The sequence below is a fragment of the Hyaena hyaena genome, unplaced genomic scaffold, assembly GCF_003009895.1.
Source record: "Hyaena hyaena isolate Hyena2069 unplaced genomic scaffold, ASM300989v1 scaffold_1006, whole genome shotgun sequence".
NCBI classification, from domain to species: domain Eukaryota; kingdom Metazoa; phylum Chordata; class Mammalia; order Carnivora; family Hyaenidae; genus Hyaena; species Hyaena hyaena.
Window position 1 is genome coordinate 1 of NW_024081630.1, and position 72089 is coordinate 72089.

Sequence of the window (72089 nt, forward strand, 5' to 3'; positions counted from 1 at the left end):
GTTCGCACTCACGTTAGAAGGCTCTCTCAGTGGATTCTGCGTCTTTTTTCTCCCAATCTCTCAGGTTTTGTAAGGTTTCCAATGGCTTCAGATCTTTTCTGTGTGATGTATGGGCGCGAGTGCAAGTACGGAGCTTCCTACTTCTCCGCCATCTTGCCCTCCCTCCTCCACTAACTTTTTAGGATGATAATCTCATGAGGGCAGTCCAAGTTTGGCAACATTCTTACTGGCAACCTCCTTGTCTAAACTTACTACTGATCAAATTCCATCACCTGTAAAACCCTCAGTCCCTCACTTGCCCCCTCACATACCTTTGAAAACTCTGGTTGCCCAGCGAGCTTGAAGTTCAACAGTTGGGAAAATGGAGCCTAGGGGCTGGATGAGACCAATGCATGCCAGAGTTGACTTCTCCAAGTGAGGAGGGAACATGTATTTATACAGTGAGACCATATTATCCTCTACTTTAACAAGTGAATCTTCAAGGAAGGGAAAAGAGAAAGCATATCCTGTTGCAAAGACAATGACATCAATATCCTTCTCCACCGTTCCATCTTCAAAGATTGCTGAAGTTTCTGTGAGCTCTTTCACTCTCGGTTTCACTTTGATGGCTCCATAGAGTATACGACTTGGAAGATCATCATTTATTACAGGTTCTTTCATAAGATATCTGAAACACCAAGAGGAAAACATTCAGAAGGAACATTTAATAAGGAATCTTGGAACTCTCTTGATATTTTATGGGGTTGGCTCTTCAAATAAAGAAGTATCTCAAATATCCAGAAAACTTTATTTTTTAAAAGAGAGGAGGAGAAGGAGAGGAAGACAAAGTCTCTACACTCAGCACAGAACTTTATGTGGGACTGGATCTCAGAACTGTGAGATCACGAATGGAGGCAAAATCAAGAGTCAGTCACTCAACTGACTGGGCCACCCAGGTGCTCCTATCCATAAAACTTTCTAACTTGATGAGTTGGTCTACTCCAAACCTTACTATCTTGATGACTTTATTCTTATGTCACAAATCTTTCCCTCGACAAAGAAGGGAATGCATGTAAGTGATGTGGGTAAAAGACATTTCAAAAAAAGGTGGCATCCCTAGGGACTTAAACAAAATATGAGTGTCAATCCCTGAATATTCCAGTAATTATTATCCCATTGATATTTCCATCATTGTTTTATGTTATCTGCCTTTAATTATCATGCTGTTCCATTTAATCTCTATCTGATCATAAAGTAAGAAAGGAAAATTTAGTTAAAGTCCCATTAGTTTTGAAACTTTATTAAGGGATTAGTATTATAATTAATGTATAAGACGAAGTTTGGGGATATTTTTCATTCCAAATATCCATGGAGTCTTTGTGTGTGATACCATGCATGATAAAGTACGGATGTATTTCTGGAATTCCTTTTTGTAGATTTGAGAACCATTTTTTAATATAAGAAAATACATGCTACACGTATCAAATATCAGAACTGAGCAGTCATATGGCGTTTGTTGAAAGATTCCAAAGCTCTTCTGTTTTGTGTATATTTTTTAAAGTAGGCTTCACACCCAGCGTGGAGTTCAATGCAGGGCTTGAACTCACAACCCTGAGATCAAGATCAGAGCTGAGAGCAATATCAAAGCTCAGATCAAGAGCTGGATGTGGGGGCACTGGGGTGATTCAGTCTGTTGTGAGTTTGAGCCCTATGTCAAGCTTTCTGCTCTCAGCACAAAGCCTGCTTCAGAGCCTCTGTCCCCCTGTTTCTCTGACCCTGCCCTGCTTGTACTCTCTCTTTGTCTCTCTCAAATAAGTACACTTAAAAAAAGAAAGAAGGAATGTTTAACCAACTGAACTTCCCAGGCACCCATTTCTGTATTTTTTTTAAAGGGAAGGAGCCTGTTATCACTAAAGAAAAACAAACATTCATAAGGTTTACTCATGTTTATAAGATCAGTGATATATGACTTTGAACTCAATAGAGATTTATTTTTTGGCAAAGAGATAGTGAACATGTTCTCAAAAGCTGCTCATAGGAATAACCCTTATGGTATACTGAGTTAACAAAGCATTAATTCACATGGAGGATTTGGGACACATGTCCCACCGCACCCTTCTGAAAGGAAGGTCTCAATCTCCTAAAGCAGCCTTTTCCAAGGCAACTGATGGAATAGGAGAAGATATTTGCAAGTGACATATTGGATAATAGGGTAGCATCTAACAACTATAAAGAGTATACCAAACTTAACACACAAAAGAAACCAAATAATCCAGTGAAGAAAAGGGCAGAAGACATGAACAGATACTTTCTCAAAGAAGACATCCAGATGGCTAACAGACACATGAAAAGATGTTCAACATCACTCATTAGGGAAATAAAAATCAAAGCCACAATGAGCTACTAACTCACACCTGTCAAAATGGCTAAAATTAACAACTCAGGAAACAACAGATGTTGGCAAGGCTATGGAGAAAAGGGAGCCCTTTTGCACTACTGGTGGGAATGCAAACTGGTGCAGCCACTTCGGAAAACAGTGTGGAATTTCCTCAAAAAATTAGAAATAGAACTATCCTATGATCCAACAATTACACTACTAGGTATTTATCCAAAGGATACAAAAATGTTGATTCAAAGGGGCACATGCACCCTAATGTTTATGGCAGCACTATCAACAATAGCCAAATTATGGAAAGAGTCCAAATGTCCATCAACTGATGAATGAGTATAGAAGATGTGATATATACGGAGGATGAAATTTTACTCAGCAATCAAAAAGAATGAAATCTTGCCCTTTACAACAATGTGGATGACACTAGAATGTATTATGCTAAGTGAAATAAGTCAATCAGAGACAGATAAATATATGATTTCACTTCTATGTGGAATTTAAGAAACAAAACAGATGAACATAGGGAAAGAGAAAGAAAAGTAAGATAAAAACAGAGAGGGAGGCAAACCATAAGAGACTCTTAAATATAGAGAACAGGGGATTGCTGTAGGGATGATGGGTGAGTGGGAGGATGGGCTTATGGGCATTAAGGAGGGGCCTTGATGGGATGAGCACTGGGTGTTTTACATAAGGGGTAAATCACTAAAGTTTACTCCTGAAACAGAGAGAGAGAGGAGAGAGAAGGTAATTAAGGTAGAATGGGGTAATAAGGGTGGGGCCCTGATCCAATAGGATTAGAGACCTTATAAAAAGAGGCATAAAAGAACTAGCTCTCTTTTCTCTCCTTCACGTGAGCATACAGTGAGGAGGCAGCTATCTGCCAATTAGGAAGAAAGCTCTCACCAGAAACTGAATCCGCTGGGACCTTGACGTTAGACTTCCCAGCCTCCAGAACGGTCAGAAATTAAAAAAAAAAAAAAAAAAAAAAAAAGGCAGCCTTTTCCAATGTTGGACAGCTTTGGGTATTAGGAAGTTCTTCCCATGATCCTAGTTCTGCTTCTAGAGCAGTTCATTATAAATCCTTTTCCTTTTTTAAAATTTATTATTTAAGTATAATTAACATACAGTGTTATATTCATTTCAGATGTACAATATAGCAATTCAACATTTTGACACATTTCTCAGTACTCCTCAAGATAAGTGTACTCTTAATCTCTTTGGTCTATTACATCCATCCATCCAGCCACTCCCCTCCCCTCTGGTGACCACCAGTTTGTTCTCTGTATTCGAGCCTAGTTTTTTGGTTTGTTTTCTTTCTTAAATTCCATACATGAGTGAAATCAAATGGCATTTGTCTTTCTCTGACTGACTTATTTCATTTAACACTATATTCTCTAAGTCCATCCATGTTGTTACAAATGCCAAGATTTCATTCTTTTTTATGACTGAGTAATTTAAAAAAATGGGCAGAAGACCTGAATAGATGTTTTTCCAAAAAAAGACAGATAGATGGTCAACAGCCACATGAAAATATACTCAACATCACTAATTACTAGACAAAGTAGAACCCCAAGAGGATATCATTTTATACCTGTCAGAATGACTAAAATTGAAAACACAAGAAACAGTAAGTGTTGGTGAGAATGTGGAGAAAAAGGAACCCTAATACAGTGTTAGTGGGAATGCAAATTGGTGAATCCATGGTGGAAAACATTATGGATTTTCCTCAAAAAAATTAAAAATAAAATTATCACATGATTCAGTAATTCCACTACTGGGTGAAAAATGAAAACACTAATTTGAAAAAATATATGCACCCCATGTTCATTGCAATATGATTCACAATAACCAAAATATGGAAGCAACCTAATTGTCCACTGACAGATGAATGGACACAAAGATGTGGTATATATACACAACAGAATATTACTCAACCATAAAAAAGTTCATAATATTTTCTACTTCTTCTCTTTAAGCATTTACTTTTTAAAAGGTATACAGAACAAATTTGGAATTCAAATCCTGGAATCTCTATAATACCTATACTGTTAGGCTGTAGTTTGAAATACCATGTTAGCAATTTGGCTCTTTACAAAGAGGCATCTCTAACACCTTTGCTTACCAATGAGTATACCATGAAAAAACAAAATAACTCTACTTGTTTTGAGGCTCAAGGCCATAATTTTCATGGTTGAACCACTGATTCATCTGCTGTTCCATCATCCATTTTCGAATTGTTTGTGGCAGGACATTTCGGAGCATGGAGCTAAACCGGGTGTGAAACACCATGTCCCAAGGATAGCCATCTTTGGAGATACGGCTCATGATCCAGGAACCATGTCTGGTGCTGATAAAAACCTAGTAAGCAAAAAGGAATGCTGTTGAAATCAGGGCATTGTCTCTTTGGGGAGGAAACTACTGTGTAGGTGATACATCACATATATGCCTCAGAGAAGTAAGACTCCCTCTGAGTTAGATGGCCGATTAATGGCAGGGCTGGGAGGTAAACCTTGGCTTCCTGACTACCAGATTTTTTTTAATGATACCACACTGTAGGAACCAACTAACCAACCAGTTAATGAGTAATGGAACTTTGGTTATGTGACTGGGATTTTCCAATATGTCCCTCCTCCTTCCCCTCCTCCATGGTACAAGATAAGCAGAGAACATCGCACCTGAGCAGCTTTCTTACTCAGCTCCACAGCAATATCTGAGGCTGAGTTTCCTAGTCCAATCACCAGAATGTGTTTCCCCTCAAATCCCTCGGAGTGCTTGTACTGGCGGCTATGGAAATACTGGCCTTTGAACTTCTCAATACCTTCAGGGGAAGAAGAGAGAAATCCATGAATGATGTACATTTCAGTAAAAGTGCAGTTTCAACTTTTCTTTTCTGGGGTCAATTATTTGTTTTGCCTCTTCCCCTCATAAGGGAGTTGCAATGGCAAGACAGATTGACAGACTCAAAGTGTAAAGTATATAAGAAATGCTGTCATTTCTGTGCTGGCACAGGACTAAAGAGTTGATTTTAGAGACTGCAGCATATATATTTATTAGAAAATAAACAAATGGCTTCAATGAATAGAGCAGAGTCAGATGCTGGCTTCTAACTACTCATTATCTTATTTTTTAAGTTTATTATTATTTTTTTAATATTTTTGAGAGAGAGGGAGGGAGAGGGAGGGAGAGAGAGAAAGCCTGGGAGCACAAAGAATTCCAAGCAGGCTTCACACTGTTAATGCAGGCTGATAGAGGGCTCAAATCCATGAACAGTGAGATCATGACCTGAGCCAGAGTCGGATGCTCAATGGACTACCCAAGTTCCTCTATCCTATTTTGGATTGTATAGTGACACTTTAATATTGCCTAGCACATGTATTTTTTAAAATGTTATATGACATATTGTGAAGTGCTATTCTTATAATTGTATAATAATTAGAATAATATTTATTATCCTTATTTTGCAAAAGCAAACAAAAACCAAAATAGACTAAAAACAGGCACTTAGATACAGAAGGATGGTTTCTACGTTGTGGTAAGTCAGGAACTCACTGGACAAACCTTTTTGAAGACAAGTCTCTCTTTGTCTTTCTCAGGAAAATATGACTTTATTAAAGTATTTGTCTTTGATGGTGGGTTGCTTGCAAGAAACTTTATGTAATTGGTTTTCAAAGTGTGGTCCTTTGGCCAGCATTATCAGTTGGAACCTGGAAACTTGTTGGAAATGCAAATTCTCAACTTCATGACCCCTTATCTATGGAGCTGGAAATACCAGAGGAGCCTAGCAAGTTGTGATTTTAAAAGCCCACCAGGTGATTCTGTTTGAGAATCATTGCTTTAGGGTAGAAGATCTCAGGCCTGGCTGTATATTAAAATCAGTGGAGCAACACTTCATTGATCTAGGCCTACCTTATACCAGTTGAACTTTTGGGGGTCATTAGGATGTTAGAAGCTCCACAGGTGGTTTGAGTGTGAGACCTGGACTGTGAACCACTGTATTTTGGGACCATGAGGGCCCCAAGAAGGAAGTATGCTCTCTGAAAGAAGGGCCTGTGAGGTACCAGGACAGAAGGCTGTGGGGTTCCATTGACTGCATTCCTCTCCTTCATGCTTTCTGTGTCCATCAATGTCCTGTAGGAGCACCTATTGCCAGGAAATCTCCTCAATAATACTGTCTATAGATGTGGCTCTGAGGAAAAGTCTCCAAGGATATAACAAAGTCGCAGTGTTTGGTAGGATAGAGAAAGCCCAAGATAGACACATGGATCTAAGGGCCTCTCCAATGGAGAACCAATTTTGGGGGAAAGTTCTCTGAAATTCCAGGGAAGATTTAGTGACTTTGGAAGAAGTTGGCTGAAGTCCTTGTGTCATGGAGACCCAAAAAGTTCAAAGGAACAAAGATGGTGTGTGGAGCCTTTCATCTTTCTAGTTCTATCAAGATCTTAATAAAAAAAAAAAAAAAAAAAAAAAAGATCTTAATATTATGTCCAGTTGCAGTTGCTAATTTTTCCTGTCAATCTAACCTGCATATGAAATCCCTGGACACTGTCGGGCAGCCAGATTCATCACCTCGAAATGTGTCTCCTTGGCATGGGAATTATTTTAGGCTAATAATTTTTTTTTTTATTGTCAAGATGAACGTTTAATCTAGTGACTAAAATTTCTATACATTTGGCATTTTCACAGAAGACAGAAATGCAGGCAATAATCCAACAATCCAAATCACAAAGAGACCCTCGGTGCAATGGATTTGAAATAAACACAATAGTTTATCAGAATGACTGAGAAAATACCCATTGATAGTACTGGCTCCTAAACTCTGGCCCAATTGCTAATATGCTTAGGCTAATAATTTTTAAGAAACAGAAGGAGGAAAACCTTTGACTTCCCTCAACTGCCTAAAATAATTTATACAGAGGAGCTGCTCCCGGAAGGGAGCTGTCTCTGTAAATAACTACTGTATAATATAAACTAGGGAGACAAGAAGGAACTTAGCAAAGTCTGTTTGTTAAAATTCCTCTCTGTGTCCCATTGTTTCTGGATGGTCTAGCAAACAGTAGTTTGCTTTTTCACCTTTCAGTGAAACAACTTCCTTCCCTTTGAAGTCCCCAACCCCTGCTCCCTTCTCTTTAGCTCAGAATGGCACATAAGCCTCATTTGCCTGACTGCCTGTGGGCCTCATATCCTTATGGAGTCTCTATGTGTGTAATTAAATTAAATTTTTTCCTATTACTCTGTCTCATGTCAATTTAACTCTTAGACGAGCCAAACGAATGTGGAAGGGTAGAGAAATAATTTTCCTCCCCAACAAGACCTGCTCCGAAAAGCTGGGAATCCCTGTAGGCCTCACCTGGAAAGGACTCCAGTGGGATGTGAGGGAGGATGTGATGGCCACTGCAAACCATAACCGCATCAAAGACAGCACTTTGCTTCTTGCTGTTGCTCTCGGTAACAATCTCCCATTGGCCAGAGAATGAGAAATCTGGGTGTTTTTTCACACTGAGGACAGTTGTCTTGGATGAACACAGAGAAAGCATCATTGAGCATTACTATGGCATAACAGAATGGGGATGGGTAGACTCCTCTCAGTTTCATTTGAATCCATTTCAAGTCACTTAAGACAGAGACTGCTAAGTGTCCCCTTCTCATTCTTCTTTGGTAAGGAGCTACCAAGGACGTGGTCCTTTGCACAAGAGGCCTGACTCAGCAGTGGAAACTTGTCTGTTAAGGACTAAATAAGGACTTGAGAGAGACACATAAAAGAAAGACAAGTCCTGGGCAAGATATAAAACACACATTTGTTATTCAAGTGAGCACACAGTCAGTATTTATTAAGAACCTTTTTTGTGTCTGCCTCTGTGCAGACTCTGTATTAGAGAAGATATCTCATGTGAAGCATTTTGCATAGCGTCTAGCACATTGTCAGCATCCCATGAATGGTAGCTGTTCATATTTATTATTTTTAAAACAAAGGATACCATGTTAGTAATATAGGTCATGATCTCATTTGGATTAAATAATTTGTGTTCACTAATTTTTTAATAGAAACTCCTTTTTTACAAGTTTATTTTTGAGAGAGAGAAAGAGAGAAAATCCCAGGCAGGTTCTGCACTGTGGGCACAGAGCCTGACGTGGGACTCAAACTTACGAACCATGAGATCATGACCTGAGCTGAAATTAAGATGCTTAACTGACTGAGCCACCCAGGCACCCCCATTAATTTTTTTTAAAATGTAGTTCACTGGAGGTCTATGAATTTGTAAAAGTGCACATAAAGGTTATACAATTTTGGTGTTTAAGAAACAATGTCAAGTGGAGGCAAAGTTTTTCTTAGTTCTAGAGTCATGGCATGCTTCTCTTGCTTACAAGTATTTAAGTCCCATGTGCATGCTTTCCAAATTTCAAATATTTTTTAAAATGCTGGGTTGGCAATTTTTGAAGCTGTTCCACTTTCACTATATGTACTATTAGTATAAAGTTTGTGAATGTACTATAAAGTGTCTGGGTATTGTTGGCTAAGAGTAAAGATTTCAGATTTGCAGTTTAGGGTAGTACATTAGCTAAAATACTGTGGGTTATTGCTACTAAAAATATGCTTTGAGAACTAACACCTTCAGGACAACTCAGGAGGCTGTTAGAAATGCAAAAGAGCTTTTACAGATTGAGTGGAGCCCTAATATTTTACAGCATGTACCAAGAGACTAACAATGGAAATGAGTGTTCCTAACCCCTCTCTAATCTCCAGGAATCCAACAACAGTAACACAAGAAACAAAAGAAACAGCTCCCTTGCAACTTTAACATGACCTTTTAAAGAAAACGTAATATAAATAACAATATAAGAGGGCAATATATCTGTTAAATAAATTGATTGTCAAATGGACAAAGACCTATTAAAGCTTCTGGTACAAAAATTTTTGTTAGTCATAGAGTGGTTTTGCCAGGAATTGGGGAAAACTACATCAGATACATTTTCATGGTATTTACAAATATAGAATTCAGCTACTATGAATTAATATAATATAAACCTGGACTAAAACTGAAATTACTGAGAAAATGAGATGTGTTACAAGAAAATAAGCTCTACTCACAGTTAATATAATTTAATTTTATTTCCTAAGCACAGTTACTAGTTTTCAGAGTGTAGGTTATTGATAAAAATTCAGCATGTATAGTGAGAATATGGGTTTTTGCTTGTTTATTGTTTTTGAGGGAACACAGGAAAGGTAGTTCTAATTGTATCTAAAAATGACCCAGCCAGCCTTATGTTGCCAGACAATGTACCATGCCCCCCCTAACACCAAAAATAGATTCTATAGGCTTATGAAATGAACGGAGAGCTGTGAGCTTATTTCGTACATATTTCTTTTTCTTAATTACCAGAGTAACTTCTCTATTTAAATGTGGGTTGAACCCAGTAGAGAAAACCATTCCCCCAAAAATACAATACCTGAAACTGAATATATTTCAGAAGATCAAACTTTCTGGCAAAGATCCTGAAATATTCCAGGAGCTTAGAATTGTGCAGGAAGTTTGGAAAGTCTTCAGGCATTGGAAAGTCACTGAAACAGGACATTTCTTTGCTGGTGTTGGTGATGACAGATTGATAGATACTTGCTCGGCCGTCTTCAACATATTCCTGAAGAATCAAACCGAAAACAGTGATAATCATGTTGCATTAAAACGACCTCTTGGTGTTTTACTCTTCTTCCGAGTCTAGCCCTTGGGCTATGTGATCCTCTTTCACTGCTGTAAGAGGGACTGCAGTGTCTGTGTGCTGAGTTGCAGCATATGTGCTCCATCCTCCAGTGTGATAGGGCCTTGATGGGGTTCTCCAGTGTTTTTCACTGGAGGGGCTACTGCCACTGGTGGATTGGAAGTGGGGACAATCCTCCTTTTGTCACTTTGCAGGATATTAGGCAACCCTCTACCTATTAAATGCCAGCCACTGTGACAAATAGCCCCATTCCGGACCTCCTCCCAGGGAGGCTAGCCCCACCTTCCACCTCTTTAGAAACCAATAAACTCTGGGATACTGGTCAGAAAGTATACTGGGGAATTTCCACTAAAATGAATGCTTCTGGGAGCAGGTAGTTTTCACATCTTAACTTGAACAGCCCACCTTCATTTTACACCTTACGCAAATCAACCTTCCTCAAGGGATAAAAGTGAACAGCAGAAGCATCAATCAAATCTTCAACTTGAAATTAAATTTTAGCCAGTATACTTATGGAGGCAGCATGTGCTATGGTTGAGTTTATAATTTCCTCTAAGCGCTGTGCATACTGATAATGCTCTTTATGTTAAATTACATAAGAACTACGTGTGGTGATTCAATGTCCCTGAAATTAGCATGTTATCAAAGAGATGTGCACAAGAAAATTTAAGTGGCACCACCCAGGAAGTCCTCAATTAATGCTTCTGCAGGCTAAGGCATCATCTAGGCAAATAGTAGTTGCTATTATAACTCAACATTAGGATGCAATGTAATGAAATGGAAAAGTTGCAGGAACTCATAAACTCATTGGAGTAAATTACTCAATGATTCACAAACAGCATTCTGTAGTTTCCACAGAATAACAAATAAAGGCAAGTAAATACTCAACTCTAATCCTGCCACCATAATAAATCAACTGTGCATGTTTCTCTCTCATCATTATTCAGGAAAAATTATTACTTTTCCTGCCAAACCTTTAGATCAAGGCTTCTTAGTTTGTGGGCAGCATTGAAAGAGGCAGCCTGAACTAGCTGAAGGAATCTAGTCTTTGGAGTTAGACACATCTCTCTTTAGACTGTGTGGCCTAGACCCACCAGTGCAGTGAGGTTCAGTCTTTTCATCTATAAAGTGGGGATGTACTAGATGCTCAATAGTGCTATTTTAAAATTTTTTACTTTTTTAAAATTTCTTTTTAATGTTTATTTTTGGGAGAGAGAGAGAGACAAAGTGTGAGCTGGGGAGGGGCAGAGAGAGAGGGAGACAGAATCTAAAGCAGGCTCCAGGCTCTGAGCTGTCAGCACAGAGTCCAACACAGGGCTTGAACTCATGAACCATGAGATCATGACCTGAGCTGAAGTTGGCGCTTCACTGACTGAGCCACGCAGGTGCCTGTTGTCTGTGTTATTAAGGAAGCTACAAGCTTCAGCCAAGCTGTCGATTACAGCTCCCTGTTCACTGCAGTATATGAAAGGCCCCGAGGGTAGCTTTCCTCACAGCAAGATTACCGACACAGGTACATTCACCATCACACCTGAGTTTTCTGCACAAGAGGTTGTATTTGATTTCAAAGACTTAAAAAAGAATAAACCATGGGTTCTTTCCTCTTTTATCAGCAAAGCTATTTATATGCAGTGGTCTCACTGTGTCCTAATTTCAGGATTATCAGTACCAGTATGAGTTACCAAAGGTAAAACAACGTTTGTGCTCAGACCATGTCATTTAAGAGTGGTATGCAGAATGCTTGCTAAATAAGTTTACATTTCTAAGGATCCATCTGCTTCACACATTCCTTGACTCTCCTTCTCATTCATCCATCCATCCATCCATCCATCCATCCACCCATCCATCCATTCATGTCTACCACAGACCAGGAGCCAAATGCCTTATTGAACATGACCAATGTGTCTAACTCTCCTAGTCCAGGGTCAAGGCTCAGATTGTACCGTTGTTTCAGTTTCAAGTGGCTTGATAAAAGCTGGTCAGTGTAGGGTCAGCCAGCTTTCTAGGAGATTAGAGTCTGGTGTGATGTTAACTGTATGTAAGTGTTTGAATGCCAAGGGAATTTGCGTAAGAATATGAAGTGGTTTCTGTGTCATACACAAAGATACAATGACCCCAAACTCTGGATTAATAAATCATGGTATTTAAATTTTCAAACACTAGCCTCAAATTGTATAAGACTAGGGTCAAACTGATACTTCTGGATGTTTCAACGTGGTTGAATACAATGTCCTTGGTGAGACTAAATGTCTGACTTTCTTATCCAACCAAATTCTCAAACTTGGAAATGCAGTTGACCCTTGAACAACATAGGTTTGAACTGCAAGGGTCCACTTATACCTAGATGTTTTATAGTATAGTACTTCTAATTTTCTTAATAATATTTTCTTTTCTCTAGCTTGCTTTAGTGTAAGAATACAGTATATAATACATATAACATACAAAATATATGTTAATGTGTTGCAGAATCCAGTCTGGGCCACCTGGCAGAAGAACCAAGTGGCACTCGGAGATCTTGGAAGGGAGGAGGTTTATCTTACACCGGTAGGCTCAGAGGAGATCATTCTCCAAATGTCTGAGCTCAAAGCATCTACAGAGGGAATAATTTATAGCCTGTTACTTCCACATTCCTCATTAATGCATGTGACAAGCAGGGTGGGAAGAAGAACCTGGCAGGGAGAGCCTTTGGTCAGGGATAAGTATTTCCTTATCAGTCCTGTTGGCCATCTTATAACAGATTTTTCCCTATCAAATTGACTATGTTATTGGTAAGGCTTCTGGTCAACAGTAGGCTATTCGTAGTTATGTTCTAGGGGAGCAAAAAAGTTTGTTTTAAAGTGTATTTATTTATTTTGAGAGAGAGAGTATGTATAGGAGAGGCAGAATCCCAAGTAGGCTCCTCACTGTCAATGCAAGGAACCTGATGTGGGGCTTGAACTCAGGAACCTGTGAGATCATGACCTGAGCTGAAATCAAGAGTTGGATGCTTAACTGACTGAGCCGCCCAAGCATCCCAAAGGAGGAGCCAACGTTTATAAACGGATTTTTTACTGTTTGGGAGTCAGTGCCCCAATCCCCCTGCTCTTCAAGGGTCAACTGTATTTCACGAAGCAAAGAGATACCAATTATTTTTTCCTCAAGATCAGATAATTTTATAAGTGGCACAGAGTAAATGTGAGAGCTCTGAGACCAAACTGGATTGATAGCCTGATTCTACCACCATTAATGGCTGTATAGCTATGGGCAAGTTATATAAGTCAGTTTCCTCATTTTCTCCTGTAATTTGGGGTTTGTTAACAATTCCAACATTGATAAACTGTTATCAGGCTGAGATTAGGTGGTGTTTAGCACAATACCTGACTAAATAAGTGTCCAACACATGTCTGCCTCGATTGCTGTTATTATAGATCATGAGGATTAATCTCACTAAACTAGTCATAGTCTTCAAAAAGCTAAGCTAAGATTGTTATAGTATAACCAACATGGTAGTTTTTTTCCTGTGGCAATAAAGTGGCTTTCCAATGTGGTTAGCTCCTCTGTCAGGTCAATTTTAAGGGACTCTGGAAACACGAGAAGGACTGCTTCTGATATCTGAACCCCTACAGTAGTTTCAGAACCAGAGCAAGATTCTCCTCTGGGAGTTTTACTGGTGTAATTGTCAGCAATTGATGATAACATCACAACTTTTTCCCTGAAGATCAAGTAATAATCTTTTTTATGGTTGATTGGTATATAGCTGTTAAAAAAAGCTTTGTTTCTATGTTGGCTTCCTCTGTGTTGGCTGAAGTAGATGTTTACGTGTTTAGACAAATCCAGGTAAAACTGGTTTTGCTGAGGTTGAAATGGGAGAATGATTCTTGTTAATAAACAAATACCTATCAAGTATCTTTCCTGTCCAGGCTCTGAGCTTGGAGTTAGGAACCAAATGCAAATAAGACACAGAGTTTCTATCTCCAGGGAGTTTGTTATTACGTTGGAAAAAAAAAAAAGGCATTTGGGCTTTGGGGATGGAAAAGCGGAGACAGAATAAAGTGAGAAGCTTTCCTCTCAACCAAGACAAAGACAGGGAGACACAGCTTTCAAAAACAGATAAACATAACTCATATTTATTTAAAATAGAAACAGTGCCTAAAAATGATACTTAAGCACAAATACTGTTAGTCTGAATTTCCCAGCAGACAGAATTTGCTACAATTTACCTGTTTCAGATAAATGATAGTATGATAAAGTATTTTCCTAATACAGAATTTTCTGAATGTCAGAAGGCTATACAGCAAAATCAAATTAGTTCAGACAGCACTGATTTAGAGTTTATGACCTTTTTGTCATAGATGGGACTGAAGTTTATCTTTCACTCTGTAAAAATAAAAAGGTTACAAAAAGCAATCTAATTTTGAGGAAAATTTTAACGGTATTATTTACCCTACTAGAGGGAGGAAACTTACATAGTGAAACTAGATTCGACTTATTATAAATGTGAATTACAAAAACTTATACATTAGTCTTTTTTTGGGTTCAAGTTAGTCATTTTCATTGTGAAACATTATCATATTGACCTTGACCAGTAAATATGTGGCTAGTTGCTCTAAGCAATTGGAAATAATAAAATTATATTTCTTTAAAAATTTCTACCATTCCAAATTTTTGATTTTTCTGGTAGAACTTACATCTATCTGCTCCATTGTCTGATATGAATATGACTGAAACTATTTTATGTTCTTGTCTTAAAATTATGGTTCCCAAGGCCATTCACTGGACTATTGCATTAGAAGATTTAGGGGAGCTTTGAAAAACATAAAGTTTGAGTAGGTCTGGTTTGGGTCCATTCATCTGTATTTAAGAAGTGCTTCCCAGCTCATGTGGCTGGGTGGCTCAGTCTATTAATCATTGGCCTCTTGGTTTCCACTCAGGTCATGACCTCACAGTTTGTGAGTTGGAGCCTCAAATCAATGCTTGGGATTCTCTCCCTCTCTCTCTTCTCCTCCCATGCTCATGCTCTCTCTCTCCTCTCTCAAAATAAATAAATAAATAAACTTAAAAAATAAAAAAAGACGTGCTCCCAAGCTAATTCTTAGGCACATGAACATTGGGAGCCACCATCTTTATTAGATTGTCACTGCATTCTGCTATCCCTCTATTAGGTTGGTACCTCCCTAGATCTCTGTCTTTGCTCACTGTTAGTGACTCCCATTTTTAAACTACCTGACCCCAATATTGCCCACATTTTTTACTGTCTTCAGGGTAAAGAGTATACTTGTTGGCATAGGACACATGTTCCTCATGATGAGACCCTGACCATTCTCTCCAGCCTCATCAATTTCTACCCACCCATCTGCACCCTTTGTTCTAGACACACCAAGTGACTTTATCTTCTCTAAGTGTGTCAGATTTCTCAGACTTCTGTACCTTTGCACATGCCATTCATTCTATAACACAGGCATGCTCTCTGCTTATTATCAAGACAAATGAAGCATCTCATACTGTAGGAAGGCTGCCCTCTTCTCTACTGAATGAGGTTCTTTCCATAACACTTAGAGTAATGGCCCTTATAAAATTGCACACTGATAGGGATTTTCTTTAGTATTTCCCCTTCTGAACTATAAGCCCTTAGCCTGCAGGGACTATGCATTTGTGCATGTTTCATACTGTGAAAATTAATAACAGAAAATCTCACTAAAATGGAATTGGGAGGTTTTAGCCCTACCAGTCATAGTCAACTGCAGACCCAACAGGAAGAGATGGACTTGACCTTGCACAGGGACACTACTTTACTCTTCCATTTGGAGGAAGAGACACTTTTCTCACCCCACTGGACAACAGCTCAGCTAACGAGAAGCTACCATACCTCAAACCTCAAGTTTACTCCAATGGGGTTTTAGTTTATAACAGCCTTCCCAACTTACCACTTTTCCTCCTTTAAAAAACATTCCTTTACTTCATTCCCTGGATTTCCTACAGTTTTGCCGCAGCTTGTTTGTCCCAGACTGAAATTCACTTTTATTCCTGAATAAGCTTATCTTTTGTTGGTAAAATAACTGATAGTTTTTTACTTTTAAGGTTAACGGTACCTAGTAATGCCTGGGACATGGTACGAGATCAGTTATATGTTTGGTGAAAGAATAAAGAGTATGTAATTAGAAGCATTTTTCCATCACTCCAAATAGGGCTTAATGATACTAAAATGGACAGTCAGTAGCATAGAAGGAATGAGTAAATGGTTTTGCGAGTAGCATGCTATAAACTGTTTTCTGTTCTATCACCTGCCAACATTACTTCTTTTAAAATATTGTGGCAAGTTAACCAATGTATATCTTGTTGTTGTTGTTTTTACAAATAGTTTATTGTCAAGTTGGTTTCCATATAACACCCAGTGCTCATCCCCACAAGTGCCCTCCTCCATGCCCATCTCCCCCTCCCCCCCACACCCATCAGTCCTCAATTTGTTCTCAGCATTCGAGTCTCTCATGGTTTGTCTCCCTCCCTCTCCCCCACTATTTCCCCCCTTCTTCTCCCCCATGGTCCTCCACTAAATTCTTCCTAATCCTCCTATACGTGCAAACATATGGTATTTGTCCTTCTCTGCCTGACTTATTTCGCTCAGCATAACACCCTCAAGGTCCATTCATGTTGTTACACATGGCCAGATATCATTCTTTCTCATTGCCATACAGTATTGCATCGTATAGATAAACCACATCTTCTTGATCCATTTGTCTGTTGATGGACACTTAGGCTCTTTGCATGGTTTGGCTATTGAGAGCGCTGCTATGAACACTGGGGTGCATGTGCTCCTATGCATCAGCACTCCTATATCCCTTGGGTAAATTCCTAGCAGTGCTAACCAATGTATATCTTGAACTACTGGTGAACAGACTTAATTGAGACACATTCATAGTATTTTATATTTCACTGCCTAGAGGTTTACAAATATCTAACATGTTAAATTTGATTGCATTAAATGGGCAGCAAGATACAAAAACCCAGGTTATATTGAATTACACTGTGAGAGATTCTTGGGATAAATTTACCTAAGAGAATGCCTTGAAGTAAAACAAAGGAAAGGCAGCTATCTCTTCTGGAGAGGAAATGGCCATTTATTCAGTTTAGAATGAACCAAGAGGAGTAGAATTTGCCACCCTAGAATATGTCTGTTTGACATGGGGATTATTTTAAACTGGTTAATTTTTAAGAAAGAGTTGACATAGGTGAGGCTTTGAAAATAGAGCAGAAGTTACCCTTTTGTTAGAGATATTTACTTGCATAAGCGAAATCTCCACTTGTAAGTGTGTCTCCCTTGCTGTACCAGGATAAAGGGGATGCGTCAATCTCTAGAAACTCTTATCAAAGAAGAAGGCAATGACTTTAATCTACACAACAAACTTACTCTTACTTACTGCTTTTCCTGGTTACCTCCTAGAACTGACTCCTCACCTCAACATCTCTTGTCTTTAGCTAAAAATAGTATTTAAGATGATGGCCATTTTGGGGAGTTACTCAGTTTTCTTGAGTCTCTTCCAGGTATACAAGAGATATACATGTTACTAAATATTTGTTTCTTTTCCCCCTGTTACTCTGTCATATATCAATTAAATTATTAGATCTGTTGCTGTAATATATCAATTAAATTATGAGACCAGCCAAAGAACCTAGAAGGGAAGATGGGAAAACTTTTCTGCCCCTACATTAATCCTGTATAGTGTTAAACTTCAAGTGAACAGAATGTGCTGCTAAAAAGAATAAGCCAATAGAAACAAAAGAGAGTCTGTGGAGCACAAGAAAGATAGAGAAGAGTGCATGTTCAGGTCAGTGTAGAGATAGATGGTACCACCTGGGAAGTTCCATTTGGTGATGTCCCAGGTGTCTGTTTCATATTTTTATGCTTCTATTTTTAACATTTAAGTCAACAACATTGATGGAGACAAGTACAGGTGATCAAATTTGTGTATAATCAAGGCATAGAACCGAAAGAGCTGAATAAGAACAGACAGAATTGAAATTTCAAATAAACATTTCTTGACCAAAGATAACCAACTAAATGCAGTGTGACATGCACAAATGTGAATTCTTATAAATAGAATAACAATTCAGTTTCAGGGGCGCCTAGCTAGCTCAGTCGGTTCAGTGTCCAGATTTGACTCAGGTCATGACCTCGTGGTTTGTGAGATCAAGCTGGGCTCTGTGCTGACAGCTCAGGGCTTAGAGCCTGCTTTGGATTCTGTGTCTTCTCTCTCTGCCCCTCCCTTGCTCACACTCTGTCTCTCTCTCTCTCTCTCTCAAAAATAAATAAACATTAAAAAAATTCAGTTTCGTAAGTGGCCTGGATAGTTCAAATAGAACCATTATTGGAATAGTCATTGGTATAAATGATTGGAGTTATGTGAGACAAAGCATGATGGAGAAACTATATATTTAATCTCAATATTGTGGCTAGTTCTAACACCTACTATTTATTAGGCACTATGGGCAAGCCACTTACCCTTGGTTTTCTTATATTTAAGTTGAAATTAGTAACATAATGTAAGAGAGTATTGTAAGTATAAAATGAGATAATTCATATGAAAATAATTATATGAATGATAGCTTTAATTTTGCAAATGCAGAAAAAGCTAATGCAACATTAAATTGTTTTAGCAAATGTAGACTATCCAGGCCTACTGAAGCATAAGTCATGGTGGGCAACTGTTAGACCAATTGATCATAAATCCTTCAAAGGGATTCATCCCCATTGTCTACAGCAGTACCAACACCTCTTTGGTTCTCAAAAAATATATATGTTGTAAAAAGAAATTGGCTTGGAATATTGGATTTTGTGTGAGTTATATTTTAAGAGAGAAAGTGATATTTCAGACTGAATCTAAAGGAAGGATGAAGAGACATTTAAAGACTATTATATGAAGATTAAAACAATTGAGTATATGTAGCTGGGAAAAGATATCTTTATAACCAAATGTTAAGGAAAACAAAAACAAAAACAAAAATGCGGTGTATATTGGTAACTTTCCTGTGAACACAGTTATCAGGAACAATGAAGGAGGCGGAAGAGGTTAGTGGCTAAAGGCAGACCATGCTTTTGTCTCTCAACACTTCAGCAAGATTATTAAGTGTGCAGGCTCAGAAATCTTATAGACCTTCACTTTTGTGCTTTTCCCATTACCTGTGTTCCCCTGGACAAATTGTTCATTCCAAAATTCAACTTCTTCATATGTCCATGAGGATAATCATAATACCTACTGAAGGAGCTCAGGACAGACCCTGTTCTCCCAAAGTGCCACTTGGGCATGTGGATTACTTTGAGCAGAAGGCACTTGAGACCCTATAGGCTCAAGAGAAACTTTTGTCCTCCCTTTACCTTAGAGAAGAATCTAAATTGAAGGCTTTTTCAGAATAAGGTTTATTAACAGAGATAAATTTGATCTGAGTGACCCATCTGAATGGTAGAGCAAGCATCTACTCTTATAATTGCCTTGTCAAGTGCATACCTTTCCTTTAAAGTCCCAGAACCCCACCCGCGTCTTCTTAGTTCAGAATGACATGTTTACCTTATTTTCCCTGACTGTCTTTGGAATTTCTATGTCTATGTGGATTCCTCAGGAATGTCTATTACATTTGATTTTCTCCTGTTACTCTGCCTTATGTCAATTTGATGCTTAGTCCAGTTAGAGCGACTTTTGAGGGAACAGGAAGTCTTGCTCCCCAAAATTGCTTTTTAGGATTATGAAGAAAAAAATATAAGACGATGCATGGACAGTTACTTTTCCATTGCTGGAAACGTGCCAAAAATAGGTTAATTACGCACCCTGCCCATGTTGCAAGGCTGCCACTAAGGGGTGCCAGAAAACCTTTTGGAAAAATTCAGCACCCTCCAAGCTGGGCATGGGGCAACGAGTCTTAAATTTTGTTTTTACTTGTCAGCACTAAATATATTAGGTGATCTTAGAAAGATTATGTGTAAACATAGAACTTAAGGAATAAACTATTTTCAAAATTGGTCCTTGATGGTAGAGTAATGAAGAGGCGAAGCTTCCTTGGGAGTGGGTGTGGCATCTCCCAGCATCCTTTGCAGTGCCTCCTCCCTTTGGCAATCCAGTCTGTTGGTAATCAAGACCCTCACGTGGCCTCACTCACTCGGGATATTTTGCATACTGTATATTTCACACTGCAGAGATTATTTGTCTTCTTTGGGTTGAGAAAATTGTTTCTCTATTGGATATAGTTTTGAAAGGTTTGAAATGTGATATTGTTAAAGGCTTCTGGAAATTATATACTTAACCATTTTATATCTAATAAGGTTTAATTAATTCAAATTTTACTCTAACTTTTGTAACCCATAGGAAAGTATCTCTAATTCTGAAATGTTAAACACTGGCAACTGGGATTAGGATAGCAGGAAAAATATTTTGGGGCAGAAAGAAACCTCCTTGGAATTCATCAAGTCATATTTTTGACAGATCACTTAAAAATAACTCTCACAGCTTCTATCACCAAATTGATGATAATCAAATAAGGGACATCTGGCTTTTTCACTTTTTTTGAAGTTTATTTTTTGTTTATTTTGAGAGAGAGCAAGCAGGGGAGGGACAGAGAGAGTGGGAGACAGAATCCAAAGCAGGCTCTGCACTGTCAGCACAGAGTCAGATGCAGGGCTTGAACTCAGGAACCCATGAGATCGTGACCTGAGCCGACCGAAGTCAACGGTTGACCACTTAACTGACTGAACTGCCCAGGCGCCCCTGGGCATTTGGCTTTTTGGTATTAAGTCCTAAATCAGGTAATAAGACACTGACAAATTTACTACTAAATATAAATTTGTTAGAACTTCACATTTCTTCTTTAGGTTAAAAAAATATCTACCTGGAGCCGGGGGGAAACCCAAATGGAACCTAGAGTGAACAAAAATAATACAATTCCTGGTTAAGACAGGAATGACCACCTTGTTATATCACCCTTTCAGGAAAAGCTATAATGTTTCTTTCTTTCCTTCTTTCTTTCTTTCTTTCTTTCTTTCTTTCTTTCTTTCTTTCTTTCTTTCTTTCTTTTCTTTTCTTTTCTTTTCTTTTCTTTCTCTCTTTCTCTCTTTCTCTCTTTCTCTCTCTCTTTCTTTCTTTCTTTCTTTCTTTCTTTCTTTCTTTCTTTCTTTCTTTCTTTTTTGTTAATTATCTTAGAGAGAGGTGAGGGCAAGCAGCACAAGGAGGGAAAGACAGAATATTAAGCAGACTCCATGTTCAGCATGGAGCTTGACACTGGGCTCAAAGTGGGGCTCAATACCACGACCCTGGGATCATGACTTGAGTCAAAATCAGGAGTCTGGCACTCAACTAACTGAACCAGTTCCAGGAGAAGCTGTTTCTAACGATCAGTTGTTAGTAAGAAATGAATGTGATTCAAACTGTTTTTCCAGTTTCCTCTCTGCAAGTTACCTGTTTTATATAAGGATCAACATCTCCACCATTAGCTTTGATTATGTTCACATAGGTGAATGAAATGATTTTTATTTGATATTTGTGCAATTTGCTTGCTAAATCATAAGATTCATTGGAGACTCCTGTTAAGAAACAGTTTCCCCTTCTCAGAAGATTTTGTTTTAGAAAGTCTGGGTTGGTGTTAAGTATCCTTAAAAACCCTCTAGGTGTGTCTTATATGCATTTGAGAAACCCAAGGTTAAAAATTCCATTTGGGCATAAAATTTAGTTTGAACTTGCAAAACATATGTGCTAGATGTCTGTGCCTTCTCCCTAATTGGTCATCTTGCAGACAGAGCCCTTTGGTTGATCGCTGCTAATGTCAGAATCTGCTTTTATTTTTATTTATTTCATTAGGCAGAGAGAGAGAGAGAGAGAGAGAATCGTAAGCAGGCTCCATGCTCAGCATGGAGTCTGATGTGGGGATTGATCACATGACCCTGGGCTCATGCATGACCTGAGCCAAAATCAAGAGGTGGTCACTCAACTGACTGAGTCACCCAACTGCACCTTGGAGTCTACTTTACTAATGTAGCAGCACAATGTGTTCAAAAAACACAAAAATGTCACTTACTTTGAACCTCCACAGCCCTCCAATATCTTCAGTCCTCTCAAAGCAAGTGGGTTCCAGTCCCTCATCCACACAGCACTTCAGTGAGACCAGGCCACTGACTCCGGCTCCAATCACTGCCACCTTCTTTGCCATGGTCTCCTGTCGAGGAGCTGATCAACGCTGCTTCACTGGTAAGAGAGTCCTCGTGGTGTGGTCAGTAATCAGCTTTCAGTGCAGTAGAAGTGACAATATCCTAAGCAGCACTAATTGAACAAAATTCTTCATGAGTCAAATTCCAGACTCCTCCTCCCCTTCCCGGTAAGAAACCAAGCTGTTTCCCTGGAGCTGGCTGCAGAGTCTGTCTGGGTCTAGTATTTAAAAGCAACCCATTTAACAATGCCAAACAATTTCATAACATAGCACTAGGTATAGGAGCCAAGTTTCAGGACATGGTTAGAGTGCTGAACTTTTTCTATCAGCTACTATCCCCAGCTGTTATTATCCTTACGTTTGTTTTGCCTTTTGGTGCTGTCTCCTTAACACAATACTTTTTTCTGGTGGTTGTGGACTGGGAAGCAGTCAGAAGTGTTCTAGGAGTTGGAGGAGGCTGTGAGAAATGGGAGGAGCTTCTCACTCCTTCAGCATTTTGCAACCTGAAGCTCTTAGAACTTTGTTAGGAGTTCTGAAATGAAGCAAGAGTAATGATCTTTACAGTAACACCATTATATACTTACACATATCATACACATAGTATAAAAATCATTCTTATAATGTGTGTAGCCAATAGTCATTAGTAAAGTAGCAAATATGGATAAATTAAAAGAAGTTAAAATTATCCCTAAGCCCTATGCATAGAGATAGTTATTACCAACATGGACATTTTGGTGTATCTTTCCAGATATTTGTATGTATACACATATACACACATGAACAAAAAGGTATAATTTCCAACTTGATTTTTCACTTTCCAGTATGACAATACCTTTTTATTATTTATTTATTTACACCCAAGTTAGTTAGCATATAGTACAACAATGATTTCAAGAGTAGAGTCCAGTGATTCATCCTCTATATATACACCCAGTGCTCATCCCAACAAATGCCTTCCTTAATACTCCCTGCCCATTTAACCCATCCCCCTCTCACAACCCCTCCAACAATCCCCTGTTTGTTCTCTGTATTTAAGAGTCTTACTTATGTTTTGTCACCCTACTTGTTTTTATCTTATTTTTCTCCCCTTCCCTTATGTTCATCTGTTTTGTTTCTTAAATTCCTCATATGAGTGTATTGATATGACATTTGTTTTTCTCTGACTAATTTTGTGTATAGCATGACTATAATGACTGCATGAATTCTATTTAGTTGATGGGTTAGTTATCTAACAAAATTTCATTTCTGTGTGTTAGGCACTATTTCTGGCATATGACTGTACCCAGATTAATGAAACAATTATGTCTCCAATCTCATGAAATTTACATTCCTGCTCTGGCCTGGATTTTTTAGACTTGAAAACATCTGAATCCAAGCATACTATGCTCATATGTTCCTAGATTGCTTACCCTGCCCAGGCCTATATCTCTTCTTGATGTTTTTGCCTGTGTGTACACTGGCTTAGATAAACCTAGTTCGACTTCCAAAATTTTCTTGTCTATTGCCCTGTCTTTGGCTTGGCTAACTTATTTTTTTAAATTAAAAACGTTTTTTAATTTTGGAGAATTTACTTTTGCTTACAACCTCAGTTACTAGCACTAATGTTAATTAGGAAGACTACATCAAGGGGTTACAAAGCCTTGTGTATGTTGGATATAGTCTAAATAATGAGGGGAAAGGACTCTGTTCTTCAACCAACAAGACCAGTGAGTCTTAACGACTTTGAGACTTTTTACAAAATAAATTCGTTCAAAAAGTATTTATTGAATAACTCCCAGGTACCAGACACTTTCTAAATGTTACAGACACAGCAATGAACAAAAGAGATAATACTCCCTGCCCTTAAGAGCTTACTTTCTAGTGGAAGGAGTCAGATAAGCAGTTAATAAAACAAAATAACAAGAATAGTTGCTGGTGGTAATGGAGAAAAATAAAGCAGAAAAATGAGCTCTGGAGTGTAGGAGTGAAGGACAGTTTGATCATTTAAAATAGGGTATTTAGAAAACATGATTTTCCTGAAAATTCTCAAACTGAGTTGGGTCATGATAAAAGGCTTTCTGTGACACAGGTGGGCACAGGATCTTTAAAGAATGGAATCCTGGGAAAGGCTGAGATTTTTCAGGTCTAAGGATGGAATTTCATTCATAGACTGACACCTGAAAACTCTAGCTAAATGAAGTGATCTTAGTGTTAGAAAACAAATAGAGTAAACTGAATTAAACCACATGTAACAGAATATTAGTCTAGAAGACTAATGGATGGTGTCAAGAAGGAAGTTAAGTGCAGGAATTAAGGTACCAGAAAAAGATAGTTAAGTCTTTGTCAAAAGAAGTTGATTCTTATCATATATAGTTCATGTTTGGTTTTTACTATAGAAAGAGGATATATGCCTGAAAGAGCCTTTATGATTTGTATAATCCTAAATTTGTATAAATTTGTATAAAATTTATATAAAATTTGGATAAAAAGCCTGAGGCATTTCCAACTGAATTATTTCTACTGAAACACAGACCATCTATCACTGCATTTATATAAGCATAGTTTATGAATTTTTTATTTTATGTATAATTTTATACAGTAGTCCCCCTTATATGCAAGGGTTACATTCCAAGACCCCCGGTGGATGCTTGAAACTGTGGATAGCTCCCAACCCTAAAAGTACTATGTTTTTTCTCTAGATTGTACACTTAGGAAAAAGTCTTATTCACAAATTAGACACAATAAAAGATTAACAATAGCCAATTGTAAAATAAAACAATTATAATAATATACTGTAATAAAAGTGATGTGAATGTGGTATAAAAAAAAAAAGGCTTTCTGTGTCTAATAAATAGAGCAACTCCGTGACAAGAGTAAAATACACAACAAAGACAATGATTAATGACCCAAGGAAAAAAAGAGCTAAAAAAAAAAAAAAAAAGGTAAGTTGTCTCCTTGATAATTGGGTCACAAATGTTGTAACTAGCCTGTTAAAAATTCTCCAGTCTTAGGGGTGCCTGGGTAGCCCAGATGGTTGAGCATCTGACTTCAGCTCAAGTCATGATCTCATGGTTTGTGGGTTTGAGCCCTGTGTTGGGCTCTGTGCAGACAGCTTGCTCAGAGACGAGCCTACTTCAGATTCTGTGTCTTCTCTCTCTACCTCTCCCCCACTTGCACTCTGTCTCTGTCTCTTAAAAGTAACTAAATGTTTTAAAAAATTAAAAAGAAAAAGAATTCTCCAATTTTATCTCCATTATCCCTTATTTAGTTAATTATGATCTCAATAGAAGCCTTGAAAGTAATAATTGTGCCTGACAGAGTAAACAAAATATCCAGGTATGCTAGGAAATGTTCGAACTGTGTGAATGCTTGAAAGTATGAACATTTCAAAATCTACAGTACTCCTTAAGCTTTTATGTATGTATGGAATACTTAGAGCTTCTTTTTCTTTAATTTTAATTAATTAATTTTTAAATTTACACCCAAGTTACTTAGCATGTAGTGCAACAATGATTTCAGGAGTAGATTCCTTAATGCTCCTTACCCATTTAGCCCATCCCCCAACCCACAACCCTTCCCGTAACCCTCTGTTTGTTCTCTGTATTTAAGAGTCTCTTATGTTTCGTCCCCCTCCCTGTTTTTATATTATTTTCGCTTCCCTTCCCTTAGAGATCTTCTTACCAGTGAAGATACGAATTTAATAGCTATGGGATAGGCCTGAAGCTATTTTTAACAAGCTTCCGGGTAAAGTCAATGTTGCAGGTCCTTGGATTACATTTGAGTTACAAGGATCTACTATGTTTTGCCAAGTTGTCTACCAGGAAACAGATACACTCCAATAGTATTTCACCTTTACAAAATGTTTTAACGTGTAAGCAACTTTCATAGAGATTAATTCATTTGATTAGTTTAGAGCCATAGGCATGATCATCCATCCTTGTTTTATGGACATGGGAACAGGCTTAGCTTGGCTACTAAGAAGTTTAAGAATAACCAGGAAGATAACAAGCATAAAACCTTGTTCCATAAGGAGCCACTGTAAAAACTTTTGATGTTAAGCCTGAGGATATACATAGTAATTCCCTTCAAAAAGCTGTTATATGGAAATGTTTATATATGTCTATTTTAGGTGGACATAAAAGTCTGTCTAGGACCAAATATATTAAAGTTACAGAAAAGGTGAATTTGCCTCAACATAAGGAAGAACTTTTGGCTAACAATGGTGTATAAATATGGAATGGACTGTTTTATAAAGTAGCAAATTCCCTATCACACTAAGTATTCAAGCAGAAGTTAGGTAGCCACTTGTTAGAGGACGATAGGAGGATTCATGTAGGCAGAGTGTCAGAATGAAGTCAAGTTGCCACTAACTGTAATACTCTAGGGTCTGAGATCTGAGATTTTACCTTTATCAATTAGAATTCTATTATAGGTACGAAGTTGTTGAGAATATTTTATTTTTTTAAATTCAAAAGATGTTTTATTTATTTTTGAGAGAGAGAAAGAGAATGTGAGGGGGGCAAAGAGGGAGACAGAGGATCCAAAGTGGGCTCTGTGCTGAGAACAAACAGCCTGATACAGGGCTTGAACTCACAAACCGTGAGATCCTGACCTGAGCTGAAGTTGAAGGCTTAACTGACTGAACCACCCAGGTGCCCTGAGAAGATTTTAGATTGAATTTGCAAGTATGATTGAGGATGTTGGCACTACATTCACCCATCCACATAGTTTGGGCCTTGCAGTCACTCCCCTGAGCTATTTCTGGAAGAGTCTAAACTCCCTCAATTATGGCTACTGCTATGAGAACAAGGTATACATCATCTGTGGTATCTCTTCTTCCTCAATTTTAACTTTCTCTTCTATGTTTCAACAGAAGATTTCTTCTTAAAACCATGTCTCTTAGGAAACACAATAAGCCACCTAGACCTAACAGACACATACAGGATACTCCACCCAACAAAAATAGCATACATGTTTTTTACAAGTGCACATGGGACATTTTTCAGAACAGAGTGTATGTTAGGCACACATTAAGTCTCAATAAATTTAAGAAGGAAGGGGCGCCTGGGTGGCTTAGTCGGTTAAGCGTCCGACTTTCGCTTAGGTCATGATCTCGCGGTTCATGGGTTCGAGGCCTGCATCGGGCTCTGTGCTGACTGCCAGCTCAGAGCCTGGAGCCTGTTTCAGTCTGTGACTCCCTCTCTCTCTGACCCTCCCCTGCTCACGCTGTCTCTCTCTCTCTCTCCTAGAAATAAATAAAAACATTAAAAAAAAAAAAAGAAGGTAGGTATGATACAAAATATCTTCTCTAACCACAATGGGATGAATTTAGAAATCAATAACAAGTGGAAACACATCCCATGTTCATGGACTGAGAAGACTTATATTGTTAAATTCCAATATTACCCCAAATAATCTGAAGATTCACTGCAATTACTATAAAAATTCCAATAATACTTTTTTTTTTGCAGAAATGAAAAACCCGTCCTAAAATTCATATGGAATCTCAAGGCATCCTGAATAGCCAAAGAAATCTTGAAAAAGAATAAAACTGGAGGAGTTACCTGTCCTGATTTAAAAGCCTACGACAAATCTACAATAACCAAAGCAGCATGGTGTTGGCATAAAGATAAATATATAGACCAATGGAATAGAAGAGAGAGTCCAGAAATAAACCGTTGAATATATGAATATTCATATCATGAAAATCACATGAATTTTGACAAGGATGCAAAGTCCATTCAATAGGGGGGAAAGGAGAGTCTTTTCAACAAATGGTGTTGGGAAAACTGGATATCCACATGCAAAAGAATCGAGTTAGACCTTTATCTAACACCATATACAAAAATTAACTCAAAAGGGATCAAGGACTTACACATAAGATCTAAAACGATGAAACTCTTAGACAAAAACATAGGACAAAATCTTCACAACGTTGGTGTTGGCAATGATTTCTTGGATATGACACCTAAGGCATAGGCAATGAAAGAAATAATAGACAAACTGGACTTCATAAAAATTTTAAAAATTTGCATATCAAGAGACACTGTCTACAGAGTAAAAAGCAACCCACAGGACTTCTCTATATATTCTGGATATTAATTATTATTTAATTTGTGTGTTTTGTTGTTCCCCCAAAGAAAATCTTAGTATGGCCAATAAGCACGTTAAAAAAGCGCCCATCATCAGTAATCATTAGGGAAATACAAATCAAAACTATGATGAGATACCATCTCACAACCAGTAGGATGGCTACTATTAAAAAAAAAAACCCACAGAAAACAGCCAGTGTGGGTGAGGATGTGCAGAAATTGGAACTCTTGTGAACTGTTGGTGGAAATGTGCAATGTTATGATCATTGTGGAAAACGGTAGGGAGTCTCTTCAGAAAATTAAAAATAGAATTACCATATGACCTAGTAACTCTACTTTTAGGTATATAACGCAAAGAGTTGAAAGCAGGGTCTCTAAGAGATATTTTTACATTCATGTTCACAGCAGCATTGTTTACAATAGCTAAAACATGGATGCGATTCATGTGTCCATTGGATGATGAATGGATAAGCAAAATGTGATATATATATATATGTAATGTGATATGAAATGTGCTATATATGTATATATGTGTATATATGTATATGTATATATGTATATATATATTCATAAATGTGATATATATGTATATATATGATATATATATATCTATATATATAAAACGGAATATTATTTAGGCCTACTAGGAAAGAAATTCTGCAATACACTACAATATGAAAGAAGCTGAGGACATTATGCTAAGTGAAATAACCCAGTCACAAAAAGACATATACTATATGAATCCACCTATATGAAATATTTAGAGCAGTCAAATCATAAAGACAGAAGATAAATGGGGGTTTCTAGGGGCTGGAGGGGAAGAGAGAATGGAGAGTTAACAGAATTTTAGATTTTACAAAGTGTAAAGTGTTATGGATGGTGGTGATGGCCACACAATGTGAAGGTACTTAATACCACTGCACTGTACACTTAAAAATAACTAAGATGGTAAATTTTATGTTATGTTTATTTTAACTCATTAAGCAAAAACACAGACAGAAACTAAATTATGTTTCACTTCCTGAGGACAGGAATTGCTGAGCCAAGAGGACGAGTTCTTTCATTAAGTGGCTCTAGACCTTAGGCAAATGACAAGCTATAAACTATTTTTATTGTTCCTTGACTGTGACTCAGTTTTTCTCTGCCTGAATGAACACATCTGTGTCTCTGTGTGATGTAGATAGTCCCATCACTTCTATGTTCTCTGTTTTTTCTGGGGCAGTTCCAATAAGGAAATATTCTGTGGATCAGATTTTTAAAAAAATAGTTTTATTGAGATATAAGTCATATGATATATAATTCACCCATTTAAAATATACAAATTAGTGGGTTTTAGTATATTCACAGAGTTGTGTAACCATTACCACGAACAAATTTGGAACATTTTTATCACTCCCCCAAGAACTCCTGTACCCATTAGCAATCACTGAAACACTCTTGGCCATAGCCAACCACTAATTTCTATTTTCACTTTTTGTTGCTATAGATGTCCCAACTCTGAACATTCCATAAAAATGAAACCATGTATATATTGTGTGTGTGTTTGTGTGTGTGTGTGTGTGTCTCTGTGTGTCTGTGTGTGTGTGACTGGCTTCTTTCACTTTAGCATAACGTTTTTAAGGTTCATCCATTTTTAGCATGTAACAGTATTTCTTTTTATTGATGAATAATATTTCATTGTATTGTTACTGCAACTTATGTATCCATTCATCTGTTGATGGGCATTTAGGTTGCTTTTACTTTTTCGCTCTCATGAATATTGTTACTTCATGCATTCATGTGCAAGACTTCACCTATCTCTGGGCCAGATTTTGATGAAATTTCTGGAAAGTGGAATTAGGATGGGATCATCTTGATAAACCAGAGTAGAAGCCATGGCCTAGAACACGTGGGAGAAGGATGGAGCAGCGATAGGAGATATCCTTACCAATGAAGACTATGAAAGCCACCATCATACCGATTATTTTTATTAATAACCAAGCATTGTCAAGCAATGCTTCACTGTTACAACAATCTTATGAGTGAATAAATCTTCTTACCTGCATTTTACCTGAGAGAAAGCGGATACATACAATTAACTAAAATGCTGGAAATCCTGCAATAAGGAGGGCTTTGAATCCAGGCCATCTAAGTCCTCTTTCAATCACTGAATGGAAGTACAAGCCCTAAACTCTGCTGTGGTCAGTAAGGGGAGCAGAGTAGATTTTGGGACATTGATCAAGGAAATTAATTCGATGAAAGCTTGTGTAACAGCTGAGCCAGTTCTTCTTCATGTTTCTACTGATCATCTTCCAGCATTGAGACTGAGGCCAGCAGTATTTGCTCCGTGGTTAACTGTAATTGATAGAATGAAAATCAAAGGCCTTAGAATAGTATGTTTATTCTCACTGTCTTCCATATCCTAGTGTTCTTCTTAGACTTCATTCCCACATAACTTTTTGCCGTTTCCTCAAACAGCGTTTTGCAGAGTCCCACAGATACTCCTTTTGAAAAACATACTCTGAAATTTTTGTCTTTAGTTGGAATACTTTATTCCATTTGATCTATAAGTGTGCCCTTTTACCATTTGTGTTCTACTTGCCTCACCTGTTCAATTTTTCTTTTCTTCCTCCTTGCTGTTGCTCTCCAATTAATGAAATGTATTAATCCTTCTTCCCACATTAACTCGTTTGTTAAATTGCCTTTTGCTATTCTATTAGGAGTTTCCCTAGGGATCACAGTGTACATCCTGCGCTTCGTAAAGCTCAAAATATATTTGAATTCTTACCACTTCTGAGACAATGAAAGATTTACATAATACTTTAAATTTATTTGCTACACTCATACCTTTTGTGGTACTATTGCCATATATATTTAATTTTTCATATACGTAATACCCCATTAGGCATTTTGGTTGTGAATTCATGCCATCAATATTCATGTAAACTTGAACTAATATTTACCTATTCATTCCTTAGTATTTCCATGCTTCAATCTGGGATCATTTTTATTTGCTTAAAGAACTTTGGTTTTCCTTTAGTGTAGGTCTGCTGGTAACTATCTCAGTATATTTCTCCCTTTTTTAAGTGAAATATTTTACTTTCCTTTTTGAAGGACATTTTCAAAAGGTATAGAATTATGGATTGGCAGTACCTGCATCCTCCTAGCACTTAGAAAAAAATGATTCTATTGCTTTCTGAATCACATCATTTTGATTGAGAAATCTCCTTTAGATTCTCCTGTTGATGATATTAAAATATTCTCTTTGTATTTGGTTTTCATCAGTTTTATTACCAGGTCCACAGATTATCTCGCTGGGGTGCTCCGGAAGGCATTAGCCTGGATTTTGCTGACTAAAAGCTTTTGATTGGTCTCAAAAGCTCTGGATACTTTCAGTCTCACTTCCTCTTGGAACTTCAATTTTTACCTCCTTAGCTCCTTGGGTTTTAAATAATCCAGCCTCTCAGTTTCTTTTATATTTTAAAACTTATTTATTTATTTTGAGAGAGGGGATAGAGTGAGAGAGAGGAAGAATGAGAGAGAGAGAGAAAATGAGGGATGGGTAGAGAGAGAGCTAGAGAAAATCCTAAGCAGGCTCTGCACTGTCAGTGTGGAACCTGACACAGGGTTTGAACTCATGAACCATGAGATCATCAGCAGAGCCCAAACCAAGAATTGGATGTTTAACCCACTGAGCCATTCAGGTGTTCCCAGCATCTCATTTCTGCTTTCTAAATGGTACATGCCTCAAACAACAGTGAAACTGACTGTCTGGATCACTCTCAGTGAGCTTTCTTTTCTTTTCTTTTTTTTTTTTTTTGAATCTTGGTTCTTGCTGTCTTGGTAGCTCCCTGATACTTTAAACAAATATTTTTAAAAAAAATGTTTTATACTGTATTTCTGGCTGTTATCAGTGGGAAGGCCGGCCTAATATAAGCTAATAAGTCATAGCTGGAATTCTTCAATGATTTTCAGCTATTTCTTATAGTTTCCTAGATTTCATATAGGTCCAGGAAAAAAAATCATTTAGCTTCTTCTGCTCTTTACATCTTGCCAACATTCTAAGGCTGAAGGCCTTGTGAGATAGAGCCTTCCTGGCATAGCTCATCCTCATTGCTAAACTTTGTGTGTCCCCTCACTCTGAGACCACTTTGCCCTAAATCCTAAGCTGCACTACAAAAATGGAGGTTTAATTTTTTAATGCTGATAAGTACAAAATATTACAAAATATTTACAAAATATTACAAAATAATTACAAAATATTTAAGACATCTAAATACTATGAGTACATACTATGAGTACACTCAAGTGCTTACCTCCCAGTTGAAGCCCTTTTTGTCTTTTTGAAGCCCCCCCCCCCAATTTTATCCCTTTCTATGCCTGTCAAAGGTACCCAGGCTCTTGAATTTATTGTTCATCTTTTTTGTGTATTTCCTTATACTTTTGCTATAGATGCATGATTCAAACATTACATACTATCAGAAAAATGTATCAACAATAGCCAAAATATGGAAAGAGCCTAAGTGTCCATCAACGGACGAATGGATCAAGAAGATGTGGTTTATCTATACGATGGAATACTACATGGCAATGAGAAAGAATGAAATCTGGCCTTGTGTAGCAACATGGATGGACCTTGAGGGTGTTATGCTGAGCGAAATAAGTCAGGCAGAGAAGGACAAATACCATATGTTTGCACGTATAGGAGGATTAGGAGGAACTTATTGGAGGACCATGGGGGAGCGGAAGGGGGGAAACGGTGGGGGAAAGGGAGAGAGGCAAACCATGAGAGACTCTTGAATGCTGACAAAAACTGAGGACTGATGGATGTGGGGGGGGATGGGCACTGAGGGGGGCACTTGTGGGGATGAGCACTGGGTGTTACATGGAAACCAACTTGACAATAAACTATTCGTAAAAAAAAAAAAAAGAAAAATGTATCATACCATATAAATGCTTGAGCAACTTGTGTTTTTGCTCAGCTCTATCTTTGTAAGATCTACATTTTCTAAATCTAAGCAACTTTATTTATTTCCGTTTTGTGAAGAGTTCTTTTATATAAATATATTACAATTCATTTAGTTCTCCCCCACTGATGAGTATTTATATTTTTTTCATTTTTTTTCTATCAGAAACCCTCACCATATTGACTCCTTGCTTAGCTTCTAGCAGAAGCTAACCTCAGAGTCCAGAACTGTCTGCCTCCAAAACCCAGAGAGAAAATCACCGTTGCCCAACTCATTTGCTTCCTGAGAATTATCCATTTCTCAGTAAAACTGACAATTAGAACTTTATACCTTTCCTGGAAAATTCATGCCCATAAAGAAGAGTATCTTCTATATCCATGATCTGGACAAACCATAATATTAGAATGACACTATCATAGAATAACAGTAGGGGCACCTGGGTGTCTCAGTCGGTTGAGCATCTGACTTTGGCTCAGGTCAGAATCTCACTGCTCATGAGTTCGTGCCCCATGTTGGGCTCTGCTGACAGCTTGGAGCCTTCAGCCTGCTTTGGATTCTCTCTCTCTCTCTCTCTGTCCCCTACTCACATTCTGTTTCTCTTTTAAAAATACATAAATATTAAACAATTAAAAAATAGAATAACAGTAGACTGTTAGAAGGGCAGTGGAGCTATCCCAAAGCTGAAGTTATAGAGTTCAATACCATGTGTGCAACCCCAACAATTGGGGCATGTTGTGCCACGAAAACCAATATCTTTTTATTTCATTCCTTCCTCTCAGGGAAGGACTGCCTGAATGTTCCTTTTTGCTGTATTCTCATTTCTACTTTTGTATAATGGAAACTGAATTATAAATAAACAGAAGGTCACAGGGCTGCCTGGGTAGCATAGTCGGTTAAGTGTCTGACTTTTGCTCAGGTCATGATTTCATGGTTTGTGAGCTCAAGCCACGCATGAGAGCCTCTATGCTGACAGCTCAGAGTCTGGAGCCTCCTTCAGATTCTGTGTCTGCCCCTCTCTCTGCCTCTCCCCTGCTCATGCTCTGTCTCTCAATAATAAAAATGTTAAAAAATCAAAATAAACAGAAGGTCACATACATCACCCAACAACTGGTTGTAAGCCTAGGTTGGTCTAGCTCCAGATTTATGAAAAAATCAAAACAAAGTGAAGAAAACTCCAAATGCCAAACATTTCACTAGTTTCAAAGGACAGTAGCTTTGCTAAAATATCCAATTTTTATTTCTAAACAAAACATTGAACCCTATAAATATAATTGAATAGTAGGTGAAATGGTTTGTGGGCAAAATTATTCATTTAAGAAGTATGTCAGAACATTGGACACAACCAAAATGTCCATCCATAGGAGACGGATTCAATAAATCACAGTATCTGCATGAAATTGAATTACATGCAGTTTTTAAAGGAATGAGAAAGCTCTCTGTATACATATTGCCAAGGTATATTATTAAATACAAAAACAATGTATAGAGCAGTGTATATATTTTGCTGTACTTTGTCTAAAACAAGGGGAAATAAGAAAGTACATTTTGATTTTCTCATAGTCTCATAAATAAACTCTGAAAAATTATTCAGGTCGTTAATAAAAATGACTACCTGAGGGGACCAGGGAGAAGGGTGGGAACTAAAAAGAAGGGAATTGGGAGCTGGGCAAATAGAGGTCATGGATGAAAATAAGATTTTTCACTTTTTATTTTAAAGGTTTTGAATCATGAAAATATATAATTATTATAACATAATAAGCACACACAAGCACAGCCCTTATTATTAGTCCATGATCAAAATAACATCTTCAGTTGGGTTACTTCCTCCAGGCTTGCTTGAGTAAGCTGTGAACACTGGTCTTGCATTGTCCTTGCTGAAACAATAGGGCGATGAAGTAAAAGACAAAGGGAACAGAGAGAGAGCGCTTGTCTCAAGAAGCAAATGATAGTCCCCATTCAGAAAGATAGAAAATGATTGTATCTATCAAAATAGTAGTTTTCTCAGCTTCAAACTAGTCTGAGTTCTAGTCTTTGCAGAACACTTGTTACAAATAAATGGTAATGATTACTCACATTGTTTAGAATGTTCTGCCTCCACTTTCATCTTTCAAACTCCTACGCATCTTTGGGGTCTTCGCTGATTATCCCAGCCAGAAGTGAGAACTTACTGTAACCTGCACGACCTTATATATGGTATCTATTACACTGCTCCTGTACAAATAATCACCAACTCCAGCTGTTTCTATCAATTTAGTTTGTCTCAAGCTTGTCCTTTAATCTCCATTATTCCTGCTATTATCATAGGTCAGATTGTCATCACTTTGAACCGAAAGTCTTGACTGCCTCCCTACTCTCTGGCTTAGCCCATCACCACCAACCACCTTAGCCACCCTTCCCTCCACCCCTACAGATTCATTCTTCACACTACAAGTGTAATTGCGAGAACTCCGGGTTGAATATGGTGGACTGAAATGTATATATATTTTCTCTTTGCTTCCTTTTGAAACCTTACTAAAATGAGAATAAAAAATAAAAAGCCATAAACTTAAATTATACAGAAAACAAGAGAGGTGATTACAGTAGAGAAGAAATGTCAGCACGTTTTCTGAAGACAGGAAGTGACCTGATGAATCATCAGCAACAGGAGAGTTAACAAAAAGTTTGCAAGGGGGATGCTAACACATAAAGGTGAATTTACACCAGATGAAGTCAGGGGGTCGTGGCAGTTTAGGGGTTGGAGACATCAGGAACTGCAAAGGTATCAGTAAAAAGACACAACATGAGTGGTTGAAGGTTTGATTATGGAACAGATATTTTTTACCTCCATGTTGCACAACCACCAGACTGGCCTTCCATCAACCTGGATAGATAACTGGAGGCTTGATCTTTGTAGAAATTGAATCGGGGAAGTTCTAGACCTGGAAATTTGAAAAAAACCCAAACCAGGGCACTTCACCATGAAATTTCAGAACTGCAGGTATTAAAAAGAAAGTCCCATGACCTTCTAGAAAAAAAAACATAAGTCACATATAAAGGACAAAGAATGGAAATGACAATGAACTTTTATAACACCAAAGGTAAAACACAATGAGGCAATGACTTCAAAAGTCTAAGATAATTTGATTTTCAGCTTATAATTTTATATCTAGCTGAACTACTTATTAATCAAGTGTGAGAATGGCGTAAGAGACATATGACATACACTGTTTATTGGCTATCCAAGAGATTCCAAGTTCATTTTCCCCATTTTACTTTGCACTGTAGACTGGGAAAGATGATTATTTCAGATGCCCTAGCACTTAGAAGTCACCATGCATTTTCAATTCTCACCAAGGAGACAAATAGAACTCTTCCAGTGGATCTCTGGGAAAGGATTTGGTTGTCCTTCCTATGTCCCTTCCTTCCATTTTCCTCTCCTTCCCTCCTTCCTCCTCCGTCTCTGTTCTTCCTTCCTTCCTTCCTTCCTTCCTTCCTTCCTTCCTTCCTTCCTTCCTTCCTTCCTTCCTTCCTTCCCTCCCTTGCTGCATCCCTCCCTCTTTCTAGCTATCTATCCATTTATCTAGACATAGCATAACCTTCATCCTCTTTAAGTTTATGATATTGGAATGTCTTATTAGATTCCTCCTTTAATGGTGTCCTCTTCTGAAGAAATAGAAAAGTTCAGGTATTTAACTGTTTGCTTGCTTGTTTGTTTAGTTATGGTAGAGGGGTTAGAGTCCTCCAAATTTTGCGATTCTTCTTTGTCTTGCAGAACTCCTCATTTTGCCCTTCCTATTTTTCTTCTTTTTCCTTTACAATCGACTTTCTTTTCTTTTCTCTTTTTTCTTTTTTTTAATATTTTTTATTTATTTCTAGGAGAGAGAGAGACAGCGTGAGCAGGGGAGGGTCAGAGAGAGAGGGAGTCACAGACTGAAACAGGCTCCAGGCTCTGAGCTGGCAGTCAGCAGCTGGCGGTTCGATGCGGAGCTCGAACCCACGAACCGCGAGATCATGACCTAAGCGAAAGTCGGACGCTTAACCGACTAAGCCACCCAGGCGCCCCTCTTTTCTTTTTTTTTTAAAATTTTTAAATATTTATTTATTTTTGACAGACAGGCAGAGACAGAGTCTGAGTCGGGGAGGGGCAGAGAGAGAAGGAGACACAGAATCCGAAGCAAGCTCCAGGCTCTGAGCTTGAAAGCACAGAGCCAATGTGGGTCTCGAACCCACAAACCATAAGATCATGACTTGAGGTGAGGTCAGATGCTTAACCGACTGAGCCACCCAGGTGCCCCTACAATCATCTTTCTAAAGGGCCTATCTTCTTTTCTTTTCTCCTGTGGAGCTATACATTTAAAGTATTGTCTCATTGACTGCAGCCGTATGTTTACACCACGCCCCCCCGCCCCATTGTGCCAATCCTTTGAAATGGTGTCTACTTATTCAAACTCCTAGATTTGAAATAGAACAGACTATTCCCAGTAGCCTGTTCTCTGACCTGCCTTGATGCGTTTTTTTTTTTTTAATCGTTTTCTAGTATACTAGCCCCTTTCACTAGCTTCCCTGTCTTTTCTCCCGTGCTTTTTTTTCTTGGCCCACCTCTACACAATCTTGAAACAGAATGAAGTGGGGTGGCCAAGTGAGAGACCATACACTGTAATTTGGTGAGTTTTCTTTTTTCTTTTTCCTTTTCTTTTTTTTTTTTTTTTTTACAAATAGTTTATTGTCAAGTTGGTTTCCATATAACACCCAGTGCTCATCCCCACAAGTGCCCTCCTCCATGCCCATCTCCCCCCTACCCCCCACATCCATCAGTCCTCAGTTTGTTTCTCAGTTTTCAAGAGTCTCTCATGGTTTGCTTCTCTCCTTTTGCCCCACCATTTCCCCCCTTCTTCTCCCCCATGGTCCTCCGTTAAGTTCCTCCTAATCCTCCTATATGTGGAAACATATGATATTCGTCCTTCTCTGCCTGACTTATTTCACTAAGCATAACACCCTCAAGGTCCATCCATCTCTGCTATAATTTATTCCAGGACTCCTTCAGCACCTTTCCCTCTCTCTTCCTCTTCTGGGATTCCTATGATACGGATATTGTTGCATTTGACCATATTGTTGAGCTCTCGAACTCTTCTTTCCTGTTCCTGGATCAGTTTGTCTCTTTTTTTGTCAGCTTCTTGTTTTTCTATCATGGTATCTTCTAAATCACTTATTCTCCTTTCTGCCTCTTCAATCCGGGCATTGGAGGCCTCTAATTTATTATGAATCTCATTTATCGCATTTTTTAATTCTTCATGCCTATTTTTATTTTCCATTCTGTCTGTAGCCATAGTTTCTTTGATGTCCCCTATGCTTTTTTCAAGCCCAGCTATTAATTTTATCATTATTATTCTAAAATCTTGTTCAGTTATGCTGCTTATATCTGTTTTGAGCAGTTCATTAGCTGTCATTTCTTCTTGGAGTTTCTTTGGAGGAGAGCTCTTTTGTTTCATCATTTTAGTTACCTTTCTGGCTCTTGTTAGTTTTAAAGACTTGTTATGCTCTCTGCACCTATGAGCAATGCTGTATCCAAGAAGACTCTTTGACTGTCCAGGGCCTATCCTTTCAGAGAGTGTTTTTTGAATGGTATCCCTTGGTCTCTCTTGTTGGGACCTTGGTTATTTAAATTTCCTACTCGTAGTGATATTTGGGACTCTCCACCTTGTGAACTCTAGATTGTTTCTTGAGGTAGCCCTGGAGAAGAAAACAGACAGACACACAGGGAGCAGGGGCACACAAATGCACAGGCTAATTCAACTAACATGCAAACGGAGGGAAAGCGAAAAAGTTAAGAGAAAAGATGGAGGCAGGAGGGTGAATAATAGAGAGTATAAAATGCATAAAAGGGTCAAAAAGGAGAAAAGAAAAGGAAAAAAGAAGAAAACTGATGGATACAGAATGGTTTAAAGCTTATAACCGGATTTCCCAGCTACAGTTAAATAGCCGTGTGTATGCAGTGGTGGTTGAAGAGCAGAGAGAAAGAGAGAGAAGACAGGGCAGGGATGAGGCAAAATTGGAAATAGAATGAACAGGCAGAAGGGATAAGAAGCTTTTTTCAAAGAGGTAAAGGGTAGAATATGGTTGGATAGGTGAGAGAAGGGTGCTGGTATTGTCCAGAGAAACTATATAGTCTAATTACTCCTGAGAGAAAGAGCTGAAAATGTCGGTAGGTGTAGAATTTACATCTACACAATGGAATAAATGTGATTGTTTAAGCAAGCCAGCGACCAGAGTCAATCAGGTCAGTGTTCTGGGGATAAAAGAAAGGAAAGAAAAAAAAAAGGGAGGAGGGCAGCTCTCAGGCAGGGATGGGCGTGGCGGGATCCCCTGCCTCAGGCGGGAGCTCTGCCTCCGCGGTTGTGGGGAGGAGAGTGATGGCGCTCCAGTCCCTTCCTGCATGAAGCGCTGCTCCTCGCTTTTTTGGGCATGTGAACTCCCCGTACCGGGGGCGCAGCCGAAGTTGGTTGCACTCTTCAACCCAGGCCAGTCCCAGTCTCCAAATCCCAGTCTGCGCGCCCCGCTGAAATTGCCTTAGACCCAGCTTCCCAGGCAACCCCCTCGGGCAATTCCAGGCCCCCTGCCGAGCTCTGGGGGCGGAGTCAGAATCGCTGCTTCCTTCTCTGGGTCGGGCTGGTGCGCATGCGCGGGGGCTTGCCTGCCGGGTGCGGGGAGCCCGCTGGAGTGAGGAAAACCAGGTCCCTCTATGGCTCGTCACCCGAAAAACGACTCACAGGCAAATTTCCCAGTTTTTAGCTCTTTGCCTTCCCTCTCGAGTTCCAGCCAGCCAGGAGCGCGGACGCCCGGTGTCCCCGCGGCTCTTTCAGGGGCCCCAGCCGCCCGGGAGGACAATGGCGGCAGGCGCGCCACTGCTCTGAAGTCCAGCCTCCAGGAGCAGCACAAAGAAGCAGTTTGTGTGCTCAGCCCCCTCCAGGACCAGTTAGCGCGAGGGGACCTGGTGTGCAGGTATTTGGCAAGTACGGTCTTTCCAACGGAGGTTTTTCTCCCCCGTGCGGAGGTTTTTCTGTTTCGGACTCTCTCCTTTTCCCCTCTCACTCCCCGTAGAGGGTAGAGGGGGATCGCCTCCCACCCTGGAGTCTCCGATCCCGGCCCGATTTTATCTTCCCCAGTTCGCACTCACGTTAGAAGGCTTTCTCAGTGGATTCTGCGTCCTTTTTCTCCCAATCTCTCGGGTTTCATAAGGTTTCCGATGGGTTCAGATCTTTTCTGTGTGAGGTATGGGCGCGAGTGCAAGTACGGAGCTCCCTACTTCTCCGCCATCTTGCCGGAATCCCGTGAGTTTTCTCTTTAATTCCAGTTTTTTTCCACCTTTGTCACTCTCTTTCTTTGAATTATACAGAGGGCATGCTTCCAGTTGTTTTAACTCATTTGATGAGGAGATCTTGTTGTATGGGTCACTGTATGGCCATTGCTGTCTTCAAGTAGTCCAGAGTTTTTGCTGAGATATGTGCTTGTATATATGTATTCATTTAGATAATAAATTCTTGGGAAGGAGGCTCTAGTTATTTTTTTCCTTACTAGGACAATGCTCTGCATGTACTAGTTGCGAAATGATTCTCTTATTCAAAGTCAATGAAATAGTCTCTTAACTACTAGGATGCCTTGAGGGTCACTGATATATTCCTGCTAGTTTTGAATTTAAGGCAAAGAGGTTGACTAGTAGTTACCTTTCATTGGTTTGAGTGAAAACTAATGAAAAGTTAGAATAATGATTAATTTTTAAATAAATGCAGTATGATTACTTTCATAGGTGGCAAGGACCTTAGAGCAGGGGTACTTCTTTGTAAATGGATCATCATTTATAACTGTCATAATTCTTATTTTTGAGGATTTTGTGTTACAATAGCACCTGATTAGTCTGTTTTCATAATTAGATTAAGTGTCCCTCACTGAAATAGTGTTCACTTCATTCATTTGCTTTTCAAACTTAAAAGTCATGGTCAGCACAAGTCAACGTTAGCTCACACTCTCTATGACATCGTGCATTTTATGTGGAGATTTAGTGAGACTTATGGATGACTATTGCCTTTATAAAACCTCTCAGAAGAGCAGATGCTGAATTTCTTTTTGGTTCTCATTCATTTAGCTGTCCTCCCTATCAGGAAGTACTTCAGTATGTTTAACTGAATTCTTCACGTTAACAATACCTCCAATAAGAAAACAAATGTACTTGAATTTTTGCTGGTTATCTTTTCTGCAGACATAGCCATAACTTTTAATCCTACTATTTTTGTGTCATTTAAAATTATATAGTTTAACTTTATAAGTCAAAGGTAAATTTTGGCCTATTCTTAAATATTCTGAGATTATAGCTGGGATTAGAGTTTGTACTTTATTCTATGAGACTATAACATGGGTACAGGACTTAATTCATAGAAATTAAGGTGGGGCATAAAGTTGGTCCACTGGTATAACATCTGAATGAGGAGCTATTTTTTAAAATGATGAAAATTTCTATTTACTTAGTAAATATTTATTGAGTAGGGCATGTAGACCATGTATTGCACATACTTGTACTACTGGACAATTGCTGCACAAAGTCTTCCAAGAATGTACTTAAAAAATAAGACATTGTTTAATTTTTTTAATGTTTCATTTATTTTTGAGAGAGAGAGAGAGAGAGAGAGCGCGAGTGAGCAGGGGAGGGTGAGAGAGAGAGGGAGACACAGAATCTGAAACAGGCTCCAGGCTCTGAGCTGGTTGTCAGCATAGAGCCTGACGTGGGGCTCGAACCCATGAACTGTGAGATCATGACCTGAGCCAAAGTCAGATGCTTAACCAACTGACCCAACCAGGTGCCCCAAGACATTGTTTATAATAGCACATTTTCATGGGAATGTGATTGTTTCCAAAGTACTTAAAACATGTTGTGTTTTATAATAGTTAAAGATGTCTCTTACAATATTGTTTATAGTATTAAACTTCTTGAAACTCTGCTTTTATAGATAAAATAAAGGACACTTCAGCCATAACTTTTTTGGACTTATCACAACTTCAGAACTGTTGAAAATAAAGCCTAGATTATCATAATGCCTTCTAACTGATATTCTTATTTCTATTCTTGCCCACTTTGAATAAATGTTCCACCCTGAAGCCAGATTATTTTCTTAAATTCCTTCTGGGTTTCCCATTAAATTTTTTGTCTTCTAATAGTTGTTAAAAATATTTGAGATTTGGGTGTCTAGGTGGCTCAGTCAGTTAAGCATCTGACTCTTGATTTTGGCTCAGGTCATGATCCCAGGGTTGTGGGATTGAGCCTCGCATTGGATTCTGTGTTGAGCATACAACCTGCTTGAGATTCTGTCTGTCTGTCTGTCTGTCTCTCTCTCACTCTGTCTCTTTCCCCCACTTGCATTCACTCTCTCTCTCTCTTTAATATAGTTTATTGTCAACCTGGTTTTCATATAACACCCAGTGCTCATCCCAACAAGTGCCCTCCTCCATGCTCATCACCCATTTTCCCCTCTCCTGCACCCCCCTATTGACCCTCAGTTTGGTTTCAGTATTTAAGAGTCTCTATGGTTTGCCTCCTTCCCTTTCCTTAACTATTTTTTCTGCTTCCCCTCCCCTGTAGTCCTCTGTTAAGTTTCTCCTGTTCCATATATGAGTGAAAACATATGGCATTTGTCCTTCTCTGACTGACTTATTTCATTAAGCATAATACCCTCTAGTTCCATCCATGTTGCTACACATGGCCAGATTTCATTGTTTCTCATTGCCATGTAGAATACAAAAGAGAAGGACAAATATCATATGTTTGCACGTATAGGAGGATTAGGAGAAACTTAACTGAGGAACAAGGGGGAGAAGAAGGGGGGAAATGGTGGGGGAAAGGGAGAGAGGCAAACCATGAGAGACTCTTGAATACTGAGAAACACACTGAGGACTGATGGATGTGGGGGGGAGGGGGGAGATGGGCATGAAGGAGGGCACTTGTGGGGATGAGCACTGGGTGTTATATGGAAACCAACTTGACAATAAACTATTTGTAAAAAAAAAAAAAAAAAAGATAAGCCACGTCTTCTTGATCCATTAATCAGTTTGTAGACATTTAGTCTCTTTCCATGATTTGGCTACTGTTGAAAGTACTGCTATGAACTTACTGGTACATGTGCCCCTATGCATTAGCACTCCTGTATCTCTTGGGTAAATTCCTAGCAGTGCTACTGCTGGGTCATAGGGGAGTTCTATTGTTAGTTTCCTGAGGAACCTCCACACTGTTTTCCAGAGGGGCTGCACCAGTTTACATTCCCACCAACCGTGTAGGAGGGTGCCTGTTTCTCCACATCCTTGCCAGCATCTATAGTCTCCTGATTTGTTTATTTTAGCCACTCTGACTGGCATGAGTTGGTATCTCAGTATGGTTTTGATTTGTATTTCCCTGATGATGAGTTATGAGTGATAAGTGTTCTTTTCACGTGTCTGTTGGCCATCTGGATGCCCTCTTTGAGAGGTGTCTGTTCAGGTCTTCTGCCCATTTCTTCACTGAATTATTTGTTTTCTGAGTGTGGAGTTTGGTGATTACCTTATAGATTTTGGATACTAGACCTTTATCCAATATGTCATTTACAAATATCTTTTCCCATTCCGTCAGTTGCCTATTAGTTTTGTTGATTGTTTCCTTTGCAGGCATGCATTCTCTCTTTAAAAAAATTTTTTTAGATTCATCACATTTTGTCGAGTGTGACGTATTTATAGAACAAAAGAATATTGTATACATGTGAATGAGACAGTGAATTTGATCAACAGTAAGCCCTGTCATAACCAGATATTTCTTCTTTAAATGTTTATTTATTTATTTTGAGAGAAAGAGCAAGCACAAGTGGGGGAGGAGCAAAGAGGGAGGGAGAGAATCCCAAGCAGATTGCACACTATCAGCACAGAACCCAATGTGGGGTCTCAAACTCATGACACCATGAGATCATGACCTGAGCTGAAATCAAGAGTCAGATACTTAACTGACTGAGCCACCCAGTCACCCCCTGTCACAACCAGCTATTTAAAAAGAATGCAAACGCCTACATAAGTTATGAGTTTTAAACTAGAGACCCAGAATTATAACTTATCTGGAAAAGAAATGTGGAAAAAAATCCCTAAATTTTAGAACAAAATCTAAACTTCTAACCATAGTCTTCTTGGCAATAAGCTCTAGAGAGAAGGAAAAGTGACCACAATTTTCCCCTTTGCTGTGCTGTTTCTCTTAGTGGCACAATGCTTCTCTGGGGCTTCTTTCACCTTTCAAGGCTGCCTTTGATTTCCCCAGACTGGACATAGTTATGATACATGTGGAAACATGCAGAGGCAGTTGTTATGGATAGTCCTCGAATGTTTTCAGAAGAGGAGCCTTTGTTTGTTGACTGAGATGAAAGGTGTGAGGCTGCTGGGTTGGAAAAGCCAGAGGCAGCAGGATTGTTCTAATAATGAAAGAGTAGAAGGTTGGTGGGGAGAAGACAAGGGAGGCAGTTAGTTTGGAATCAGGGGATGGAACAGCTGTGGGAATAGTTGAGAGAGAGGGTGGGGGGGACGTGTCACCACCAACTTTGAGAGAGAGAGCAAAGATGTCTAATGAAGATTGTAAATTAAGTTTTGTCTTATAGGGTCAGATGCATTTCTTTGTCTACCCACAGAAACATCTGAGTTATTTGCTGCCACTTCATAGAATTAGACTTACTTTTAAGGAATTGTGGGAATGAGAACAGAGGTTGCCAAAAGAATTAATGTCTTTATTTTAAGACAGGACAATGTACTCCACACTCAGATTTGCATGTGTGCATGGAGTGAGGAGTGCAGAATAGATACGGATACCTCGTGACTTGACCTTTTTTCTATTCCCCTGCATGTCTCTGTTTTCAGAACTTGGTGACTTAATAGCTGAAAATCACTAAAGAGACAGATTATTTGGAAGATTTTAAGGCTTGTGGGCAATCCTATACTAGGAACTAGAGGCTTCTTGGTGTAGCCTATTTGGAATCCAGCCTTAGAAGTGGTGCTAGGATTCCTGAGGCAGCAGAATAGGAAGATTGGATGTAAACACTTGCAAGAGTGACACTAAAGATTGGATTTGGGGCCATAAGAACAGAGCAGAGAGTTATGACAGAGAGAAGACAGCTCACAGCAGAATGAACATTTGAACAGACAGAGGTCAGATGTAGGAGAAGACCCTTCTTGCAGGCCAAGACTCAGGAGTGGTGGGAGGCTCTGGCCAGACAAATGCCTCTCCATCTGCTGACCGGTATGTGAAGTCCACTCTTGGGTCTGTATCCATTTTACTTAGGTGATGTCTTTGATACTTCTGTCCCTCCGGAGGCATAAGCTCAGGGCTTCATGTGCTGGTTGCTCAACTGATAGAATCCAGATACCCAGGGAACAGGGGTCTCCAGTAAAATAAAAATATTGCACAGGCTACCCTTACTCTAAAGTGTTATTTATTGTTTATCTGAATTTTAAAATTAACTGGCTATCCCGTATTTATATTGGCAAAACCTGGCAATTCTATCTGAAATGGGTCAAAAATGGTAGCAGATGTCAGTCATTTAAAACTGAGTGTAAATTAATTTGTCAGAGTTTCTTTTTTTTTTAAAGTAGGTTTTTTTTTTTTTTTTTTTTTTTTTAATAGGGAAGGGTAAGTCTATGGGCCAAGCATGGGAAAAGAGGAGTCAGGACAACGGTCTTTGGAGAAAGTTGCCGTGGAGAAAGAATAAATGGCAAAAGAGCACGAGTTATCCAAGGGTGTGGTGGTGATGTGTGTGGGGTGGGGGGGTCTTTGTGACAAAGGAAACAGCATGAGCCAAAGCAGAGAAGTGAGAATCACAAAGGTATGAGTTTAGGAAATATGACCAGGCCAATATCACCGGAGTTTAAAGAGAATTAAAGAATGAAAGAGACAAAGGCCAGATCATGGAGGACCTTGTATACTTTCAAGCTTGGGTTTGGCAATGGCCACACGGTGAAGCTTTTGAAGGATTTTGAGGATGGACTGGCCGTGCCACACTTCCAGCAGTGTGGAGGGTAGATGAGGGAGGCAACACATTAACTTCCCCATGTTTAATTTGCCAGTAGAATGATTAATACATAATCTGCCTGCTTCACTCATTTATTTATGAGTCTCGTCCCTGAAGGCATCCAGGTCAAGATGCTTCAAGATTTCTGTAATACATCGACAGGTTTGTAATATAAGCCAGTCCCTTAATAGATGCAAAACTCATTAGATGATTAGCAGCGTGGGTTACTGAAGCCTCAGTAATAAATTAATGCTGCAAATGCCTGAAGATGACATTTGTTTTTGTTTCTGAAGAGAGGAGTGATTAACAAACGTAGACATTAAAGCTCTGGTTATGCTTCTTTTATACAAGGTAGGAAGGGGTAGTCAGTGAAGCTAAACCTTATTAAATCTAAGCACAATATAGTTGAATGAGCTTGGGCCATTGCCAAGTTCAATGTAAGATGTAAACTTTAAATTGGGTAAAAATTTCAGCTATCGCTTCCTTGTGGCTTTAGAAAACTGTTCCCCCTAGTGTTCGTTTTGCAGTCAACTATTTTCTTTTTACTAAAAGTTTTATTAGGACATTGCATTAAGTTACATCTTTGTTGATTTTCAAGGTATCATATTACCTTGTGGTATTATCTCTTTAAGGAAATTTGTAGACACATCCCAGCATATTAAGTGCAAGGGGCTGCCCTTGGTCCCTATAGTAGCAGCCTGGTAACTTGATCTCTTCATTCCAGATCTTCCACTCAAAGCTCAGATACTTGCTAGATATTCAGAAGGAGAATCTCCCTTCCGCTAGAAGGTCCTGTTTACTTCTCCAGACTCATCCTTTGTCTTTCGCCTCCAACTCCCCCTTAAGTCGTGAAGGATTTCTTCTGCTTCTTCAATTTTGTCCTGTTTGTTCAGATCTCCAGAACTCCACAGACAGGGCTCTCTCAGTAGGGATGGTTCCCTTTATTCTCTCCTGTGATACATTTTTTGTTCATTTCCTTTACTATTTTTCTTCTGAGAACTGTCTATTTTCCTGGACCATTTCTTCTGATCCATTAACCTCTGTATTCATTCATACTCATAGCACATTAACAATATTGTATCTTTATACTACGTTTAGACACCTGACAAAGCATTTTCCCTTCCTCTACTTTTGTCGTCCTCAAAATTTTCTAGACTCCTTTTTCTTACAAATTCTTACAGATGGATTTTGAAACTGTCATGCTAATGAGAAATTTGCAGGGTTTACTAACTCCTTGAAACTCCTTTCCCTGTATCCCAGCATATTATTGTCTCCTGGTTTTCTCTTATGCCATTCCGGTTATTTCTTTTTTAGTCTTTTTTTACTTTTCCAGCTGGGATTCTCTATTTTCTTTTGATTCTCCTACATCCTCTCCCTAGCTGATTTAATCCATATCTATGGCTTTGTTGGCCTTAAAAGTAAAACAGCCAGTTAGTTTACTAGAAAAATGGATTTATTCAGAGATAGCAGGAACTGCAGTTTGGAACGCGCAAGGTATAGCAAAAGCCATAAGGCAAGTCTGCAGAAGAAGGCAGAACATTCTCTTTTAGAGTGGGGGGGGGGGGGCGGGGTTGGGAGGAGCTGTTGTAAACAAAAAATTCATTGGAGTAAACTGGAGTTCCAAGTGTAGTGGCTTTTCACTGACTGAGTTGTGAGAGTCTCTCATTGGCTGGGTTGTTGCTGGAGGAGGAAAGCTTTTCTTCCTCCTGCTGGTAGTAAAGTAGGCTTTTTCCTGTTGGATCTGTGAAGGATTGGGTCTGTGAAGGACTGCAATGAGTGGTAGTATGTCAGAGCTCCCTATTCCGGCCTCCGCGACCCTATTTTATTTTATTTTATTTATGTTTATTTTTGAGAGAGACAATGCAAGTGGGGGAGGGGCAGAGAGAGAAGGGGACAGAGGATCTGAAGCAGATTCTGCGCTGACAGCAGAAAGTTCAGTGAGGGGCTCCATTGCATGAACTGTGAAATCATGACCTGAACCAGAATTGGGAGCTGGACACTTAATGGCCAGAGCTATCCAATCACCCTGTAGTTTGTGTTTTCATTCTCTTAATACTGTCTTTTTGAGAATAGATGTTCTTAATTTTGATAAAGCCTAATTTATAATTTTTTTTTGATTTTTCATTTGACATTGTATTAAGACCTCTTGGCTTAACTGAAAGGTCTTCTCTTATGTTTCCTTCCAGAAGTTTCATAGGATTTAGGTTTTTAAAATTTATTCTAAATTTTAACTTTTATTTTTGAGGGGGAGAGACAGGGGGAGAGAGAAGACAGTCTTAAGCAGGCTTTGCACTGAGCATGGAGTCTTCATCCACACCCAGACATGGGGCTCTATCTCACAACCATGAGATCATGACTTGAGTCAAAATCAAGAGTCAGATGCTTAACCAACTGAGCCACCCAGGTGTCCTGATAGATTTAGGTTTTACATTTAGTTCTAGGATCCATTTTGAATTAATTTTTGTATATAGTACAAAGTGTTGATTGATTTTTTTCATATATAAATATCCAATTGTTGTAGTACCATCTGTTGAAAAGACTGTTGTATCTTTATTGAATTCCCTCAGATAAAATGAACTAATTGCTTAGAAAACACATACTACCAAAGCTCTCTCAAGAAGAAACACATGACCTGAGTAGGCCTATTTAAAGAACTTGAATTTGTAGTTTGAAAACTTTTCCACAAAGAACTTTTGGCCAAGATGGCTTCACTGGTGAATTTTACTACTTATGAAAGCAATAATGTAAATTATAGATAAACTCTTCCAGAAAATTTAAGAAGATAGAATACTCTCCAACTCATTCTAGGGGACTGTCATTACAGTGATATACAACCAAGACAAAATATTACAAAAAATAAAATACAGATCAATATCCTTCATAAACATACATGCAAAATCCTTAACAAGTGTTAACAGATATAATCCCACAGTGTTTAAAATGGTTACTATATCATAACCAAGTGGGGTTTATTTCAGCAATGCAAGGTTGTTTTAATGGTCAATGTAATTCACCATATTTTAACCCAAATCATCTCAAAAGATGCAGAAAAATCATCTCACAAAAGCCAATATCCATTCCTGATAAAGACTGTTGGCTAACTATGAACAGAAGGAGGCTTCCTCAACTTAATAAAGGGTAGTTATGAAATATCTATAGCTAACATCCTACTTAGTGGTAAAAGACTCAATGCTTTATTCCTAAGATCAGGAACAAGGCAATGATGTCTTCCCTCACCACTTCTGTTCAATATTATACTGGAATGTCAGTGCAATCAGGCAAGAAAAAGAGATAAAAGACATCCAAGTTGAAATTGGAGACGTAAAACTATCTTTATTTTTAGGCCACATAATTATTTATGTAGGGAGAATTATGGAATCTACAAAAAAGTTCCGGATGTTTCAGCAAAAGAACAAATGATAGCATTTCTATATATTAACAATAAACACCAGGAAATTTAAAAATGTTTAACTACCATTTATAATAACATCCAAAAATATGAAATGCTTAGGACAAATCTGACCTAAGATGACCAAAGTAAATGGAAAGATATACCATGCCATTGGTTGGAAGATTCAACATTGTTGTCATGTCATTTCTCCCCATGATAAAACACCTTTAAGAAATTATTAAACTTTGTTCATCCTGCACACCTGTGCTCACTCTTCTTTGTCCCCCTTCTTCCTCATCTCAAGCATCTCCAACCTTGCCAATTCAGCATGTGAAAAGCAGTTTTAGAGTACAGATTTTCAACAGAAAGGGAAAGCCTGAGTATTTTGCATTTTGTTTCAACTTTGAGTTAAATGGGCCAGAATTCATTTCTACATCTGGAGGAAGGCAAAGAGTAACTCTGAGATTTTATGTATGCATATGTGTACATGCCTATAATTAAGCTATGTACATATCTGAGTAATATCTGAGACATAAAAGATGTTCTCATTAATAAAATGTAAGCCAAACAGCCAGCAACAGCACTGGGAATGAAAGCATTCTGAGCAAATTATAAAAGTGTTGGGGTCTCTGAACTTCCCCCACAGCTCTCATCCTGGTGGGCTTTACTGTCCGGTCCCACTGGGTCAGGATGGCATTTCTGGCCCCCTCCCACTTTCCCGGTCCCATCAGTCGAAACTGGTATGGGCTGCAGGGGCCAAAGTACACCTCCAGGGCCAGCTGGGGGTCAGTCAGGAAGAGCCAGAGTATGTTAGGCTTGGCTCCTATAAAGGAGCCCAGCTCATCCATGTACGTGATGTAATCTGTCTGCAAAGTCTGGCTCTGGCCAAACCTGAGGAAAGAGAAGAACATATTGGAATGAGTGGCACAGTTGTAAACAAAGCATGCATTTCTTAATTTCTAGCTCAGAAAATAGCATTTTAGTTGGCACCCCCAGAATTATCCCATTCCTCCCTCTGCCCCCAACATTGAGTTTATCATTTGTCCTGTGGCGATAAATGAGTTGATTCGTTTTTTTCTTCTTCCTAATCTCTATCTAAATTTGATGTCATTTGGTCTTCTGCCTCTGGCCATGTGACCTGGAGTGAAAGGACCCCAGGATGTCAAGGTGACTGATTAACTTAGTTTATTCTTAACACATGGTTATTCTTTATACAACATTACTTGGGATCTGCCCTGATGTTAGATTTTTGGAGCGTGGCCTCATTTCCTTTTAGGAACCCTGAAGAGCAGGCTACCGTTTAAGAAATGAGGTGGACTTTGGGGCTTCTCCTTTTCCTCCTTCTTATTCCTATTAGCCTGTAATAAAAAGGCTGGTAAGTAGAGTGAGCTGCCTGAATTGTGAATAGGAGTGCCCATGTCACAGAGATGCCCTGTGAACTGGATGAGATATAGGGGAGATTTTGTTGAGCGAAGGTTCCACGTATTCTTTCCTCTAGGCCCTTTGCCAGCAACTACCTGGCAACACTCAGTGAAAGACGTGTTAGAGCTTGAAAGAAGAAAAAGTCTTCTTTAAAAAAAATTTTTTACTGTTTACTGTTTAATGTTTAATGTTTTTTAATGTTTAATGAGAGAGAGAGAGAGAGCGAGCATAATCAGTAGAGAAGCAGAGAGAGACGGAGATACAAAATCCAAAGCAGGCTCCACGCTCCAGGCTCTGGGCTGTCAGCACAGAACCTGATGTGGGGCTTGAACTCAACAATCCACAAGATCACGACCTGAGCTGCAGTCAGCCGCTTAACCAACTGAGCCACCCAGGTGCCCCAAGAAAGTATCTTCTTACACAGTCACCTATTCATCCAAATCATTATCTAATTATTCTTTTGACATATTTTAATGTAAAATTTGAACATAATTGATTTATATAAAATTAACTAACATAAGAAATACATTTAAATATGTGATGTCTAACCACTTAAATGACTTTCTACAAATCCCATTTATGGTGTACTTGAGAATGCATGTTTGGAGGAATCAGAAATGGATATTCTCAATTTTTTACTTTATTTTTATTTTTTTGAGAGAGAGAGGGCACACATAGGGAGGCACAGAGAGAGAGAGAGAGACAGAGAGAGAGAGAGAGGGAGGGAGACACAGAATTCGAAGCAGGCTCTAGGCTCTGAGCTGCCAGCACAGAGCCCAATGTGGGGCTTGAACCCAGGAACTGTGAGATCATGACCTGAGTCAAAGTCAGACGTCCAACTGACTCTCCAACTGACTGAGGCACCCAGGTGCTCCGAAATGAATATTCTTTTAGAAGAAAATACTAGGGCAGGTGAACTCAGTTTGGTTCATCATTTGGTTTTCTTATTACAGTGCTGCCACTGCTCAGTTCACAGCTAGTTAACTTGCTGGAAGACATGTGGCTGATGGGAAAGGGCTTCTTGGAGACATTTGAGATGGATAATATTTTGTCTAGGAGGCCTGTCCTCTGCATTGTGGGATGTTTAGCAGCATCCTCAGTTTCTACACATTAGATGCTAATAATTGTCCCCACTTGTGACAACCAAAAACGTCTCTGGACTTTGCCAAATGTTCACTGGGGGTCAAAATCACTCCCATGGGAGAAACTACTCTAGAGTTTAGTATGTTCTATCCTACAGGTGATGTGTGATACTATTATTTTCCTATCTAATACTGCTTGATCATAAGCAAATGTTCAAAAACATGAACTTTGGGGCCCTTGGGTCAGTAGATTAAGTGTCCAACTTTGGCTCAGGTCATGATCTTGCAGTTTGTGAGTTTGAGCCCTGCATCAGGCTCTGTGCTGAGAGCCCAGGCCTGGAGCCTGCTTCCGATTCTATATCTCCCTCTCTCTGCCCTATATCTCCCTCTCTCTGCCCTTCTCCCTCCCACTCATTCTCTCTCTCTCAAAAATAAACATTAATTTTTTTTAAAAAAGTGAACTTTACTAAAAATATTATAAACTATATCAACAGTTTTTATCCATATAAAGGCAAATCTTAGGATTTGTTTCATTAGCAAGTACAATCTTCTTACCATTTGAGTTTCTTCCCCATTTTCTCATCAATGTCATCTATCATTTCATTTGTAGTTGGCAAGGTGCATGAGTCTAGAAAAGAAATGGGGGAAAGAAGTATTGAAAATGAAAAAATCAGAAATATATAATGACACATGATTAAATTTTCTTAGTATTTATGAACGATATCCCTAAAAGATTTTGGATCAAGAGGAACTGCCTTTGGTATCTTTAGCAGACTAACAATTTACAGAAATAAAGACTTAAGAAGTCAATGAACCCCTGAATGAATAGCAAGGCTGGCTATAGTGAGACAGTGACAAAAGAGAAGTTTATAGATTCAAATCACCAATCTCATATTTCTGTGACATTATGGAGGACCTACTCCCCAACAGGCCTTAGATATACCTCATATATATTAATATCATAATAGTTTCTTCATATTTCTTATTTGCATCCTCTTATTAAGAATTTCCTCAAGAAGTAATCTGCACTCTAAGGTGTATGCCTATTAAAATGGAACAATGGGGGGCGCCTGGGTGGCTCAGTCGGTTGAGCATCCGAGTTCGGCTCAGGTCATGATCTCGGGGTTTGTGGGTTCGAGTCCCGCGTCAGGCTCTTTCTGCCATCAACACAGAGCCCTTTTCAGATCCTCTGTCTCCCTCGCTCTCTGCCCCTCCCCCGCCTCAGCTCTCACTCTCTCTCAACAATAAATAAACAACATTAAAAAAAAAAAAGATAAAATGGAACAATGGAAAGAAGCATGGTTTTCCAGCATTGGCCTGCGGCCATGGGGGATATTAGGAGGCATCAGAAAATTTTTAGTGCTTTGTACTATGTTATCAGTGGAGGGGTCATCTGATTGCTGACTCTAGCTCTTTTGCTCTTGTCACCATGGCAGAAAGCTATTATGACATTCACAGTGCATCAATACTTCCTAGTCATTGTTAGCCCCTTACCTAGCCTGGTAAGGTTGTGGTCAGATGTTTGCTTAGAATGTTTGTCTGCATTAATGTTGTGTCCCAAGTGCCAAGACAGAGCCTGGCCCATAGCAGTGCTCAATAAATATTTGCTGAATGAATGAATACCACCTTTTGTTTCACATAAATTTCTTGGCTTTAGGAACTATAGCCAATGTTTTTGTAAAACCACAGGTACTTGGCACTATTGTGCCTTTAAGAGGAAAACTCAATGGAAATATCTTACAGAGGAGCAAACTTGTAAAGGGTTTCATGACAGGGATGATTTCAATAATGATCCTTTGTCGTACATTTGAAATAGATGCTTATTTAACCACATTTTTAGAAAATATCCACTCTATGATTGTAACATTTTCTTCATTACCTCCGAATTTATTACCTAACTTTTTATGGACAGTATGTGAGATAAGGTATACCTATATTGGCCAAGGATTTTTGGATCCTTGAATAAAAAGACACTTTAGGTAATGATGATCTATATGACTGAAGTAAATTAAATCTATATATTTGAGATATTGCTTTTCTACATATAATCCTCGGGTTCTTGATTTCCTCACATAAGGACTTGTAGTACCTGGGGTCTGGAGTGGAGGGAGGAGAAGACAATTGTCGATAGAATAAGAGTGGCCTGCCATTGCTATTCTGACACAGTTTGACACCAATAGGGTCTCCAGTATGCCCACAACATCCACCAGGGAGCTTCTAACTTTCACAATGTATCATGACATTGCAGTTATCCACTGCTGTCTTTCTCTTGCTTTCAGCCTTGCAAAGTCCCTCCAATTTCCCTATGAGAAGTCTAAGCTCTTTAACAAACAGCTCCTAAAGCCATCTGAAATGTCTCCATTTCTTACCACTCCCTGCCTCTGTTTTATATTCCTGTGCAGAACACCCTAAAGCTTCCCCTATTTTAGCATCCCCCCTGGCTCTATTTTAGGCTATCTAAGGTCAAGGAGTGTGCTTTGTTCCCTTTATATCCCTAGCACCTAACACAGTACTTGGCATATAGTTGGTGCTCAATAAGTGTTCGGTGACTAAATGGATCAAAGACAGAATGGTTGACCTACCTGCAAACACTTTAGCAGCCCAGCGAGCCTGGAGGTCAGCAGTGGGGATGGCAGCCCCAAGGGACTGGACAAGGCCAATTACAGCCAAGGTTGGCTTCTCCATTAGTGGGGGGAAGATGCCTTTAAACAAGGTGACCTCGTTGTTTCTGCTTTTGATGATGGAGTCGTCAAGGAAGGGGTAGGCATAATCATAGCCTGTCGCAAAGATGATGTAGTCAACGGCCTCAAACATGGTCCCATCCTCAAACACAGCTGAGGTCTCTGTAAACTCTTTCACACTGGGCTTGATGGACACAGTACCGCATAGGATGCGGGATGGGAGCTCGTCGTTGAACACAGGCTCTTTTCTCAGAGGACTGTTCACAAACAAGAGACAAAGCCTTTTGCTGTAATGCACCAATTGCAAGAACTATCTGCAACAGTCCACAGCACTGGAACCACATTTGAGGAGTTAAACATTAGCATGAGGACCTCTGAGCTCTTTTGTGTAACTTTTTTTCCTATTGCCTGCAAAAATCCTTAAGAACTTCTGTCTGAGCGGCCTCTTTTGGTCCTTTGACACTTGAAGACTCCCTTAGGGTACTTATATACGATTTGGAGATTTACCAAATAGATGAGAATAAAACTAATTCTTAGACATAATCAGTGGTTAAGAATGCAGAGTCTGGGCGGCACCTGGGTAGGCTCAGTCAGTTAGGTGTCTGACTTCAGCTCAGGTCATGATCTCGCAGTTCATGAGTTAGAGCCCTGTGTCAGGCTCTGTGCTGACAGTTTGGAGCCTGGAGCCTGCTTTGGGTTCTGTGTCTCCTTCTCTCTCTGTCCCTCCCCTGCTCACACTCTGTCTCTCTCAATAATAAAGATAAAAAGAGTATAATAGAAAAAATTTTTTTAAGAAGAATACATACTCTGAAACCAGGTGGCTCAAGTTTATAACCTATTTCCATCTCTCACTAGTGACTACTTCTCTGTATTTATTTCCTTATGTGTAAAATGGGGATAGTGGTAAGATCTACCTCATACAGTTAGAATTAAATGAACAATTACCTGTAAAGCACTTAAAACAGTGCCTCTGTCTCATGCAAGCATCATTATTATAAATGAACTATTATTTTAAATAAGGTCTTTCTTTGATTTGAGAAAGTCAAACTGGCTGTAGTGAGCTGTTTTATTGCCATGTGTGGCTTCCTTTCCTCTGCTGTGGTCATAAAAGAGAGTGTAATGACTTTGAAACTGCACTTTTGTTGCCAAAATCCTGGGAATGATGCACTTTGTGATGACCTTCTTCATTTTGACTCAAGTTTCCTTTCAGGGATTTTGGAATTTACACCAAGTATCTCAAACACTCAGAAAGTTTTGAGGCACCTGGCTGGCTCAGTCAGTTAGGGGTCTGACTTCTCACGGTTCATGAGTTCAACCCTGCAGCGGGCTCTGTGCTGACAGGTCAGAGCCTGGAGCCTGCTTCGGATTCTGTGTCTCCCTCTCTCTCTGCCCCTCTCCTGCTCACACTTTGCCTCTCTCTCTCTCTCAAAAATAAATAAACATTAAAATTTTTTTAAATAAAAAAAAGAAACGTGTCTGTATACTTTCACACCTTTCCTCTACCTCTATAATTCCAGAACCTTGTCTTTCACCTTAGAAGTGACAAAAAGTAGATCTCAGTAAAACTTGTTTTTTCCCCCTTTCCCTCACCCAAGGGAGGCACGAGAAGGTGTCATCAATACCTTAGGGTACTCGAAAACCTTTCTAAGAGGGACCTTCAATCTTAGAATGAATAAATTTCCAAACCTATGTTTCATTGTCTAAAGGGAAAAGTCAGAATATGATTTGCATAAGTTATTCTGAGAAGATAAAAAGTCTTACAGCTCAGGCTTTGAAGTTTCTATTACATTAAACATAATTTTAAATGCATGAAATCAACATGTTTTGTTTGTTTGTTTGTTTTATCTTTAAGGATATAGTAGTCTGCCAGACTAGGTAGGATAAATGCTGTGAAGTGAGGGTCTGACTCTATCCCAATTTACTGTTTCCTCTTACTTTTTTTTTTTTTTTACCTGATTTTCTAACACAATGAAACCTTTTTTCGAAACATTTTTAAACATTTGAAGATTTTATTTTCAAGTAGTCTCTACACCCAACATGGGGCTTGAACTCACAACCCCAAGATCAAGATCATGCTCCACTGACTGAACCAGCCAGGTGTCCCCCACAATGAAACATTTTTGCTAGTGTGGGCCAACATGAAATTTCTTAGTGAGTCCTTTCTTTTCTTAGCCACTTTAATCTGAAGCAGGCTCCAAGCTCCGAGCTGTCAGCACAGAGCCCAACATGGGGCTTGAACTCACAACCTGTGAGATCATGACGTGGGCTGAAGTCAGACGCCCCAATGTTTTACTATTGATATACTGATTCTTTTGCCTAGAATGCCTTTCTCATTAGTAGGCATTAGGCTCTGTCTCTACAAAAAAATAAGTAAACAAAATCTTATTAATTTTATAGGCTATATCAGTTTTGTGAATCTCCATTGGTTTCCATGTTCCATGCCTCCTGAATGTCCTGCTAACATGCCAATATTTCCATGGTGGAGGAGGTGTGTACTTTCATTTTGAGATTTCCTACTTTCTGAGATATGTTGATTAATACCCCTTTGTTAATTGCTCCTTACAAGCATAATAGAATATCTGAGACTAATGAGAACCAATATTTGTAAAACTTTACAGTTTACAAAATGCTTTACATATTTTTATCTTACTGCATACCACTATTGTCTTGAGGAAGAGGAAGAGGTATTATAATTGTTATCCCATTCACCCATAAGCATGGACGAGGTATTCCTTAAACAAAACAAAACAAAACAATTCATGAGATGGATTAGCCCTCAGAATTCTATGCATTAGCTTGTAGCTACCGTAAATGAATTTCACATGTCAGGAGGATCTAGTGTCCCGTCTCTTTGGCCTTTTGTGTTCTCCCATATTCCTTTCCCCACTAGAGACATTTCAATAAGATTTCAACCTATTCATGCTCTCTGGGTATATTGTGTCACTCATGCAGTCCTCAGTTTAATCTCAACAACCTCAGCGAGACAGCTAAAGTAAGATCTAGAGAGAAAGAATTCAACTTAAGCTAGTGCCCTGCTTTTTTGATTGATAAAATATGTGTTACTTATAGTACCCATTTAAAGGCATCAGGCCGTAGTTCTCATGCTTAAACCATGTGTTCATCTTCTTCACATATAACCAGTCAGAGACAAACGAAGGAAGGGCATTCCGGAGAAATGATGCAAAGCGGGTAACATATACCATGTCCCAAGGATAGCCATTATCCCAAACTCGGCTCATGACCCAGGAACCACTTCTGGTGCTGATAATGACCTGGTAGGGAAGGCAACATAGACTTCAATATCACACTGTAAAGAACAAGCAGATATGACATAATGATCTTGTTTTATGGATATCTTCATGCATTCCCCTCAATATCCAGGCAGAAGCATTTTAATTTTTTAAAATATTTTTTGGGGCACCTGGATGGCTTAGTCTGTTAGGCATCCAACTTTGGCTCAGGTCACGATCTCACAGTTTGTGGGTTCCAGTGCTGTGTCGGGCTCTGTGCTGACAACTCAGAGCCTGGAGCCTGCTTCAGATTCTGTGTCTCCTTCTTTCTCTCTGCCCCTCCCTGACTTGTGCCTTCTCTCTCTCTCAAAAATTAAACATTTAAAAATATAAATATTTAAATATATATACATACATATATGTATATACATATATATATACATACATATATATATATATATACATATATGTATATAACATATATATATATATATATAGAGAGAGAGAGAGACAGGGATAGAGAGAGACAGACAGAGGGAGGACACACAGAGTAGGGATGAGGTGGGGGCGGGGGGAGAATCCCAAGCAGTCTCTGCACTGTCACTATGGAGCCCAGCCCTATGAACCTTAAGGTCATGACCTGAGCTGAAACCAAGAGTCAGCTGCTTAACTGGCTGAGACAGTCAGGCACTCCTGGCAGAGGCAATTTAAGAGAGTGGCTCAGGATGAATCGCCTATGATTGAAACTAGTTAGAGGCGGAACTACTCTGTCTCTCCACCCCAGAGGGCTAGTGCAGTTGTTGAAATAATGAGAACCTGACATCTTGGAACAAGAGGGCTGTGTATTCAGTTGTGACAGGTTTAATCTTCACAGACTCACAGACATAGATGATAGGCCTGGTGGGAACCAGCCAATCTGGGGCTTCAGTGGTGGTGGGTGGGGTAGTTACTGGGATGGTTGGGAGAAATATAGCTAAATCTCTACCCGAAATTAGTCTGAGGAGATATCAAGAAGTTAATTCTGTTCTCTGTCTGAAGTTTCCTCTTCCAGTCCTTCTTCTATACCCACTCCATGACCTCGTCTGGGCACCCAGACCATGGCAGCTGTCTCAGCCCTGAGAGCTATTGTATCTTATGCCACTTTTGTGATAACCTGAGGGAAATTGACATCAAAAATTTAATTAGGTTTTATTGACATCCATTTAAGAATTTGTTTATTGAGGACCTATTTCCTTAAAAATAGGTTAAGTACTTGAAGGTCTATTGGTCATGGGTGATTCAGCATAGAGTCCTCTGGGAAGACTCCCTTGACTTCATCCAGGCTAAGTTAGGTTCTCTTTTCACACTGCAGCCACACCTAATGTCACGGAAGTCTTACTACCTCCTTTCATGAAGGTCTGCATACCTGTCATCCCGCCTCTACCCACTGACCACTCCTGGAAGTCAAGAAGTAGTTTGACCCATTTCTGTGTTTATTTCTAGCCTGACATAGTTCTGACATATAACATGTGCCCAATGTTTGTTGAGCACTGGCTGTTGAATGGATAGATGACAGTGAGAATGAAATCTTCCATATCTTTCAGACCTTCAGAATGATAAGCACAACACCTTCTGCATGGTAGGTGACAAGAACTAGTGGGAAATAAATAAAGGTAGACCCTGACTAGTAACCACTCCAGTTTGCTTGGAGTTGATCAGAACATAAAATTAAAACAAAAAATGCACTCTTACATGTACATGTACATGTATACACATGTACACTTACCTCTGGTTCTGGCAGAATGCACTTCCTTACTAGGCCCTTCCTTACTAGGGGCCATGTTACCTGCTTTACAGGAAGAATGTCTCTAGTACTAGATTCAATGGGCATATGCCATATGTGGGTCCCTTGTAGTATGACATGGTGAGCATAAGCCTCGGTGCCTAAGCTGTTGATTTAATAGCACAGCTGTACCCTACATTTGTTTCCTGACTGTACCTGTGTAGCCAGCCGACTGAGCTCAACAGCAATGTCAGATCCTGAGTTCCCCAGGCCGATCACAAGGACCCTCTTCCCCTTGAAGGCATCTGGGTGTTTATAGTCCCTGCTGTGGAGATAGTGTCCTTGAAACTGATGTAGGCCTAAGTGGAACATGAGAAATGATTTGAACTGATTTTCAGAAAACAATAAAGACTCAAGTGTTTTCTTTTTTCTTTTTACCTCCTGTTATCCGTCTTGATTTTTTTTATTGTTAACATAACTTTATTTGTACTGGTATAATGGTAAGATTTTGGATTTAAAAAATGTATGTGTGTATGTAAATACATACATGTAGATAGGTGCATATGCATATATATGTTTATAATATATAGTTAAAGATACAGTTGTACATATGCACACATGTGCATGTACATACTTAACAGTACACACTTACACTATACATACTCATAGATGCATGTGTGTATAGGTATGTACATGTTTTGTGGTTGATTTATTTTAGAAATATCTGTATTGTGTATAAACTATTTGTAAAAAAAAAATCCAAAAAACAAAAAATACTATCCGTCTTGATTTTTAAAAAAAGTTTCCTAGTTGAAATGCATTTATCCTTTTTGACACTAAACCCCCAAATAAATACTTATTGTGCCTTAAAAAAACTTATGCTATGGGAATTTATATTTTGATAATAATTATAACTAATATTTATTGAGTGCTTACTGTGGGCTAGGATTTATATGTTTAAGAATTTAATCTTGATAACATCTCTGAATGGCAGATATTTTTATCTTTTAAAAGATAAGGAAATTGACACAAAGAAGTTAAGTAACTTGTCCAAGATCACATGATAAGGAACTAGTGGAATAAGAGGTTGAGCCCAAGTATATTTCTAACCTTAAATATTCTGTCTCTTAAGCTTCATGCTTTCCATCTTCTATTCTCCCTGAATCTTTACTTATCTATGTGTTTATTTATAAATATTTTTTAGGTTTTATTTTTAAGCAATCTCTACACCCAATGTGGGCCTTGAATCCACAGCCCCAAGATCAAGAGTTGCGCACTCCACTGACTGAGCTAGCCAGGTGCCTCTGAATCTCTACTCTTTTAATTATATTGGGCTGTGAATATCATACCTTGAGATTAGAACTCTAATATTTTAGAGTGGAAGTTTGTTCCTATTGCAAAGGAAGGAGAAAGGAAGTTTACAAGTGTATTATATTTATTTGATGTTTGGCGCTTTTGCATAGCAATGGAGTGTGCTACACACACACACACAAACACACACACACACACTAACTCACTCACTCACTGAAATTTCTAAAGTTACTTTACAAAATGTGGATATACATGGCATTTAAAACCCCTTCTTTTATAAAGACGCATATCTTCATGTGATCTGTGATCTGCAGCTCCTTGATTCTTTCAGCATAAAGGTTCAGGAGAACAATTATATCTATATTTATCATCAGACTTAAAAATTTTGTTTTGAAATCTTTGGAACCTTAAGAATAATCATTATGTACAATCTATAGAAAGATCTAGTTCATCCCTTGGTGCTGGTGTATAAGCCCCCAGACTATTATAAATTTTCCATACTTACCAGGAAAAGAATCAGTTGGTAGATTAGGGTATACATGATGTCCTGAACAAATCATTACAGCATCAAAAATAGTAGATTCCTGTTTCCCATCCTTTTCTGAAACAACTTCCCATTGTCCAGTGACTAAGAAGCTGGGACACTTCTTTATATTAGAAACCAGAGTCTTAAAGAAAACCAGAAAGAAATTCCTTCTATTTTACAATTCTATGGGTTTTAATTTTCTTGCAGTGTTTCTGCAGAGGAAATAATTGTTATGAGCTTGCTTGATCGTTGAGAAATATAGGGAAGATGTTAAAACAAGGAGTCACAGTGAATCTTCAGGTCTTTCGAGGAAAATTACTCACTGGGGCTTATTTACTTTTTTGACATCTAGTTAGTAGATTTGGGGTAAATGATACCAAATCTTGTGAAAGATGTCATGTCATATCCTTACTGCCATCCTCTACTGAAATTCATGGCCTCTGTCTCTTTGACCTCATTTTCTATCAATGCCATAAATGTGGAATATCTCAGGGTTCAATCCTTATTTCTCTGTGATGATGTACACTCTCCCTTGGAAATATTAGCCACTTCCTTAGTCTATTTCATTTAAATAATGTGAAATGAAATTAAATATAATAAATAAATAAAATAATCATAAATAAGTGAAATTATATTAAATATAATTCCAATTCATGATTTGGTTGATTATTTTTCTCACTACATATATGTGCTTTGGATTTCACAGTAATGAATTGTGGTTAAGAGCCATGAGAAAATGTAAACTATTATTGTTATTGTCAGTGAGTGCATCTTTGCCTTAACTGCTATGTATCCTAATCTAAGGAACTAAGAGGGTGAAGGATGAGGGCAATGACTATATTAATCATTCATTTCTTACTTTCTTTATAATGGCAGAGCTTCTGATAAATGGCATGTTTTCTAAACTACAGCTCATTGGCATTGAACCCACAGAAGTCTTAAATATGGACTAGAGAATTTGGGATTGTTTCTAAAACAGGACAATGTACGAGGGTGGAATGTACACTATGGTAGTATAGGCTTCTCCGGTATTGCGATGGTATTCTAAAAGTTCTCCGACACTAGTGGAGGACAATTTTTAGCGGGGGGGAAAGCACAGTGCATGAATACTTTATAATCCAAACCAACATTTGATTGGTGAGCTATCCAAACATGTGACTCTGATTTCTATAACAGAATGCTATATCCTTGCTTCCCACAACCCTCCCCCCACCCTGATAAACATACTGGGATCAACAGCACAAGGTATAAGACTCTTACCTCAAACTGTATATATCTTAAAAGATTCTTCTTTTGAGCAAATGTCTTTATATATTCCTGGAGTTTGCTGTGGTGCATGTAGTTAGGGTAATCATCAGGATACGGGAAGTCTGGAAAGCACATCATCTCTTTGGAAGAGTTGGTGAATACAGACTGGTAAATGCTTGCCCTGCCTTCTTCTGCATGGTCCTATGAAAATGAATAAAGCTTAAAAGGGGGGGCCAAGGATGACATTCCCCTCAATGAAAGTTCAAGTTTTGGTCGACTGAAACCTTTTTTTTAATAATATATTTTTAAAAATACTTATTATTTATTTTTGAGAGAGCGAGAGAGAGACAGAGCATGAGCAGGGAAGGGGCAGAGAGAGGGCGACACAGAATTGGAAGTAGGCTCCAGGCTTCGAGCTGTCAGCACAGAGCCCAATGCCGGGCTCGAACCCACAGACCATGAGATCATGACCTGAGCTGAAGTTGGGGGCTTAACCGACTGAGCTACCCACGCGTCCTTCAACTGAAACCTTTTTAATGTGTATAAAAAAGACATGAAAACAATTGATAGTTCTCTGTGAGATGCAGCAAAGAAAGCCTTTAACATAGCATCTGGCAGAGCTGGGTCCCTATACCTTTGTTCTCTTACTCAAATTTGCCCCCATGTTATGTCTGTATTTATAGTCCCGTAGAGGTTTCTTCCTTTTTCCAATCACAGTACTGGTTCTGATATTATGGTCATGTTAAAAGAACACAATGAAATGATCCAAAGGAGGGTGCAGGTTTTAATCTATTTGATCGGCTATTTGATTTGAATACATTGCTAGCAACAGAACCTTCTCCTGAAGTGGAGGGTTTATTCATTTGGCATAATCAGAATCAGCTGAAGGACCCCTTAGATTCCTGGGTGCTACCTGGTTCTCCCCTACCCCCAGGATTTCTGATTCAGTGTGTCTGGGGTGGGGCCTGAGAAACTGCATTTCTGATAGACGATGCTGATGTTGCTGGTCTGGGAACTGAACTTTGAGAACCACTGTTCTCTTGTAAATGAACTCTGTGCTGGAGGAGCCTCTTAATCATTAGTTAGTGGTATTTACTCCTCACCAAAGAGACACAGGAAACCAGGAGCCTCAGAACTTGTATTAAATCTTGCCACTTCATTATGAAGCCACTGTGTGATTGAAAAATGGCTTCTTTTTGAGAAGTAGTTGGAGGCTAAATGGAAAACAAACATTTCCTCTCTGTTGTAAGGGCAGGATAAAAATTCACACAACGTTCTGCCTTGAAAGTACATTAAAAAGCTGTCAGCCTTCACTTCTCCAAATCCAAAGGAACCTTTGCAAAATGTGAAAAAGAGCTGGAATGACATGTTCCTGCTGGATTCAGGACATCTATCTCCCTCCAGCCCCAAACCAACCTCTGGAAGATACAGACCAAAAGTGTGGGAGTGTATTGAGAGGCTTGCGTCTGGGCCTGGGGTGGGGGTGGGGACGGGGGCTGCCTGAGGTCCCCTGTTTGGCTTCTGGTTGAGAGGAAAACTTCCTCTATTCACAGTTGCTGTGTTTCTCATCAATAGCCAGGCTCAGAGATTTTAACTTTCTTAAGTTTCGCTTCGAAATTTCTGCTAAGATCAGAAAAAGGGTGACAGCTCTTGCCTGGCAGATTTTCAGGTTTGAGTCTTTCCTGTTCACCCACAGACATACCTTTCTTTGGTTGGTGGTTGTGAGAAGGAGAAGTAGGCAGGAAGTTTCTAAACTGCGTATTGAAGGGAAGGAAGGCTGGGCTTGAGACAGGGGACTGGTTAAAAAAAAAAAGTAAGACTTGGGGTGCCTGGGTGGCTCAGTCAGTTAAGCGTCCGATTTCAGCTCAGGTCATGATCTCACGATTTGTGGGTTCGAGCCCCGCGTTGGGCTCTGTGCTGACAGCTAGCTCAGAGCCTGGAGCCTGTTCCAGATTCTGTGTCTCTTCTCTCTCTGACCCTCCCCTGCTCATGCTGTCTCTCTCTCTCTCAGACATAAATAAAACATTAAAATTAAAAAAAAAAAAGTAAGACTCTGCTCTGGGAAACAGAGTCTTAAAGATCTGTTTATTTAAGGTCTTATCTTATCCAAATAAGACCTTGGATTTCTGCCCTTTCACCTCCTGACCCCAGCCAATCATAACAGAAGAGAATACTATGTAACCTACAGCTCCTTGGAATTTACTCTGAAAAGCTTTTCTACAAACAAAGGAAAACACATGTGTTACATAACAACAGTTACTCCAGAGAACTGGTATTTCAGCATGTGGTGTGGTTTGAATGGGTGAGGAGGAAGTTAAGCTGAGACTGACTCTGGCTGAGAGGGCTTGCCCTAGACCCAGAGATCCAAGCAGCTGCAGTCACGTTGTCACGGCCTGTTGTTGGGTTATAACTATGTTCAAGTCTAATCTCTCCTGCTAGAACATAACCAACCGGAGGGCAAGGTCAGAGGATAGACCTTTAAAGAATGTTGTATGTACATGTCAAGCAGTCTGCCTTGATCTTCTTCCAGATGCCATCTCTGTCTGTGAATCTCATTTCTGCTTGTTTATGGATACCTCAAGGTCCAGCTCCAAAGTTGCCCCTTTCACCATGCCTTTCCTTGTCTCTCTCTCTCACCAACCTGAAGTCATCCCTACCTCTACCAAGCTCCGATTGTTTTTACTGCCCTAATAACATATTCACAGTCATTCTGAGGCTTGCTTTCTCTGACTTTAAAATGCTGGCTGCCTGCGGTATCTCTTATCTGCACCTATACCTAACATTGTACACTATCCATAGTGTACTCTGAATGTATTTGTTGAATAAATAAATGGATGAATGAAATGAAAGTCCAAGGAGTTCTGGTTCCATTGTTTTCCCCTTTTGTAATCAAAGTAACACCCACCTATTATACAATGGCTTGTTGAACAACCAACCTGTTATGACCCCAGCAGTGAAATCTTTTGAGGACACAAGGCCTTAATATTGGAGTATATGAAACTTAAAACATGGTCACATTCAGCCTGCTAGTGTTTAACTCTCACTTGGTTTCCATTTTTCAGAAAGAACACACAGTGAAAAGTTCAGAATTATCAGGTTTCTTTCTTCCAAAATACCTTCTGCCTAACAGGGCTTGTAGGATAAAAGCTTATGTAACACATTTTTCAAAAACCCCTTGCTAAGCATTGTACCAGGCAGATTTCCTTAGAAAAGAAGAAAAGGGTTCACCTTTTGGCTATTAGGTGAATGGTGTGGATATAATGTCTTCATGCCAAGTGTGTATCACCTACATCCAATCACAGTGGCTGAGAAATTCAGGACAGAAAGGATAGAAGTTTCCCCAACCTGTCTTTCAAAATTAGAGTATTTTAATGTATTTCTATGTATTTATATCCCCACAGGGTCTTTGAGTACAATTCTTATAACCAGTGAGCTTATGGAAGAGGGATATCTGTCTTGTGGATAACCCAGAGATTGACTTTGCATTTTACTCATCTTTTTATCTATTGCTTCCTTAAACAGATGTTGCAATCTGGCTGCTCTGGTTAACTTACAGATCCTTGGCCATGCCATGTTCACTGCGTCCTTTGTGCCTTTCACACTGGTCACTTCTCCTTTGTGCCTTTCATGCTGGTCACTCTCCCACTGGGTATTGGCATACTGTTGGTGATCACACATCCATGGGGTGCCATTCACAGACTACAGTGGGAATGGCACTCTCTGGCGTTGTGTCAGTTAGTGGTCCTCTACGTGCCTTGTTTGAGAACGTCCTTCAGGTCTCAGCCAAGTACTCTCCCTGCCAGATGTGTCCTCTGACCTGCGAACATTTCAGTAGCTGCCCCCCACCACTCCGTCTTCTAAATCTCAACACAGTTGTTCATTAAGTTGACAATCACCAAAGTCTGTCTCATTGTTGGAAAGTGTTATAATCTCTTCTTTGAAATTTCATAGAGCCAGATATATTTTGGAATTTGTAGATTTTTGGATTTTTCTCCATAACACTTCTAGTGACAACTGAGACAGCACCCTATTTCTGCAGTGAAACACAAAGTGGGACAAATAAAAATTATAACTAGCCCAGTGTCAATTCAGCTTATGTTTTCTGATCATATGACTTCAGGAAAGGTTTTGCCATCAAATGAATTTGTGCCCATCTCTCTATTAAAGGATTGTGGAACTGTATTATGGTTTGTTTCACCAAATGGATTGGAAACCATTTATGTAAAGTAATTATGTCATGCACTTGTCATCCCAGTACGTAGCACAAAACTCTGCCAAAATAGATATTCAAGCAGCATTTAACTGTTGCTAATGAATCATAGAGAACAATTTCATGATTTAGGCTAAGCTGGTCACATCTCCCTGAGCAAATGTAAATAAAGATAATTGAATCCTTAAGAAAATAACTTTTGGGCCACCTAAGTGGCTCAGTCTAAGCACCTAACTCGATTTTGGCTCAGGTCATGATGTCACGGTTCCTGTGGTCGAGCCCCACATTGAGCTCTGCCCTGATGGTGTGGAGCCTGCTTGGGATTCTCTATCTCCCTCTCTTTCTGCACCCACCCTCTCAAAATCAAATAAACATCTTTTTTTTTTTAAAAAAACCTCTTGATTATTTCCTAATGGAGATGATCTTATATCTCATATAATACTTTCAGGATTATAGGACCCCCCAAAATTAAAAAAAAGAAGGCTCTTGAGATGAATACAAAGATGTCCAAAGTTAGCACTGGTATATTCTGTTGGTGCAGGTTGGGCAAGCACTGAGACCAAGATGGAATTTGGCTATAAGCTGAATGGTGTGAATATAATGTGTTCATGCCAAACACATTATGTGTATCATCTACATCCAATCACAATGGCTGGGAAATTTAGGACAGAAAGGATTGAAGTGTCCCAATGTAATTTTCAAAATTTAAACATGTTTTTTATAATGAATATTTCCTAATTATATCATTTGTCCAACATTGAAACTGAATGGCAAAGACAAGCATTTTCTCTCTAGTTTTTGAGTTGGTTGGAATATTCAATTAACCACACACACCACACACACAGTAATTGTTTATCATAACTTACAGGCTTTTCCCAGTAGACATGAGGTAATTATAGAATCACATCTGAATAGAACTGATCAGATTCGATTTGCAGAGGAATCCATCTCCCTTCTGTTGACATTCCAGTGATACCCCACTCACCAAGAATTTCCACAGGCCTCCAATATCATTGCTCCTCTCAAAGCAGGTGGGCTCCAACCCCTCTTCCAGGCAGCACCGGATGGAGGCCAAGCCACTGACACCAGCTCCAACAATGGCCACTCTCTTCCCCATGGTCACCAGGAGGAGGGTCTGGAGATAGCTTCGTCAGAAGAGTGTCCCTGAATACTTAGAATTTTTCAGTAGGAAGAACCAGCCAAGGTTTATGGGTCAGGATCCTCACCTTAATACGAGAAGACATAGATGCACATTAACAATTTATGCTCATTATTTTTTATCCCTTGTGCTATAGTACAATACTAAATCTGGTTTCTTCTCCTGATTATTCAAGATGCCCAAAATAATAGAGTCAACGAGTACAGGAAGGACCTTGAAGTTCATCAATCTAATGCTCTTATTTACAAATGCAGCAATAGTCCCTCTGAGAAGATTATAAATTGCTTCTTTGATGTCTCACAGCTAACAAGTAAAGGAGTTGGAACCAGAACTCAAGACTTTTGCATGAAATCTGCTGTTCTAAATCACCCCTACTCACTTTGAATGCTTGGTTCTAAGGAGTCTTAGTCTTAATGCACGGCTTTCCTTTCTCCAGTGAACCAGCAGATCTTTAAATGTAGAAGAAAATGGCTTTTAACAATGTCTTTTGATGTAAAAATCAAGGAAGGGGGAGGAGTTATTAGTCTTAAAGTAAAAATTCTTTTTTTTTTTCAATTTTTCATGACGTAGAACCCTGGTAAAGAGGAGGACTGAGTGTGGTAGAGATAGCAGAATGGGGGAGAGGATGGGGGCAGAGGAAGAAAGCGATGGGTGAAGGGCAAGAATGAGGTCCCTGGCCCAGGTTCCAAAAAATAAAATAGTAACTGATATTGCCATGAAGGCTGTAAGGTGAAACCTCTGGAAGATTAAAGGAACAATGGTTCTTTTATTTATTTTTGTTTTGGAACTTCAGAATATAGAAACAAATACTATGCACCTGGACTATTTGTTATGCCAAAAGTGAAAACAAAAACCCTTAAAGTTTTGAAACTTAGGAGGGTGTGATTTGAGAGAGCTGAGCTAACCCTTGTGGATTATGAGTTTGTAAAAACTAGTGAACTCAAAGACGGAATTGTGAAGTTACTGAGTCTTGTCTCTGACTCTTTCTCACTTCCTCCCACCTTTCCTGCTTCTATTCCCCTCCTCCTCCCCCTTCTTCTTTCCCATCTTCCCTTCCTTTTTTCTGAGTGCCTACCATATATCCTGTGCCATAGTAGTCTCTTGGGGATTCAAAGGTGAAAAGATCCAATGCTTTCCATCTGTAAGTGTATAGTCTAATGACGAGATGATCCATCGATGTCACCACAGAAGTTTGATTCAGTGAGTGCCAGCCCTCAGGCAGGAACATTTAAGTCCATCTGAGAGAAAAGTAAGAGAGGATTCAAGAGGAATGGAGCCAAAAGCTGAGTGTTGAAGAAAAAAGAGATGCCTGCCAGGTAGTCAATGAGCAAAGAATACATGACAGTCATGGAGAAAAATATGTGCAAATGCACAGAAAAGAGGACTTGAGTGAGAAAGTTACAATTAGTTCAATGTTGCTGAGCAGAGGTGATGGGGATAGCAGAAGGTATAGTCAACATTCAGGGCCCAGATTATGAAGGACATTAAAATGCTACACTCAAGGGTTTGGATATCATCCTCTAGGTTATGGTGATCTATTCAAGAATTCTGAACAAGGAAGTGACAGGTAAGAAAAGATCAGATTCATGTGGAAGCTAGACAGATTATCTAGGCAGATAGCTGGATTCATATGGACAGTGGCTAGAATCAGGGATGCCAGGATGTAATTTCAATAGTCTAGAACAGAGATGCTGGGGGGCTAAAGTAGAGAAGCATCAAGGGAATGGAGAATAGAGAGACATAAGAGATATATAGGAAATAGATGTTCAGGAACTTGTTGGCTGATTATAGACTTGATGTCTCAAAGAAGGTCCTTCCATCTTTGAGATTTTATATTGTGATTTGTATGCATATCACTCTTGATTTAGTACAGAAAGCAGTAGCCGTTCTATTTCACAAAGAAATGGACTTAATACAGGAATTTGGTGTGTGTAATAGAGGGAAGGACTGGAGAATCAAAAACCAGGGGTCTGCCTGCCATAGGCCTTGTAAGGTCACACCCCTAGAGTTACCATCCAATGGGCAGGAACCGCTGCTGTCATCACAGACACTTCCAGAGGGTGGGATGTGGAGTTTGGCTGATGTAAACACACCTATTGGAACATGTTTATGGATTAACATAGTTGCCAAAATTCAGCCTCTGCTTCCCTTTGCCTTCCAAGCCCAGTGCCTTCCAAACCCAGATATCTAAATCACTGAAAAAAACCTAAATTACATTCAAGCCCTAACTACAAGGAGGTCTTAGAAATGTAGTTTTTAGCTTCCAGTCCTTGTGATGTAGGAGGGGGCCCAAGGGGGGAGAGACGATATGCCAAGAGTCCCTAGGCAGCATCTAGCACCATGAGTTACATGGTATTAAGTGGAAGCCATTCTTGGATTTTTAGCCTAGCACATTCATATTTTTCTCTGATAGTGATACAGTAAACACTCAGTGATTTACCCTTTGGGTTGTATATTTTCTGATAATTCTTACAGGACTTCAGATCTCTCCACTGTAAAATGAGCTAATTGACCTAGGTAATTACTAAAGTCCTTTCAACATTCCATGAACCTCTTCACTTACTGAGTAAGTTTAAGCAACTCTTTTCAAAAGTAGAAAATGTAAGCCAACGATGACACAAGTGCATTTAAATTGCTTAAGAGGATCTTTCTTGTTCTATGTATCCCACTGTCAATAAGTTGATTTAATTTGCTGCTGGGACCCACTTGTTCAATGGGGAGGTATCAGCTCATAGAACTAAGAATTGAAGAGAGTCAAGAACATGGAGCATGAGAGAGAGTCTTTTGGGGTAGATTTCTTTGGAAAGAGCTGTTGGTGTGTTGTGTGTGTAACTTTCCCATCAAACAAATGAAATCAAAAGACCTGGTTCTTGAGACAAGTGTAAGGGGAGAGGCTCAGTCCCACTACTTGGGGAACAGTTGGGAGCTCTGTGGAATTTTTGTCTACCTGACCTTTCCTGGGGAATCTAGAGGATGGAGTTTGGGCTGGATAACTGTGAAGGGGAGTTGTGTTTATGTTGTGTTTGGCCAGCACTCCCAGAGTTTGTTGAGGCAAAGCATGTGTTAGGGTTTCCTGAGGGCCAGATGTGAGCCACTGAAAGAGAACTAATATGGGACCATAGTAGGTCCAGTCTAATAGGGCTGTGGATGTGTCTGCCAAAATAGGGTTCATTCTTCTGGGTCTAGAGAACTACTGGGGAGGTCCCCATTGTTTTGGGGCCCCTGAAGTATAAGCCAAGACATCCATAGAAGTAAAAACTAGTTTTAAACATCTACCAGGCTCAGAGACCTGGAAGCCAGAATGTGATAATACCAATTAGGTTAGATCTCTCCCCTACTCTGACCTTTTCTTAACCTCTCTTTCCCTTCTCTCCTTCTAATCCCTTCCTGGCCTTTCTGAAAGGTCCAGAAACCTCCCCAACAACATCAAGGGGAGGAAGAATAGAAGGAAGCATAAGGTGATAAAGAAGAAAGACTTCATGCCCGCTTCTAAAACCTTAGGTCTCTCCTGGTGGCAGGCCCAGGTTGAAGTACAAAAGAGAAGATTAGAACTTTAAAAAAAAATTCCAAGGCTTTGATTATTACATGAGAGACCGAATCTTTCATTTTCTGAACTAAGTGAGTGGTTGTGACTTAACAAGACTGCAGAAATGTCTATTACTCAAAAATGATCAGAAGAGTCATGAGCTTGTGGCTCTTTCCCTGTAAGTTCCCACAGCTTGACAGCATCTTTAGAAAGGTAAGTGGGGGTACTCCAGGTACTGAATCAG

At 39.1% G+C, this 72089-nt stretch overlaps 2 protein-coding genes across 3 annotated transcripts; both read right to left on the reverse strand.

The window, feature by feature from the left end:
- Positions 1-303: 303 nt before the first annotated feature.
- On the reverse strand, positions 304-22252 carry LOC120223513 (dimethylaniline monooxygenase [N-oxide-forming] 2). Its single transcript, XM_039221688.1, has 6 exons — positions 22118-22252; positions 9818-10006; positions 7719-7881; positions 5047-5189; positions 4530-4729; positions 304-667 (listed from the first exon to the last, which is right to left on the reverse strand). Exons 1-6 carry the CDS (start codon positions 22247-22249, stop codon positions 304-306), a joined length of 1191 nt encoding a protein of 396 aa, XP_039077619.1. The 5' UTR covers positions 22250-22252.
- Positions 22253-50236: 27984 nt separating this feature from the next.
- Positions 50237-68277, reverse strand: LOC120223512 (putative dimethylaniline monooxygenase [N-oxide-forming] 6). Of its 2 annotated transcripts, none has more exons than XM_039221687.1 (8): positions 68146-68277; positions 62963-63151; positions 61682-61844; positions 60082-60224; positions 57946-58145; positions 54775-55130; positions 52748-52820; positions 50237-50579 (listed from the first exon to the last, which is right to left on the reverse strand). In XM_039221687.1, the coding sequence occupies exons 1-8, from the start codon at positions 68275-68277 to the stop codon at positions 50237-50239; spliced, it is 1599 nt and encodes a 532-aa protein (XP_039077618.1). The 2 variants fall into 2 exon arrangements, with proteins under 2 accessions (XP_039077618.1, XP_039077617.1); XM_039221686.1 differs by having other exon boundaries at positions 50237-50600.
- Positions 68278-72089: the final 3812 nt, after the last annotated feature.

What these genes read in the sequence shown, in the direction of transcription:
- LOC120223513 (XM_039221688.1), bottom strand. Translation starts at nt 22,249, where the DNA reads ATGGCAAAGAAGGTGGCAGTGATTGGAGCCGGAGTCAGTGGCCTGGTC. An exon ending in TGAAATATATTCAGTTTCAG is followed by an intron (nt 7,882 to 9,817) that starts GTATTGTATTTT and finishes TGTTCATCCAAG; the next exon opens with ACAACTGTCCTCAGTGTGAA. An exon ending in TGAGTAAGAAAGCTGCTCAG is followed by an intron (nt 4,730 to 5,046) that starts GTGCGATGTTCT and finishes TTTGCTTACTAG; the next exon opens with GTTTTTATCAGCACCAGACA.
- LOC120223512 (XM_039221686.1), bottom strand. Translation starts at nt 68,277, where the DNA reads ATGGGGAAGAGAGTGGCCATTGTTGGAGCTGGTGTCAGTGGCTTGGCC. An exon ending in GAGGCCTGTGGAAATTCTTG is followed by an intron (nt 63,152 to 68,145) that starts GTGAGTGGGGTA and finishes TCATTTTCATAG; the next exon opens with GACCATGCAGAAGAAGGCAG. An exon ending in GGCTGCTAAAGTGTTTGCAG is followed by an intron (nt 52,821 to 54,774) that starts GTAGGTCAACCA and finishes TTTCTTTTCTAG; the next exon opens with ACTCATGCACCTTGCCAACT.